Source organism: Papaver somniferum, chromosome 6 (assembly GCF_003573695.1).
Source record: "Papaver somniferum cultivar HN1 chromosome 6, ASM357369v1, whole genome shotgun sequence".
Classification (NCBI taxonomy): domain Eukaryota; kingdom Viridiplantae; phylum Streptophyta; class Magnoliopsida; order Ranunculales; family Papaveraceae; genus Papaver; species Papaver somniferum.
The window spans coordinates 91,657,368-91,729,456 of NC_039363.1; the positions used below are offsets into that span (position 1 = coordinate 91,657,368).

At 38.0% G+C, this 72,089-nt stretch overlaps 4 protein-coding genes across 5 annotated transcripts; all 4 read right to left on the reverse strand.

The window, feature by feature from the left end:
• Positions 1–39,327: 39,327 nt before the first annotated feature.
• On the reverse strand, positions 39,328–40,476 carry LOC113285872 (B3 domain-containing protein REM19-like). The gene is made up of 3 exons (XM_026534617.1): positions 40,339–40,476; positions 40,060–40,256; positions 39,328–39,739 (listed from the first exon to the last, which is right to left on the reverse strand). The coding sequence occupies exons 1-3, from the start codon at positions 40,397–40,399 to the stop codon at positions 39,488–39,490; spliced, it is 510 nt and encodes a 169-aa protein (XP_026390402.1). The 5' UTR covers positions 40,400–40,476; the 3' UTR covers positions 39,328–39,487.
• A 961-nt stretch (positions 40,477–41,437) lies between these two features.
• On the reverse strand, positions 41,438–45,027 carry LOC113291077 (B3 domain-containing transcription factor VRN1-like). Its single transcript, XM_026540652.1, has 8 exons — positions 45,006–45,027; positions 44,870–44,889; positions 44,155–44,250; positions 43,535–43,997; positions 43,249–43,445; positions 42,737–43,091; positions 42,453–42,649; positions 41,438–41,827 (listed from the first exon to the last, which is right to left on the reverse strand). Exons 1-8 carry the CDS (start codon positions 45,025–45,027, stop codon positions 41,438–41,440), a joined length of 1,740 nt encoding a protein of 579 aa, XP_026396437.1.
• LOC113288408 (UDP-N-acetylglucosamine transferase subunit ALG14 homolog) lies at positions 44,909–48,711 on the reverse strand. Of its 2 annotated transcripts, XM_026537433.1 has the most exons (8): positions 48,113–48,711; positions 47,844–48,007; positions 47,629–47,747; positions 46,268–46,475; positions 46,016–46,155; positions 45,717–45,866; positions 45,549–45,608; positions 44,909–45,327 (listed from the first exon to the last, which is right to left on the reverse strand). In XM_026537433.1, the coding sequence occupies exons 4-8, from the start codon at positions 46,443–46,445 to the stop codon at positions 45,151–45,153; spliced, it is 705 nt and encodes a 234-aa protein (XP_026393218.1). In that variant the 5' UTR covers positions 46,446–46,475; positions 47,629–47,747; positions 47,844–48,007; positions 48,113–48,711; the 3' UTR covers positions 44,909–45,150. The 2 variants fall into 2 exon arrangements, with proteins under 2 accessions (XP_026393218.1, XP_026393217.1); XM_026537432.1 differs by having other exon boundaries at positions 47,844–48,711.
• Positions 48,332–48,655, reverse strand: LOC113291079. Its single transcript, XM_026540653.1, has one exon. The coding sequence runs from the start codon at positions 48,653–48,655 to the stop codon at positions 48,332–48,334; it is 324 nt and encodes a 107-aa protein (XP_026396438.1).
• Positions 48,712–72,089: the final 23,378 nt, after the last annotated feature.

The following is a 72,089-nucleotide window of genomic DNA, read 5'->3' on the forward strand; positions in this document are numbered from 1 at the left end:
ATTATGAGAGAAAGAGATATAAGCTCTTCATACAATTCCTGATTGAGATTAATTAAGTAGTAACTCTCTGAATTGTATTTGAGTTTAGTCCATACATGTTGCATAAGAAGTGTATTTTGGTACCCCCACGTTTTCAGATTTGACTGTTAATCCACGATGGATCTACTGAAGAAAGTTATATCTTTTTGTCACAAGTTGTCTCAAAGATACAATTACCCTTACAATGTCCGGTGGTATTTTTGGTCTTACTACTACTCGTGATATATAGTTGTTTCTTAAAAATAGTTTCAGATCTCGGTTTCTTGTTAGGAAAACAATGTTAAGGAATAAATTGCATAATTCTAGCAAGGGAAATTCATCTATTTTTTTATTATCTTCATACTATCAAGACTGTTGATGATTCGTTAGATGTTATTGCAGAATGTGTTAGTGAATCAGATCCTATGATGCACATTATGAATGGTTTATGGAGAGATTATGTGAGTTTTGTAATTTCTGCACTAAATTGTGAAATATCATTCACATATCTTGAGATGAAGTCTCATTGATAAAGAACAAAATTCTTCTGTTATGCTTGATACTCAAAATCCTACTCGTTTTTATAGTCTTAATGTCTCTTATGGGATCCGGTTCTTCTCATAATGGCAATAAACCAAGATTCAAGAAAGGTAACAACGGTAATTCTAATTTTAAGAATAGTCAGCGTCAACTTGAATCTTCTTCTGGTTCTGGTGGGAATGACAGCGGTTCTTTTACAAGAAGGTCACCAACAGATTTTTCACAAGTTCAGTGTCAAATTTGTCGTAAAAGTATTATGCTAGCAGGTGTTTTTTAGGTATCATCCTCCTAACAACAATATAAATTCCAATAATACTTCTTATTCTACTGGTTCTAGTGCCAATGTATCTAATGTTCAACAAGTGATCACAAGCATGAACATTGATGATTCTTCTGTTAGAAATGGTGCTTCTACTTATTGGCTTTCAGATTCAGGAGTATCTTCTCACATGAATGGTAATTCTTATGTTTTGAATTCTTCTTCTACTTATAGTGGAAAGGATAAAGCGATTTTTGGAAATGATAAGTCCATGTCCATATCTCTTGCTGGTTCTCCATCTCTACAAAAACCAACAACTAGCTCTAGGCTCACGAATTTTTTGCATGTACCTGATATGAAATACAACCTCTTATTTGTATCCAAATTTACTAGGGATAACAATTGATAATTTAATTTTGATCCTTATGGGTATGAAATTAGGGGATTGAATGATGACATCTTATTCACGAAAGGAAGAAATGTTAACAACTTATATCCACTTTCTCACATTCCTTTCTTTTCCAATGCATCTCATTGTGCTTTTTCCTCTTCTCTGGTTGCTTCTTGTGATCTGCGACATAGTATGCTAGGGCATCCTTAATTTAAAATTCTTAAACATATGCATTCTCAAAAGCATATTGTTCTTAATTATGCTAAATCCACGTATGTGTGTCATCCATGTCATCTAGCAAAAAGTAAAAGATTACGATTCACCTTATTTGATTCTCATGCTTATACTGCTTTATCTCTTATCACCGTGATGTATGGGGCACCTGCACCTGTTTCTTCTCTAGCTGGTCATAAATATTGTATAGTCTTCATAGATGACTATAGTCGCTTTTATTGGATATACCCTATGTTGTTTAAGTCGGATGCTTTAAAATGTTATCAACATTTCAAGTCTCTTAATTACTGAAATTCATTTTCTAAGAAAATAATTTCCTTTCAAACTGGTAGTGCATATGAGCTTGCCAAAGGTCATTTCAAGCCTTTTTTAAAAAAAACTAATGGATTTTTCATTAGATTTTCTTCTCCTAAGACTTCTCAATAAAATATCCTAGATGAGACAAAGCTTATGCATATCACTGACATAGGTACATAATACCTTTCAATTTTTCATGTCCTAAAGAGTATTAGTTTGATGCCTTTTATGTGTCGCCTTTCTTATTAACAGAACCCACTCAGATTCTCGATTTTAAATCTCGATATTAAGTTTTATTTCATGAATTACCTGATTACTCTAACTTCAAGGTTTTTGGTTCACGATGTTACCTTTTCTTGGTCATTCTAGACCTGACAAACTTTTTCCAAAATCTGTCAAGTGCATCTTTATTGGTTATAACTCCATTCACAAAGGCTTTAAGTGTTACAATCCTCTCACCAAAAAAAGGCATATCTTAAGGCATGTCATTTTTTATGAAAATCACTTATATTTTTCAAATTAAAATTATATTTCTTCTATTGACTTGTGTGCTGAATTACCTTCTTGTAGTGATTTAGTTTTCCCTCAAACTGTAGTCACTAGGTCTCAGAGAGGAATCTCTAAACCAAAGCAATTTCTAGATCATGTGACAATTCATTTCATCCTTCATCTTTTACATGTTGCTCTCACTTCCCATTACCCATTCCTTCTAAGCCAAAGGGATTCAAAACTGTTCCCAAAATTGATTAGTGGGTTACTTCAATAAAACATGAATACAAGGCTTTAAGAGATAATGACACTTGGGAATATGTCAAACTTAAAACACAAATGAATATTTTAAGTTATAAGTAGGTCTATAGGATAAAATTGAAGGAACACGGTTCTATAAATAGGTATAAAGCTAGATTATTAGATAAATGCTATGATCAATATGATGGCCTTGATTTTAGTGAAACCTTTAATCCTGTGGTCAAAATCACAACAGTGAGAGTCGAACTTGGCAGCTAATAAAAATTGGTGTATCAAGAAGTTAGGTGTTTCAAATGTATTTCCACATGGAAAACTTGTTGAGGATGTTTATATGGCTCAACCACCTGGATTTATTGATGCCAACTATCCTACACATGTTTGTCACTTGAAAAAGAGTCTTTATGGGTTGAAAAGGCACCAAGGTCCCGGTTTGATAAGTTAAGCAAATTCTTGATTTCTTATGGTTTTGTTCAGTCTGTTTCTGATTATCTAATGTTTGTTTACATCACTGATTATGATATGATAGTGTTGTTTCTTTATGTGTATGATATCATTCTTAGTGGTAGTTTTGATGTCTTAATTGATTTTTTGGTTTAAGCTTTAAGTTATGCTTTTGCTATGAAATTTCTTTGTGATCTACACTATTTCTTAGGAGCTACTATGTCTGTTGATTCTTTAAATTTATCACAAAAGAAATATACTCTTGATCTTCTTGCTAAGGAAAATATTCTTGAGTACAAGCCATGTGACACACCGATAACCGAATCTCTCAGAGCTTCTATTTGTGATGTTACTTTACTTGAGAACCCAGAACTTTACAAAACGATAATAGGTGGTCTTCGGTATTTAACTCTCACAAGGCCTGATATACTGTGGTATTAATTATGTATTTCAATTCATGCATGCACGAACGGAAGTTCATTTTCTGATAGTTAAGCGGACTTTAATATATTTGGAGGGTACTAATGGAGTTGGCATTACTCTTAGATACAGTGTTATTCATTATATTAGGGTATTCACAGATTCAGGTTGGGGTGGTTGCCCTTATACATGCAGATTTACTTCTGGTTATGTGGTCTTAATGGGTTCTTCTTTGATCTCTTGGTCCTCCAAAAAGAAACTTACTGTTTCTAGGTCCTCGGCTGAAGTTGGATACAAATGCTCATCTATTGCTCCTTCTGAGTTATAGTGGTTATCTTATATTTTTGCTTATTTACACATTGTTGCTCATTTTCCAGTCAAGATATTCTATGATAATACAACTGCAATTTGTCTTGCATCTAACCATGTCTTTCATGATGACCAAGCATGTAGAGGTAGATTATCATGTTACAAGAGAGTTGGTGGAAATGGGGTTCTCAACAGTTTTACGTGTTTCTTCTGATGCTCGGCTGGTTTATATTTTTACTAAAGGTCTCTACTATCTAACCTTTTCTACTATTCTACATCAACTATTTAGATCTTCTATTGTTGCTGCTGGTTGATGGAAGCATTTCCTTTGTTTTTGCTTCCTTTTTTTGTTTTCTATTTGAGAGAGTGATTATGAATTTTCCTTATTTCTGTTACTTTAGCTTTCAAGCTGATAATCTCGTTTTCTGACATCCTTTATCAGCTTGAGGGTGTGTGTTAAGTATAACAGTTAAAGTTTTGTTGACTTGTGTGGACTCTCTGAGTGATCAAGGTCTTTTCCGTTGTCTAGTATTGAATCTCTTTATATACTGTTTTGTGAGACATGAAACATAATTCATTTTGTAATAAAGGAACAATCATTTCTCTCTGAACTTTCTCATTATTATGTTCGTGTTTTCACTTTTCAGGGTTATTTGTCTCAGTTAATTACAGTCTCCTTACACTGTTTTTTGGTACCTGTTAAAATTTTAAGTTCCCCCTACCCATTGCCTACATCAAGATTCCCAGAAGACATTCACAATGCAAATAATCACAGCACGCGATGCTAAAAGCGTGTTTGGATATCAGAAGCAGAAGTCAGAAGCAAAAATATTTTGTTTCAGAAAAAGTTAGCTTTTTTTTTGCTCTTAGATGTCTTCCCGAAATTTTATTTCCAAATTAACTTCTTTCTTTTTGACTTCTAGAGTAGGCGAAAAATTACTTCTGAATGTATATCCAAACATGTATCTCCACGAAGTGCGGACTCCTACAAACCTCCCTTCCCGTGTCTTCTCTCTCACAAGAGTCTAGCTAGTTCTGTGTTATTCTTTTTGTTTGCATATATGCTCTGTTTTCTTTTATTTATTTATCCACTATTTTGGTTTTGGCTACTACAAGAACAAGAAAAAAAAAAAAAAAACTGCTTTCGTCTCTCATATCTTAGAGTTTTTTTTTTTTCATTTTTCTTTTAAATCTCATAACATTTTATTCATGATAAAATAAAAATTATATAAACTTCAAAAACATTTTCTTTTAATCATGTACTCTCTGACATGATTACCTATAGTCAATAATCATATAATTACACATAAAACTTTGCACAAATTCCGTTGACATAATAATTGATCATAAGTTTCATGATCCCTAAAGTTTGGTAACAACATTAGCAGGGATGGTATCATTTCAATGATCCAATGGCCAAAATCGCTTACAAGTATTTTTTTTTTCTTATATCAAATGGCACCGGCCCGGCGAATGCTCGTACCAGCCTTTAGCTATTGTGATAAGTTTGTGACATGAAAATCATTGAAAGAATTAGACAACAAGGGTAGTAAATTTTGAAAAATTTAGGGCATGGAATAGAAATGATCGTCGCTTGAGACACGTATATACGCTTTCTTTAAAGCGTTATTTGCTCCCACTCGATTAGAGTTGTTGAAGGGATCGAATGTAAATCGCTTCCAGGATACAACAAATCTTTGTATGACTGACGATCAACAATACCGTTAAATCACCCTTAAACTCTACTAGGTATTACCACTCGTTCTACAACACAACAAGAGGAAAGAGAAGAGAATAACAATATTATGTCTGATATGCATGAGTTCTTCTATAAGTTCTCAAGAGACGTATTTCTTTCTAACCCATATGAGAAACACATCCTTGTGTCTGTTGTGAACAAACACACCTACAAACTTGAACAGTCAAGTTACTTCAACATGTAACTAACCAAAATCAGTTATATAACCACTTTAGTTTTTATCATCTACATCTCTATTTACTGAACATATTTAATCTATATTTGAATATTTGATCAAAATATTCAACAGTAAATGCATACAGTATTATTTTTATTTTTATCACAACACTTACATTTTTTCACTTTTGTTGTACTTTCCAATCATTAAAATATCACTCCCATTTTTACATACTACTAAACAAACTGAATGCAAACAAGCGTATCACCCGAGCAAAATCTAGACATGAACTTTAGAAGAATTTAGTAACATAACACACTAATACGACTAATCATCACTTAATTATTAGTCAGCTCTATATCCACCACCACCAGCTGCAACATCATCACGGGGAGCTACATATCCACCATCACCAGCTACTGCTGCTTGATCGCCAGCATGGGGAGCTCCATATCCACCACCAGCAGCTACTGCATCACCACCATATCCACCAACAACAGCTGTTCCTGTACCCTCTTCGTGTGCGTGTTTCTTTTTCTTGATAAAACAGAAAGCACCAAGGGCAAAGAGTGCTAGTAAGAAAACTCCACCTAGTGAAACACACACAATCACTACTGTATAATTGTGTGGGCCTGGTGGCCCAGGTGGGATAAATGGAGGAGGAGCTAATGGTGGTGGAGGGTAATAACAAGGTGGTGGTGATGGTGGTAATGGGCAATAACAAGGTGGCTGGGCTACGGGAGGAGGAGGAGGAGGTGGTGGTGGTGATGGTACTGGTGGTGAATCAATTGGGTGTAACTTCCTAGCTCTGGTCATATTTAGTGTAAGAAACCAAAAAAGAGTAATTGGATACCTAGAAAATATGAATGAAGAAAAGAAATATTTGAGAATGAAGAAATTGATTTGTGAAGAATAATGAACATGTTAAGTTAGTATTTGTAGAAGTAGAGAAATCGCTAAGAAGGAGACAGTTCAAAATTAAAAACATGAAACCATTACTTAATTGGAAGTTGCAAATATATAAATCAAGACAAGATAAGAGTAGAATGGAGGGGGTATAGTTTACTGGGATATGGACATAAAAGTATCAGTATATAGTACAAAAAAAATCATCCACAACTCGGAAAATCTATAGGAAACCTTCGGATATGATTGGCTAATTGGTCTCTCCAGATATATACCGATTTTCTCGTGGAGCTCCAATGATTGGCTAGAGTCATGGATTTGGAGGTATAAATTTGATGTATTTTAAGGGTTCGGTATTAACATTTTACGTAGAGATGGATTAAGACACTCAGTGGTTCATCTATTTGGAGTATATAAGATTGGTAATCATACCTGTCATGGAGAATATTAGTTCCAAAAATATATCGCAAGTGATCGTTTCTTAAATACCATGTCATCAAATTACTACTATGAAAGAGCTCCTTACAAATGCCTCACATGATTGATTATTAATGTAAATCAATTTGTATTTGATTAAGATGGTTAAGTTGGACTTTTGAGCTTATCCTTACGAACATCCAAGTAGACATAGCTTATTGGCAAGATGAATGATTAATATTTTCATCACATATACAAATTGTTGTATTTATAGTTTGATCTTCTAATATAACTCTAATTTATTCATTTGGATGTGTATACACATCGCTCTAGCAGGTGATAACACGTTAGATAAAATGTTTAAAGTTCGTCAACATTTTTTTTTTTGTTGTTGTTTTGACAGAAAAGAGCAAATTTTATAAAAAAGGAGTTCTAGTCACAAAAGCTGTGACAGGAAACTCAAAAGGATCAGTGAATCACTGCACTCCTATTACAAATAAGAGTAGAAAGCGAAATTCCTGAGAAAATATCAGAATTTAAAGCCCATGAATACAACAAACATTTAACTGTTGTTATCAGTTGAAAAGAATTTCTAGAGTGGTTGTTGTAGAGTCTATTGTTACGCTCCATCCAAATGGTCCACCAGATTGCAAATGGCAGCAAGCTCCAAATTCTCTTCCATCTAATTGAAGTCTTCTTTTCTCCCCATTCCCAAGGAGTAGACTTCACATCAGCAGTAAAACTCCAATTAGTGCCAAAACTTCCAAGAAAATAAGACCAAATTGTGGAAACAGTTGAAAAGTGAAGAAACAAATGCTCATTTGTCTCTGCACACTGATCACAAAACAAACAGTTAGAGTTTTGAACCAAACCAGCTCTGAATAAGGAATATAAAGTTGTTGCCCCTCTATAACATAAAGTCCATACTAGAAAATAAACTTTTAATGGTACTTTAGAGTTCCATAACTGTTCATCTGGAAATTTTAATAAACCATCATCTTCCAATGTAGTGTAGGCTGATAGACACATTTTTGTGTTTAGTTTGATCTCAATACTATATATTGTTGGCACTCGAGTTTGTACTAATTTCGCTGTTTTATGTGTTTGTAGGCACCTTTGGAAAATAAACATTTTTTGGAAAATTCGGCTCGAAAAGTTGGTAAAAGCCCCGGAGGACACGTGTTATTCGGACTCTCACCGTTGGATAAGGGGCACCTCAATTACTAAGGGGCACCCCAGGTCACCGCAAAAGGAATCTTCTATTCGCACCCCAGTACAGGATTAGGGGGAGGTCATCTTCTCCATTTGAATTTTGTTTTTGGCGGGAAAATGGAGAACACTTCTGCAGATTTTTGATCGAATTGTTGAACGTGTTCTAGGGAGATTCAATGGCTGATTTTTGGTAGATAGTTGTGATATGGCCTATTAAACACACTATGGGCGTTGGTTCGACCAGAATTGGCTAAAATCAGCTAAACAATTCACGGGTTGAAAACAGGGCAGTTCGTGTATATCACGGGTTTCACGTGATTTGGAGAAGATTCAACGTGTTTTGTGCGTGCATGGAAGACCCTCACAGCCTGTTGGAGCGTGAAGGAGTTAAATATGGTAATTTGGAGGCTTCAAAACGCGTGAGAAGATGAAACAGGAAAGAAAATATTCCCAGAAATATTTTCTTTACTGCCGAGTTAAAGAGAATTATATGGAGTGAATGAGCGAGATTCGATGGGTATGTTGCCTATAAATAGGTTGTTGGGGTTGAGTAGAAAGGGTGTCGAGAGTTTGGGGTCGAGAGGAGGTCCAGAGAAGCAGAAATCAAGAGTTGATGAAACTCTGTTGCTGCTGCTGCTGATGATGAAGAACACCAAGAACACGAAGAACGGACTCGCAAGGACAGTCGTTTATCAACAGTGTCTAAGACGCCCAGCCGTGGGTCGCAGTGCAGTCTAAACAACAACAACACTTGTCTTTTATCGTTCATTCTGTGACGCTTTTTGTGCGTCGCAGATTACAGTTTTACACCATTTTCTCCTTTTCTCTCCATTGTAAACACCATTTGAGCTATAAAAATATATTTTGAGCGTGTTTTCATCATGAGGAGCTAAAACCCAACACTGGGACGACGAAGGAGGCTGAATTTCATCCTTGGGGTAATTTATTTTATTCTTTTTTATGAATTTTGCATTAATCTAAAATTGAAATATGATTTGAATTAATTAGTTGTTATTTAATTTGATGATGTATGCTTAGCTTAGTTGTTTTGATACATCATGCTTAGGACATACAATCAATGTTTTAAGAATCTATCTTGGCAAAATCAGAGTCTATGTTAATTTTATTGAGTTTTAATTGTCAAAGAATATATGAATGAACTTTGTGTAGTGAATTCAGCCAAATCCTTAGTCCCAGTACCTCTCACCCATTGTTAATATTTTTTTATATATATTTTTATTAAATCTAAAAATTCCATTTCTTTCACAAGTCTGAAACGAATCTTTTTATCACTATCACTACAACAACTTTTGGAAAAACATCATAGGCATTTGCTACTGCAAAAGAATTTCCATATCTCCAAGTCCTGACATCATCATTAGTACTCAAAGGAGGTTCACCAGTGACCTAAAACAAATTAGTAACATCCAAAATTTCCTGATCCTTCAAATTTCTAGAGAATTGAAAGTCCCAAGCTCCAGCAGATGAGACAACATCCTCTATTATATATTGTTTGGTTTCAGAAATCTTAAAAAGACTTGGGAACAAAGTTTTAAGATTTGCAACATCTTCCCAGAAAAGAATAGAATTACCACTTCTCACAATAAGTATGGTTCCATTTTTCACAAAATATCTAGTTTTAAGAATTCCTAACCAAAGACTGTGACATACTGCTCTAGTAATTTGATTTGGAAATAAAGCATCAAACTCACCTCCAAACTTTTGATTGATAATCCTTCTCCAGAGACCTTGTTTTTCATACCCATACCTCCAAATCCATTTAGCATGTAAAGCCTTATTAACAATCTGCAACTTCTTGATGCCTACTCCTCCTCTATATTTGGGTAGATTAATTTTAGTCCATGACACCCAACTTCTTTTCTTCACATCAATAGTTGATCCCCATAAAAATCTTCTCATTATGTTTTCCGGTTCCCTAGCCACTGAGACATGCATTTGAAACATGGATAAGTAATAAATTGGTAAGCTAGCAATCACACTTTGAATCATTATGAGTCTCTGCCTTTTAGATAAATAAGTCTTCTTCCAAGATGCTAATTTTTGTTGAACTCTTTGAATAATCTCAAACCAAACCAACTTGATTTTAGACTTACTGTCAATTGGAATACCAAGATAATTCATGGGAAGAGTTAAGCTTGAACAACCAAATAAATCAGCATACACATCACCATTATGTAATTGTCCAAGTCCAACAATAGTACTCTTCTTATAGTTCACTTTTAACCCAGAAATTAACTCAAAATATGTTAAAATATGCTTCAGATTTTGAATCTGCACATCATCATCTTTGAAAAAAACTATCAGGTCATCAACAAACTGTAAATGACTGATTATAGTTCCATGTTGAGAGACCTTGAAACCAGTAATCAAATCATCAGATGCTGCTTTCTTGAACATGAGAGATAAGACTTCAGCTACCAAAATGAAAATAAAAGGGGATATTGGATCATCCTGTCTGATCCCTTTTTGACTTCTGAATAAATCAGTTGCTTCTCCCTTCAGCAAAACTGTAAATTTTAGAGTTTTAATGCACCATCTGATCCATCTCCTCCATTTTATACCAAATATAAATCTTTCTAAAGTAATATCAATACAGTTCCAATTCAAATTATCAAAAGCTTTCTCAAAATCCACTTTACAAATCAAACTAGTATCCTGCATTCTAAATTTTGAATCAATAAGTTCAGAAGCTATTAAGATCCCATCTTGAATGTTCCTGCCATGCACAAAATCTCCTTGGAATTCAGAAATTATAGAAGGAAAAACCATCTTCATTCTCTCAGCCAAGACTTTAGAAATGATCTTATACACACTGCCTATTAAGCTTATAGGTCTAAAATTGTGAAGAGTCACTGCTCCATTACATTTTGGAATTAATGTAATATTGGTACAGTTAATCCTCCAATCCAGCTTACTTGAAGACTCAAATTCCTTCACCACCTTCATCAAATCAATTTTGATAATATCCCAAGCACAATTATAGAATTCCATTGTAAAACCATCTGGTCTAGGATTTTTATTAGATCCAAAATGATCCACTACCTTCTTAACCTTTCGTAAAATATTCCTATCAAGCACAAGTTTCATTTTGTTCTTATACTCCTTAGCACTATCGTATGCATCTCTAGGAATCTCGTCCAACTCATTGAGCTGGAGCTTTCTTTGAGCTCCTGCCTTGTCAAATGAAAAGTTTAAGTTCTTAATAGCCCAATAGGCTCGATGCTCTAACTCAACAGAAAGGTGACATGCCTTGCCAAACACTAAAAGATAAGGTGACATTCCAATGGGTGTCTTAAACGCAGTACGGTAAGCCCATAAGGCATCAGTAAGCCTCGACGACCAGTCTTTCCTATTTGGATTAACTGTTTTCTCTAGAATACGCTTAATTTCCCTATTGGAAACCTCTACCTGACCACTAGTATGAGGTTGATATGGGGTTGCTACTTTATGGGTAATACCGTATTGTTTCATTAAAAGAGAAAACGGTATATTACAAAAGTGTGAACCTCCATCACTAATTATAGCTCGCGGCGTACCAAAACGTGTAAGTATATTCTCTTTCAAAAACTGGACTACGACCCTGTGGTCATTCGTTCTACACGGAACCGCCTCAACCCACTTAGACACATAGTCTACAGCGACAAGTATGTAAAGATAACCAAACGAACTAGGAAATGGACCCATAAAATCAATGCCCCACACATCAAAGACCTCAACCACTAAAATAGGGTTCAAAGGCATCATATTTCTACGGGAAATGGTTCCTAACTTCTGGCAACGCTCACAAGAAACACAATGACTATGTGAATCTTTAAACAAAGAAGGCCAGTAAAACCCACACTGCAAAATCTTAGCAGCAGTCTTCTTAGCACTAAAATGACCCCCACATGCATGTTCATGACAAAAGGAGATAATACTAGACTAGTCACTCTCAGATACACATCTCCTAATAATCTGGTCCGGACAATATTTAAACAGATAAGGATCGTCCCAAAAGAAATGCTTAACCTCGTCTAAAAACCTAGAACGATCTTGCTTACCCCAATGTTGAGGGGTTCGACCAGTAACAAGATAATTCACTATATTTGGATACCAAGGTGATTGGGAAACAGAGAACAATTGTTCATCAGGAAAGCTATCCCTTATAGGAAGGGAATCACTAGGGGAACTAACAACTAGCCTAGACAATTGATCTGCTACTACATTTTCTGCACCCTTTTTGTCTCTAATGTCTGGGGAAAATTCGTGTAACAATAGGATCCATCTAATCAATCTAGGTTTGGTATCCTTCTTAGATAAAAGGTATTTCAAAGCAGCATGATCTGTATAGATTATGATCTTAGAACCTAATAGGTAAGACCTAAACTTATCCAAGGCAAACACGATGGCTAAAAGTTCCTTCTCGGTAGTTGTGTAGTTCATTTGGGCATCATTCAAAGTTTTTCTAGCATAATAAATCACATGAAGTAATTTGTTTTCTCGTTGTCCTAAAACGACGCCTATAGCATAATCTGAAGAATCACACATAATCTCAAAGGGTAGGTTCCAGTTAGGTACCTGGACTACCGGGGCAGTAGTGAGTAAAGTTTTAAGCTTCTAAAAAGCCCCTAAACAAGCATCATCAAAGACAGACTTAACATCTTTTGCAAGCAAATTGCAAAGAGGTCTACAAATCAAGCTAAAATCCTTAATGAATCGACGATAAAAACCTGCATGCCCTAGGAATGACCTAATATCTTTTACGGTTTTTGGGACCTGTGAAGTCTTAATAAGGTCAACTTTGGCGTTGTCTACCTCTATACCCTTTGAAGAGACGATGTGACCTAATACAATTCCTGATTTAACCATGAAATGGCATTTTTCCCAGTTAAGCACTAAATTGTTTTCCTTACACCTAGTCAACACTAATGTCAAATGATGCAAGAACTCATCGAAAGATGAACCAAACACTGAAAAATCATCCATAAAGACCTCTAAGAACCGTTCTACCATATCAGAAAATATGCTCATCATACAACGCTGAAAAGTTGCAGGGCATTACATAGCCCGAAAGGCATGCGTCTATACGCAAAGGTACCAAAGGGACAGGTAAAGGTGGTTTTCTCTTGGTATTCTGGGGCAATAACGATCTGATTATAACCGGAGTAGCCATCTAAGAAGCAATAATGACTATGTCCAGCTAATCGCTCTAGCATTTGGTCGATAAAAGGAAGGGGAAAGTGATCCTTCCTTGTGACCTTGTTCAATTTCCTATAGTCAATACACACACGCCATTCCATGGTCACTCGGGTTGGGATTAATTCATTATTATCATTCCGGACTACAGTGATACCTGATTTCTTGGGGACAACCTGAACAGGGCTGACCCACTTACTGTCTGAAATTGGGTAAATAATACCCGCATCTAACAATTTAAGCACCTCTTTTCGAAATACCTCTTTCATGTTAGGGTTCACTCGACGTTGCATCTCCCTAGAAGGTTTGGAGTCTTCCTATCTGATGCATACACACAGTAGGACTTATACCCTTAATGTCTGCTATAGTCCACCCTAAAGCTTCCTTATTGTCTTGAAGTACATTTACTAGCCTACTTTCCTGATCACTATCCAAATTGGAAGCTACAATCACAGGTAAAGTCTCAGATGGGCCTAAAAACACATACTTTAGAGTATCGGGTAGTGGTTTAAGGTCCAACTTTGGGGGCTCTTCTAAAGAAGGAATTAGGGTAGTCTCAGAAACTGGTAACGGTTCGAACCTAGCTTTCCATCTATCAGTGTCTAACACAGGGGTAGAATCTAATAGAGCATTCACCTGTTCAATAGTGCTATCGTCGTCAAAATCTAAACCAAAATGGGATAGACAACTTTCTAATGGGTCTTCAGACAAGATGTTTGGTAATGACTCCTGAACTAAGGCTTCTATCATGTTCACCTCCTCAACACATGTGTCATCTAGCTCATGAGGTTGCTTACTGACATTAAAAATGTTCATCTCCATAGTCATATTACCAAAAGATAAACTCATCACACCATTTCGACAGTTAATGATCGCATTAGACGTAGCTAAAAATGGGCGACCTAAAATCACAGGTATCTGGTTCTCTGGGTCAGGGACAGGTTGGGTATCTAGGACCACGAAATCCACTGGATAAATAAACTTGTCGACCTCAATAAGAACATCCTCGATAACACCTCGAGGGATTTTAACAGACCTATCAGCTAACTGCAGTGTCATCTGAGTAGGTTTCATTTCACCAAGTCCTAGCTGTAAGTATACATGGAATGGCAGTAAGTTCACACTGGCTCCTAAGTCAAGTAAAGCTTTTTCTACCCGGAAGTTACCTATTGTGCAAGCAATGGTAGGAGAACCTGGGTCTTTGTACTTTGGAGTTGTGGTGTTCTGAATGATTGAACTTACGTGACTAGCTAAAAAGGCTTTCTTATGGACGCTAAGTTTTCGCTTTCGCGTACACATATCCTTAAGGAACTTGGCATAAGCAGGAATTTCCTAATTGCATCTAATAAGGGAAGGTTTATGGTAACTTGCTTAAAAACCTCCACTATGTCATTAAAGTTCGATTCCTTCTTTGTTGGTACTAATAGCTGAGGAAATGGGGCTCTAGGCCTAAAATCAGACCTTTCAGGAACCGAATTCACATCATCAGAAACTTTATCAGTCTCTTCAGCTACTGGTCCTGAGAGGTGAGATCCTAAGGGGTGAACTACAGTATGTTCACTATCGGGCATGGTTACCTTATTGTCTACAACTCTACCACTTCTAAGGGTTCTAACAGCATTCAATTGATTCGATGGTTTTGAACCTAATTCATGAACTCCTCTAGGGTTGGATTCTGTTTGACTAGGAAACTTACCTTTTTCTCTCAAAGAATCACTCATCAGACCAACATGGGTTTTTAACTCGGAAATAGCCTGAATATTTTCTTGTCCTATCCTGTTACTAGCTTGTAGACTCTGTTCTACGAATAACTGGAATTTTGCAGTTTGCTGAGTTAACAAGGCGAGAGATTCCTCTAAACTTAGGATTTTCTTATCTGACTGATTCTGAAACTGAGCTAGTCCTAAAGGATTCTTAGTATAATCGAAACCTGGGGGAGCATTAGAATTACTAAACTGACCTTGACTTTGGCCCTTAGACCACGAAAGGTTCGGATGGTTTCTCCAACCAGGATTATAGGTTTCTGAATATGGGTCAATCTTTTGATGGTTATCAAATCTAGTATTATTATAAAGAGTATTGGCCTGCTCTTCAATATTCTGGCCTTCCCAAAAAGGCTCCACTCTACCACTAGTCTGGCCCACTTCTAAACCTTCTAACCTTTTTGCTATAGCAGCAATTTTGGCATCTGATTCATAGCCTCCTTATACCCTATTAACGTTTCCTCTACTTAAAAGAATTGTTTTCTGGGGTGCCCTACTATTTTCCCATTGCTGGGTTTTTCGGAGATTTCATTAAAAAATTCCATCGCCGCATCAACAGTTTGGTTTTCAAATCCACCAGTGCATAGAGACTCAACCATGGTCGTTGTGGAATAATCTAAACCCTCATAAAGGATCTGAACTAGCCTAACCTTTTCTAAACCATGATGAGGACACTGGGATAATAAATCATTGAACCTTTCCAAATACCTATATAAAGATTCTCCCTCTTGTTGTGAAAATGTGCATATTTGCGTCATAATAGACGATGTTTTGTGCCTAGGGAAAAACTTATTGAAAAAGGCAGATGTAAGTTGTTCATATGTCTCAATCGACTCGAAGTCCAAACTATACAGCCACGACTTGACCTTATCTTTCAGGGAAAATGGGAATAACCTAAGTTTCAAAGCATCATCATCTAAGCCTCTAATTCTTAGGGTACTACAAATTTCCTCAAAATCCCTAACATGGTAATAAGGGTTTTCATTTTCTTTCCCTAAAAAGATTGGGAGCATCTGTAAGGTCCCAGGTTTCAGTTCATAGGATGCCTCCGTTTCAGCTAACTTAATACATGAAGGACGGGTAGTCCTAGTTGGATTCAACAAAGCTTTCAAAGTTGCCATTTCTGGCGCTATCAGAGCAACATGGATTCTCTCCTCAGTCAAAGAACGTTCAAAAACAGACTCTTCAAAAGCCGGACTTTCTAGATTAAGGTAATCGAGACGCTTCGAACTACTAGGTTTCTCTTTAACAAATCTACCTAGTGCATCTCTTTTACGTTCAGGCATACAATAGAATTTTCTAAATTGGAAGGGTAAGCAAACACAGATCAAGGCCCACTCAACCAAATAAAACCTATTGATAAGCATGATGGCTCCACTTAGATTTTTTCTAGACCAGCTTCTAATCCTTCGAACGGGAATTCGTTACAATTTAAGCAAACCCCTCTGGAATCAATCGAGTTAACGTAAGTTGAATAGAGGCGAGGGAAGCTCGGTGGAGCTTTGATACCCAAGGCCTCACCGGTATTACAAGGCGGCGCAGTCACGCATTCAACTTACAGAAACCATCACGAACTTCGAAGTATGCTTAAAAGAGTAACCAATATTTTTCTAATGACTTTCCTGTTAAGCTCGTTACCCTATCGGTCTCATTCTAGTCAAAATTTTAGGCTTAGGTTCGCGTAGGTTACGTGTTCCTAAAGCGGGAAAGAAGAGAACGGTGATGAAATCCGAACCCTTATCTTGTATGGCCTGGCCTTGCCCTTTACTAGAAAAATAAATGTCCGTATTCAGTCCTCAACATATATGCATACGAAGGAGTCTAGTAACTCGCTGACAGGGGATTCGCGAGTGTTTAGAATCTTACCTCCCGCTCCAGACGGGGGATGAATCGGTTGTAGTCAACTCGGGCCACTGACTCCGATGTCTAGTGTACGAACCCAAGGTGCAGAGACAATATCGTAATTGTCCTCTTTCTCTGCAAATAGTTTATATTTAAAGTACCCTTCCGTAGGGTAATAAAAAAAAATAAAGTCCAAAAGTCCAAAAGTCCAAAAAAAAAAATAAAGTAAAATTACAAAAATAATAAACCCTAATACATTTTTTTTAAAATAAATTAAACAAACCCTAAACTAAAATTGTCTAAAAAAATAAAAATAAAATAAAAATTGTTTTCTTTTCTGTTCTTTTTGCTTTAATCTTTAGCCCCAAGTTTTTATGAAATTACCAAACTCCTTGGCTCAATTTTCTTTATGATCCAGAACCTGTAGACACAAGATAAATACCCAAAAACATAAAAAAGACAAAAAAAAATAAAAAAAAAATCTAAAACCCTAAAAACAAGTTCGCGTCAGCGGCGCCAAAAATTGATAGGATTCCGGAAGAACGCTATATGTGATAACCGCAATCGCACGGTGTCTAAGTAGTAGACAGAGGCAAGTACGGGTCGTTCCCACGAGGAGCGGTGAAAATACTGTAATCAATATCTCTACTCAACCAACAATGATGTTTTTGAGATTTTTATAATTGAAAATGAAAATAAATAATAATAATAAATTAAAGAGAACTCGCAGTGAGAGAGCCGATAACCAGGGTTTATAGTTTCAACTACTATTTATATTCAATTACTGAAATGAAACATAACTCATGAAAATATGTTTAATGTCCGTTCTATCGACATCACCTATTATATGTATTACTGTCGCAAATACCACTGGTATATCCTAAGCATAGCACATCAAAAGACTAAATCCAAGCATGCACCATCAAATTGCATCAACGAGAAAGTTATACGAAACGTAATTTAGTTCACAAATATTATTCGGCTTTTCTAAGCATAACCCATCAAGAAATTAATCGAAGCATAGATTATCAAATAATAAGAAGAAACATAACATCATAGTACTTGTTCTCTTATTAGTGTCATCTCTTCTTTCTTTGTTTGCTTCATTCAAACACAACATTCGGAACCCTTACTCGAGCTAATACCCCTCTCCGTTAATTCCTTTTCAGATCCAAATCCGACTGCAACCATCTCAGCTCAATCGAACTTGCACTCGATGAGCCAACACACACAGCATTATACATTCACATCTGCACTACTCAGCTCATAACCAACACCATCTTCTTCTTCTTTTCTGAGATCGATCCATCTACAAAATCACACCAAATCATCACAAACAGCAAACACACAAGGATACCCATCGTTGCTGTTAAGAGAGCTTCTTCCCTTCTTTCGTGGGTCCAACTACAGCTCCATTCTGTCCGTCTGGCTTCAGCTACCTAATTCGATCACAGCATAAAATTCCCAAGCTCCAGATTCATCTTCCGCGCACAGTACCCATCCTCCATTCGATCAAACAACACATTTCAAGTAGCTTCTTAGTTTCCAGCCAATGAGGCATCACAACAGTCGTCTCAGTTCTCACAACCAATCCAAACCAATTTAACTTCAGCCATCGGCAACCACCAACTCCATTTACGTCTCAGCTTTCCATGCAAATTATTCCATCTCGTTTCAGCTGAAGACTTCGAATCACTTCCAGCAAAATCAACTTCGAATCAGACCCAAATTCAGAGCGCAACAAAACCCTTACAACTCGCAGCTGAAACGAAGGTTCACTCCATCCATATTTACGATTGCTCTCCGACCATCTCACCACCATGGAACAATGTAGAACTTCAATAACTTTGTCCAAAACACGGCAGCAATTATTATCCCCAGCAACCATCACATTTCCCTTCCGGCCACTTCATTAATCATATCAGTCACCATTGACTCAATTTAGTCAAATACAGTGACCCTGAAGCTGTTGCGATTTATTTTATTTTTTTCAAGACCAATAGTTCACAGTTAGAAGCAACGACTTAAATCCAACCTGAACAGCATCAACTACCAAAAGAAATCTCCATCGGTGCTGTGAATGAACCATCAATTGGCTTCACAGTCCCAAGACTCATTCAGCACCATTAACCCACATCGAGAACTCAAATTCCTCCAGCAAAGAGATACGGAAGAGAAAGGCAATCAAGAACATCATCCTTCTTTCCCTGTTCGTCTACCAAATATACTACTCCGTAACATTTCAATCTCGCACCCGGTTATACCGCAGCTGCTTGGAATTTCAACACCATTTTGCTTAAGAAATGAAAATGAGAATTTCTTTCATATTGAAACCCTTGGTGGAGGGTTCGACACGCCTTAGCCTCCAACAGCACCATGTGCCACTCGTTACTCCTAGTGGACTTGACGTGCTTGCATAAGAGCACTGTTTCACCGATGCTTTCTAACCTTGAGATGTAGCCACGCAGGTGCTGCTATATAAATAAATTGTGGGCTGCCAATAAATTTGCATCTCTCCGAAGCAAATGTCATTTTTGCTTTCCTTCAGCCATTTGTTGTTTCGGAAATCGAATTTGGTTCTACTTTCTATAAAAGCATTAAAATAATATCATTAGCCAAAATATCGACTCCTAACTAATATAAGTATGGGTATAAGATGTAGCACATACGTGCTTATCAACACCCCCATATTTATATTTTGCTGTCCTCGAGCAAAATAGAAAATGTATCCGCTCCACAGCAGGATAAATATCCGCTAAACAGCTGGATACTAGGAGATGTCTGCTAAACAGTTAGACGAAACCACTAAACAATGGTATAAAAATGTCTGCTAAATAGCGAGACAGATAATCAGAAAGACCCGCTCAACAGCTGGTCATGTCGTGCAAATTTTTATATTAGAGTTTTTATTAGAGACCTGCTCCACAGCTGGTCATATAATGCAAAATTATCTTTTTTTAGACCCGCTCAACAGCTGGCCAGAATATGATAAGAAAACAAAAATAGCCCCGTTAAACAACTGGTCATATCATTCAGTTTTTTTTTCTTACATTTTTTTTAAATAGCCCCGCTAAACAGCTGGTCACACACTTAAACATTACATTGTCCTCAATGTAATTGAGTCATCCAACGTAGAAATTAAGATGAGAAATTTAAGCAAACAAATAAAAGATAGAGGAAAGAAAACAAATCTGATGAGTTGACTCCCATGAAGCGAAAGGTATTTGTCTTCCTTTTTACCAGTAGCACGTTCTCAAACGAGGTGAGGTTAGTACCTCAAAGTAAGCTGGCAATCATATATGTACATCCTGAAAAGTTGAGGATCAACCCAACTAGTCTGGTCAGTCGAAAACATGAACCTGCAGCAAGAATGATTAATACCCAGAGAGCAGAAACTGAATTCAATCTTATTCGAACCTACCCAACCATATGTGGTAATGTAAAGTAAATCAGATTCGCAGATAATTAGTAATGATTGCTTAAAGAATTGAACAGTTGTTGTACTCCTTAAATCAGGTTCTAAGTCCGAAGAAATAACTTGCTGGGCAGATATTGGTTCAAATTTACTCGTTGAACAGGGGCTCAATTGAGAAATAATATCACGACTCGCATACCCAATATCATCTAGAATAGTTTCATTATGTGAAAAATAAGAACTAGATAGGTCTGACAATGGTTTATGGGTCAAGGTCGGAGCTTTCTCAACTGATGAAACTAGTCGAGACTCGGGATGAACTAGAGGTTCTAGTTTGGGCTTCCATTTATTAGTGTTTAGCAGTGGTGTGGAGTCTAATAAGGCATTGACTTCACAAATAACACTATCATCATCAAAATCATACCCAAAATGAGCTAAGCAAACCTCTAATGGATCTTCCAACTGGCCCTTGCAAAAGACTTGTGAGTGCATACTTTCTTTTCGCCCACAACACTTCACGCTAAGGTACCTAAAAAAAATCAAATAAAATGCGTAAAAAGAACCCAAAGAAATCTAAAAGAAACACAAAATAAAATTATGTACAAAAAGATATCAATCAGAGAGTATTTTGCAACCACTCCCCGGCGGCGGCGCTAAAAATTGATGTGATTTGTAGATAGTGGTAAAAGTGGTTCGATTCTCAGACTTGTGAAGCATATTAATTAGACTTAAATCCTAATATTAAAATAGAAAACTCACTAAAAATTATAGCAAACTCAATCAAAGATGATATCAATACTAAAAGAAACACTGAGGCTAAGATTCCACTATTTTCCAAGTTCAAAGTGATTAAACCAATACTTATATTTATGCAATTTTCTTGTTTAATTTGATTCTAAAATATTGCAACAAGTAGATTTTCAAAAGTAATAATTGTAAATACCAAGTATGAAGCATCAAAAGTCTTAAAACTGAGGATACTCCATCAAAATAGATCACAATCACTCAAATAAAAATCATATTCAATAATATTTCAAGGCAAATAATCATATAATTATTGCAAATAAAAAGATAAAATAGAATATACCACTTTTTGTTGGAAAAATAGCTTCCTCTATCGCCTCAGCAATGGGGTTTAGCTCCTCATATTAATCATGATCTCAAAATATGTGTTTGTTGCTCAAAAGATGATTAAAAGAGTGAAAAGTAATAACACAGATTGTTTGCAACAGTGTATTGGTGTTGCAAAACAGTTGTTACAATGGAACTGTTACAGAAAAACTATTGCTTTGTTGCTGATTTAAGACTGCTCTGAAATAAGACTGCCCTGAACAGCTTAATGTCTTCAGCTGTTAGACAGCGACGATTTTCTGCGACTGTCTATCGAGGGTCAATGTTCTTCAGCTGTTCTTCTTCTTCAACAGCAGCAGCAGCAAAAACAGAGTTTGGTAAAGCTATGATTTCTTCTTCTCTGGCTCTCCTTAGGTTCCCAAACTCTCGACACCCCTTCTATATGACCCAAGACATCTATTTATATCAAAAATACCGATTAAATCTCTCCAAAATCTTCCAAAATCTCTTTCCTTCTCTTCACGGCCAAGTTACAACAATTTCTTGTTTTAGGATTTCTACGCGTTTCTGAGCTTTCCTTTTTATTCTAAACTCTTCCTTAGATAGATAAAAATCTTTGGGAAGGTTTACAGCGTTTTAATCACTCTAAAATTCCCTAAAACAGGTCACACATGTGACTTTCCATATTTTCTTGTTGTGAGAAAAATCCGTCGTTTGAGCCCATTCTAATCGATTTAAACACCCATATCAGATTCCTAGACCCATAAGGAGTCTATCTTATGAAAATCAGAGGTTTAATCGACCTCAAACTCCTCCAAATCACGATCACCAAAACTGTTCTTTAACTGCACTATTTTCCCGCCAATTTTCTGGTTTTTGAATGTTGAAGATGGTTGCCCCTTATCCAGAGTAGGGGTGCGATTAGCAGATGCCTGGAAATGGGATGCCCCTTAGTAATTAGGTTACCCCTTATCCAAAGTGAGAGTCCGAACAGCAAATGTCCTCTGGGTGCTTTCCGACAACTTTTCGAGCCAATTTTTTCCAAAAATGTTTATTAGCCAAAAATACCTACAAATAAATAAAACACCACAAAAATGAGCCCTAACAATATATATAATAGAGACAAATCGGACACAAAAATGTGTCTATCACCGCTGATGCTTCAGATTTGACTGACTATCATTCCTACAGTGAAAATGAACAAATTTCAACTGCTTCAGGTGAAGGTATGAAAATCTCTCACATAGGTAACTCCTCTAAGCTGTTGTTACATAACAATGTATCTGTGCCAGGTATTCTATAGGTGCCTTCAACTTCTCACAAGCTTCTATCTGTTCATCAGTTTACTACTCGCAATCAATGTAGTATAACCTTTGAGAGTAATGATTTTTATGTGAAGGATCTCAACTATGGGAAGAGAATTTTCCAAGGATAGAGTAAGAATGATATTTATCCATCGCCTCTTGTGTCTCAAGTTACTTCTCCAGTTTCATCTTGTTTTGCTACTTCAACTGATTCTTCACACTCAAGATTCGCTAATGCTGTTGTTAAAGTTTCTCCCAATTTACTTCATATGCTCCTTGGACATCCCTCCTTTCAATCTCTTCAAAGAATAAGTCATTCTCTCAATATATATGTTGCTAAGAGTCTTATTTTCTGTAGTCATTTTAAGCTAGGTAGATCTCACAAATTACCTTTTGCAATGCCTACTTCTGTCTCTCACAAACCATTGCAACTTTTGCATATGGACTTGTGGGGACCAAGTCTTGTAACCTCAAACAATGGTTATAATTACTATTGCAACATTATTAATGACTTTAGCAAATATTTTTGGATTTTTCCCTTAATGAGAAAATCAGATTTTGCAGCATTGTTCAGTGATTTCAAATCCCAAGTTGAGAATTCTTTTGATCTTAAAATCAAAGTTACTAGATCAGATGGAGGAGGTGAGTTTATCAACATAGAACTTGGAGACTTATTAACATCTAGTGGAATTGAGCACCAATATACTTGCCCTTATACTCCAGAACAAAATGGAGTGGCTGAATCCAAGCATAAACATCTAGTTGGTCTTGGTAGAACATTGCTTATTCAGTCTAATCTTGATGATTTCTTTTGGTTAATCCTTACACACACCATAAGCTAGAAACAAGGAGGAGGTGAGTTTATCAACGTAGAACTTGGAGACTTATTAACATCTAGTGGAATTGAGCACAATATACTTTCCCTTATACTCCGGAACAAAATGGAGTGGCTGAATCCAAGTATAAACATCTAGTTGGTCTTGGTAGAACATTGCTTATTCAGTCTAATATTGATGATTCCTTTTGGGTAAATGCTTTTCAGACAACAAACTACTTAATTAACATATTTCCAACTGCTTATATTTTATTCTTATCACCTTATGAGAAGTTATATGGCACTGCTCCTAATTATAATCAGCTTAGAGCGTTTGAATGTGCTTTTTACCCATGGTTAAATCCTTACAAACACCATAAGATAGAACCAAGGAGCAAGTTGTGGATTTTTCTTTGGTATTCTACTTCACATAAAGGTTATAGGTGTTTAGAACCATATTCAAGGAAAGTCTATATCTCAAGACCTGTTGAGTTTGATGAGCAACATTTTCCTGCTCTTGCTTGTAAGCTTTCCAGAACATCAAATACACACACTACTTCTTATCAATTTTATTCTGATGTTGTTTGTGCTTCTCCTGCACTCACTGTTACTACTCTAGCTGCTACAAAGATTATTGCTTCTCCAGAGATAGTACCTTCATTAACTTCATCTGCAAATATTTCTTCAGCATCACCAACTCCAGCTTCTGTTGTTGTACCAACTCCATCTTCTATTATTGTACCTACAGCTACTGCAAACAACCATAATATGGTCACCAGGGGAAAAAATGGTATTGCTAAGCCTAAAACTTTCTTTGTTACCAAACATGCTCTCTCTTCTGCACTTCAAGTTCATTTTACTCCATCTGTACCTACTTATTATACTCAATCTTGTAAGCATCCTAAATGGTTTACAGCCATGAAAAATGAGAATCAAGATCTCAAAGATGCTAACACATGGAGATATGTGCTACCTTCTCTTGGACATAACATCATTGGTTGTAAATGGGTTTTCAAACTAAAGCATAATCCATATGGTACAATAGAAAGACACAAAGCAAGACTTGTTGCCAAAGGCTATCATCAACATGAAGGTATTGACTATGCAGAAACCTTCAGTCCAGTTGCTAAGCCTACCACCATTAGATTGATCTTATCACTTACTTTTCATAATGATTGGATGGTCAAGCAACTTGATGTAAGTAATTCTTTCCTTCATGGAGATATCCAAGAAGATGTTTACATGGATCGGCCTCCAGGGTTTGTGGATCCAACTAAACCTCATCATGTTTGTAAGCTCAACAAATCCATTTATGGTCTGAAACAGTCACGTAGAGAATGGTATGAAAAGTTGATGCACTCTCTCTTAGATCTGGGTTTTCAGCCTTCTCAAGTAGATACTTCTCTCTTTACTCACAAGGTTGGTTCTCAAATCACTGCCATTATCATTTATGTTGATGATATTCTTATCACTGGATCCTCTTCTACATTCTGCAATGAAGTCATTCACAACCTCAGTATGCTATTTACCATCAAAGATTTAGGGGTTGTTCACTATTTTTTGGGTATTGAGGTCAAAAGAAACTCTACATCCATGCATCTTTCTCAGGCCAAATATGTTCTTGATCTCTTAAAGAAGTTTAATATGCTATATGCTCAGCCTTGCAATACTCTTGCTGTGGCTGACACCAAAATGAGAAAGTTTTATGGAACTCCTCTTACTGAAGCTGAAGCAACTGATTATAGGTCATTGATAGGCGCCTTACAATATGTCACTTGGAATCGTCTATAAATATGCTATGCAGTTAATCAGGTCTTCCAACACATGATCCAACCTACTTCAGTTCACCTTGTTGCAGCTGAGAGAATCTTGAGGTATCTCAAACTTACAGCAGACTATGGCATTATCCTCCAAAAAGGTCTCACTGCTTTATCTTCTTTCTAAGACTCATATTGGGTTAGCAATCATGATGATCGCAAGTCCACTTCTAGTTATTGTGTATTTTTTGGCACTTGACTCATTTCTTGGTCTTTTAAAAAACAACCTACAGTTGGATGAAGCTCTACTGAGGATGAATATCGTTCTCTTTTGAACTGTTGCAGAAGTGTTATGGGTCTGTCATCTTTTGAACGATATATCAGTTTTTCTACCTTCTTCTCCTACTCTGGGTTGTGATAACAGGAGATCCATCTCACTTGCCTCCAACCATGTCTTACATAGCAAGATGAAGCATGTGGATATCGACTTCCACTTCATTTGAGAACTTATCCAGTCAAAGACAATGTGGATCATCCATGTTTCCATAAATGATCTAGTTGCTGATGTCTTCACCAAAGGTTTGTCAGCTCATCGGTTTACTTTTCTGCGTGACAAGACGAGTGTTCAACACAAGTGCTCACCTCAGCTTGCGGGGGATAGTACTGAAGAAAGTGTACATGAGTGTGTGTAAGAGAGTAGTGAGGTTGCCTGTAATATTTTCGTGTCTGTGTTTAGTTAACTGTCAGGTGAATCATAGTTAATGCCAGATTGTCTTTGCCAACCTGTCTGTACGGATCACATGTACGAACTTTTTCTTATTCTCTCTTTAAATAGTGATAGTCTGTATCACCATGAGTGACATGTAATTCATTGTTTCGTTCTGTTTAATTTAGTACCATTTCTCTATTCTATATAGCCTATAGAGTAGTTAGAGCTAGATAGGGATGTCTGGCTGGGTCTACCCAGGGGAGTGGGGACAGCTTTTACCTAACTTCGTTACATTGGTTGGGTGGTTGGATATATAACATCACGTCGCAATGTGACAATCAATAACCTTGGTACAATGACAATGTTCACATTCTTCTTTGTTCTTGTCAGATCACCTTTATCAACAATTATCTCCCACTTCAATGTTGGTTTGCTATTTATGCAGCACCACAAGGATCATCATTAGATGGCAAGTTCAGAACCTTTGGGTTTGTTAGTTATGCAGCACCACAAGGATCATCGTTATGATGTGTATCGCTTGAATCAAAGCTGATTAATATGACACAGATCGGGGGAATACATATCTGGAAAAACAAAAGAGAAAAATAAGATTAAGACAAGCAACACTAAATCAAATGTGGCGGCATAATGTAGTATGGTACCTAGAATTTTCCGATTATGCATCTTGCATTGAGTTAATCACAATCATTCATCTAGTTCCTTATTCTCTTATTCATCTCATGCATCATCAGTGCATACAATGTTAAGACTATACATTATTAGGATATTACGGAGCTCTATATTTTTGTAGTCATTTTCAAATTCTTTCTCTTTCTGGGTTCTTTATTTTCATGTTTATCTTAGGCTAGGAATCCATCTTATCTAGCTTTTTACAGAATGATCGATTTACTTCTGATAATATTTCGATCAAACTATCTTTGAATTTGTGAGTCGCAGCTTAGAAAAACTTTAATATTTTTAAGATTAACATATAAGTTGAAATGAACCGTTATAACATTACTGAGATAAAACAGCTAGAAACTTAAAGACAATTCAACAACTCTTAGATAACCTAACACACAAAAGCGTAAAACAATTTCTTCTTCTCTAGCTTCTTTGATACTAGACCCATTAATCCTCTTCTTCAGAATCGTCCACCTCAATTAAACCCCCATCTCTCGCCTGTTGATAGATAGCGGACTTTTCATTCACGTATGCATAATCCATGCATGGTGGATACTCTGATAGGAAATATGCAGATGTTACTGGAACTCCGGTAGCATAATTGAGTATATAAGTCTTTGATAGCCTGTTTCCCCAGTCTTTCTTTCTTTTATGTTCTCAAATTACATAGAGCCAACCTTTGTGCCTGAGTGGGATATAATAATGCTTCCCGTTGGAAAACAACACATCGATAATATTTCATTCGATGCAATTGTCCCTCTTGACAGCGTATTACCTTAGTAGATGATATTGGAGCACCTAAAGGAATCCTAAAATGATTGCACGCCATCTCTCTCTTCTTCTCTTCTCTGAAAATTTCTTATCTGTGAGTTGCTTTTCCGGTAACTGAGAGTGAATTTATAAACTCATTATTTTCTTGGTTATTCCTCCGCATTAACTCAATTGACAATTTCTTATGTTTTATTAAAACATATTCATTCCCCTTATCTTCTTGTGTTCTTCGTATTCTCTGTGAATTTTGATTAATGGAACGGTGCATTGATGGGATTCAGACTATCATAGACATTTCTTAAGCCTCTTACCTATTTAATACCTATGCGTCCCCCTTGTATGGTATCATCTTTTGATATTTCTTTTCCTAGGATCCCTACTTCTCATTAGACTCTACTAATCTTTTAAACTCCTTACAGCCTTGATTTAACCATTCCTATGCACTTGTGATTTAACCTAACGTGTGGTTTAGTCAAACTTCCTGCTTTACGCTTAATTTATGCTGCCATCGATTTTTTTCTGAGTGATACTTGTCTCTGATTTGGACATATATGCTACACAAAACTAAGATATAAATGCACTCTGAAACCTAGTTTCCTTTAGACTTTTGCTGTCGGTTTTTGATTGGTCGAGGTTTTATCCTTGACTTTCTCAATTCTTTATATTTTATTGCGATTACCTAGAATTCAAATTTGTGGGTATATTTCAGAAAATGCTTATATTCTTGAGCAAATCTAGCTTCCCTCTTATTCAGTATTCTTTATCATCTAACTCTCTTCTCATGCGAATTAACTTCTTCTCTCTTTTTTGTTTTAGTTAACCCTCTTTCTTATTCAATATGAGTGACTACAACTTATACAAGCATCTCATCGGGCTTTCTGTAGGTCAAAGATATGCCAATTACACAAATGTTGGTATTCTACCTACTCCATCTGCGTTAATGAGATATTTTGGCATTGAAGATAACAGCGTCCTAGCTAGAATTTTTTCAACTGAAACCTATAAAACTGAAGATATTAGAGGTTTCCTTCGTCACTTTTGGAGGCTTAATATAGGATTTCAAATCAGAGAGTTTGATCCAAATTTATTCATTATTACATTTCATACAACTAATGACCTTAAATGGATTGCTTTGAACGGGCCCTGGTACCCTTATGGTAATGTAATGTCAGCAAGATCGGCTTTCTCAGGTATGCAAATATCTACTGAAGTTGTTAAGGAAATCCCACTTTGGGATTGCATTTCTAATACAAAGCATGAGCATAGAGCTGGTGAGTGCATTTGCTTGATAGCCAGTAGGATCAGTATAGTCAGTAGAGTTGAAAAATGAAGTTTTGATTGCGAACCAAGAGCATTAGTCTAGGTAAACATCGAAAAACCATTAGTTAAGAAACTCCTTGTTAGAGTCGTTAATTACCCTGTCAGAGAACTCTATTTCTCCTACCTCAACCTCCCCTCCAAGTTTTGCTCTTACTGCAACCGTTTTGGACACAAGATCAATTAGTGTGACATCCTTCAGCATAGACCATTAGAAGATATTTATGACATCTACATGCCTTCCCCTGGGCATGTTGATGATATTTTCATCTTAGATAACACTCCGATCCAAATTTGGAATCCACGGGATAAAACTGATGCTCATGGAAATATGGGATTAGTCGAGAAGTTTTTGGCTACCCCAGGAACTAGAGAAACTTTATATGAGCTTTACAGAGAAGAACATCCAACAGTTGAGCAATCTCTCATGAACCAATCAGTATCTAATCGTGATTATGAAGTTCTAGGTCCAGTAAATTACAATGAAGAGATGCCATTAGCTTCTAATTCAATCTTAGGAAAGAGAACCTTCCCGTTTAATTTGCTAGAAAACTTCATACCGCTGCATGGCTCAAGTTCCGAACCTGACGAATTGGGTAACTCAGAGACTCCTAGAGTTGTTAGTTCTATGGAACCGGTTCAACTCAGCCCAGAACAAGATATTGGATTGCAACAGAGTTTAGCTATTCCGGAGATCTCTAGACCTGAACCATAACATATTCAAGTTAATCGTAGATTGTCATTCTCATCTCCTTCATTTGAAGATGCTAAGTAATATCTTTCTCCTCCTCTCTCAATTGAATCCATTGCATCGTCATCTATAGAATCTCATAAGAAGTCATCTGAGTCAAGCATAATTGAATTGCACCCATCTATTGTATCTCCATTAACTCATCCCAAATCATCTTTTACTTTATCAGTCCCAGATTTCTTTTCCTCTTCCTCATCTGAGGAGCTTCGTATTTTGGTTTCAAATTCTGACAATTTCATACATTCAATCAATATGGATCCAATCTCAAAGAACAAAATCAGGCAACAGATGACTACTTACCAATTCCCTTCTTCCTAGAATCCCCATCAGTGCCTAAAGTCGAAAATCAGGTAACCCTAAATACCTGTGAATTTCAGTTTCTTTATATATTGCTGCCTACTTGATTAATTGCTGCTCCTTTAAATTATATAATTGCATTTATTCCTGATTCGTGCACAAAATTTCTAGTTTCAACCATAGCATAAGTTGAATAGTGTTCTAGCCTTTGAGACACCTAGTGAAAAATTACTGAAGATCTTTGAAAATTAGTTCAACTCTTAGTTTGCAAAATGAAAATTATTGCATGGAATGTTCAAGGGTGTGGTAACCCTTTTACACAAAATCACCTGAACCAGTTAATTAATAATGACAAACTTGAAATTCTTTGTTTGTCTGAAACTAAATCTAAGAGACACCTAGTCAAAAATATGCTTAAAGAGTTCCCCAACATACATATAGTAGATCTTGTAGGTTTAGCTGGAGGACTAGCAATAGGTTGGGTTGATGGATTTTCTTTTGAGATAGTGCAATGGAACCTAAATATGATTAACATTCTGGTACAAACTAATTATGAATCAAAACCTTGGCTTCTAACTTGCTTTTATGGAAGTCCATATCCCTCCAACAGAAATGTTGCTTGAGATTTCCTCTCTGACATACCCAACCAAGTAGCTATTAACTCTTTGCCATGGGTTTTTCTTGGAGACCTTAATATGATCTTTAGTCAGGAAGATAAATTAGGGGGCTTACCTTTCAAGAATTTTGATAATGAATACTATCAAAATATTCTAGACAAAGCTGGTCTCACTGACTTAGGTTTCAATGGTTATGAATACACCTGGAACAACCATAGAGAAAAGAATGCTAATATACAAGAAAGACTTGACAGAGCTGTAGCCAACATATAATGGAATAATAAATTCCAAAATGTTGAATTGTCACATCTTGTTGCTGCAGGTTCTGATCATTGCCCTATATCTTTGAACCTAGATACTTCTTATACTAAGACATCATATACTTTTAAGTTCTATGATACTTGGCAAAAGGAGAACTCTTGTGTCCAAACTATCAAAGAGCCTTGGAATCATATCATAAAAGAGAATTCTACAAATTCTCTGATATTGAATCTCAAGACTGTTCAAACCAACCTAGATTACTGGAGAAAACACATTTTTGGCCTTCCTTCTAAACAAATCAAACAATTTTTGTCCCCAATAGACAAATTAAACAATTCCAATTTTTTCTACCAAAAGGAAGACAAGATTAAAGATAAGATTTCTCAACTAGAAAAACACTATGCAACCCAAGAAGCCATAGCAAAACAACAATCTAGAGACAACCTTGTTCAATTGGGAGAGAAAAACACTAAATTCTTTCACACAAAAACTCTGAAAAGAAGAAAGTGGAACAATATTGAATTCCTTAAGAGAAAAGATAATGATCCTTTAAAAGAGAAGAAATTCAAGAAACTTTGAAGGACTACTTCTCACATCTTTTCTCTGCCCCTCCTCCTCCTCCTCCATCCCATAACCCTTTACTCTTTTAGAACATAGTCCCTTGCATCTCCCCTGAAGAGAATGTATCACTCAATTCTATTCCTTCTGTAGAAGAAATCTGGCAAGTAATAAAAAAATTAAAACCAATCAAATCTCATGGTCCAGATGGATTTCCAATCAGTTTCTTTAAACTAAATTGGGAAACTGTGGGTGAACAAGTTGTCTCTTTTATTCAAGGTTTTTTTGAAACAGGTGTGCGTCATCCTGAATTCAACAAAACATTTTTATTCTTAATTCCTAAAAGTAGGCACCCTAAAGATCCAAGTGGCTTTAGACCAATTGGACTTTGTAACACTATATATAAAATTATAGCTAAGATATTATCAAATAGGATGAAGCCCCTTCTCAATACTTTAATCTACCCATTTCCAAGCTGCCTTCCTTTCTAAAAGGCAAATCTCTGGCAATATCATCATTGCTCAGGAGATAATTCATTCCTTTAAGAAAAAGAGGGTTAAACATGCTGGAATGGACATAAATATTGATATGTCCAAGGCTTTCGACATGATTGATTGGAATTTCTTGATTTCCTCAATGAAAGCTTTTGGTTTTGATAATAGCTTTTGCAATCTCATTCATCAATGTATTTCTACCTCTTCTATTTCGGTATTACTCAATGGAAGTCCGGGAGATATTTCAAACCTTCTAGGAGACTCAGGCAAGGAGATCCCCTATCTCCTTACTTATTCATCATTTGTATGGAGATCTTCTCCAGAATGCGTATAGCAGGGAGGAGGAGAAGTTAGTAAATGGTATCAAAATAACTCCTAAGAATAGTCATATTTCTCATCTTTTTTTTTGGAGATGATTGCCTGTTATTCATTAGAGCAGGCTTAAGGGAATGTCACAACATTCTTGCTCTAATTGAATCCTTTGGCAAAGCATCTGGTCAGCTCATTAATTTTGAAAAATCAGGGATATTCTTCAGTATAAAAGTTCAACCTAAACATCAAATAATGATAAGTAAACTTTTAAAAATAAAAAAAATTAACTCTCTATACTCCTATCTAGGAACTCCACTCTTCATTACCAAGGAAAAAATAGAACTTTTGGATGGATTAGTTACTAAGATGGAGAACAAAATAAAAATATGGATGGGAAAAATTCTTGCTCAAACAAGTAAACTTGTCCTAAATAAAGAAACCTTAGCAAGTATGGCCAGCTATCAAATGAGCTGTTTTATACTACCTAAGAAAATTACAAATAAAATAGATGTCTTACAGAGAGATTTTTGGTGGGGTAAAGAAACAGAATATAAGGGGTACTACCCTAGATCCTATTCTTGTCTATGTAAACCCAAACACAAGGGAGGGTTAGGTTTAAGAAATGCCCATAAATTTAACCTGGCTATGATAACTAAACTAGCTTGGAGACTCTTAACAGAACCAAAAGAATTGTGGGCATCTCAATTAAAACCTAGATACTTTAGGAATGTTTCACCTTTCAATGAAAAAAACCAACAACTAGTTCATGGATTTGGAGATGCATAAGTAAAAAACCAACAACTAGTTCATGGATTTGGAGATGCATAAGTAAAAGTATCCAATTAGTGGAACAAAATAGTATTTGGGAAATAGGAGATGGTAATAACACTAATATTTGGGATGATAAACAAATCCCTAACTTGGATAACAACCTCAGTAAATGGAAAACAGCCATAAACACCCATTTAACACTTGTGAAAGATCTTATAGATCCAATTACAGAGAAGTGGAATTCTACTTTAATTTTGGAAATGTTCCCTAATCACATTGCTGAAAAGATCATCAATACCAGAATAGCGAGAGGCAAACCTGAAACTCTAAGATGGCTTCTTACTAAGTATGGTATTTTTACTCGTCAAGTCCATGTACAATAAACTTAATGAGAAAACTGTGAACCAATACAACTTAGGACAACCTGACTCCTTATGGAAAAAGCTATGGAATCTAGATATATCAGACAGAATAAAAATATTTACCTGGAAATGCTTACAAAGTGCACTCTCCACAAACTTTAAATTATCCAGATTTATGGAGGATGTCCATCCAAACTGCTCTTTTGGCTGCAATGAAGTGGAATCTGTAGAACATCTTCTGATTTTTTGCCCCTTTGCTAAATCTGTGTGGGCTGTAGAACCAAACCCTGTAGAACCTTGTTTTAATTGCACTACAACATTCTTAGATATTTGCAAGCACTGGTTGGGAAAACTAAACCCACTCTATAGAACTAATATTAACAAAAGCTTGGTTTATTTGGAAGGAGAGATGCAATAGATTTTTTGAAAAAACTCAACAATCCAGTGCTCAATTAAGTTTAGAAATACAAAGATTCTTAGACTTTTGGTTTAAAGGTAACCATCCTGTCACTCAGGTGAACAATGGCAACTTAACTTCTCCTACTTGGTGCCCTCCCATGAAAACACAATTGAAAATCAATATAGATGCAGCCTGGAATTCTATGACTGTGCCTGCAGGTTTTTCTTTAATTCTCAGGAATGATGCAGGTGAGTTTGAGCAAGAACGATCAGGACCATTCATAGCTTCTACCGCTAAAGAAGCAGAAGCAATAGGTATGCTGCAGGGAGCAAAATGGGCAGTCGAAATAGGACTGGCCAAATTTTTGGTAGAAGGAGACTGCAAAAACCTCTTTGACTATCTGAATGGGAAATAATCAGGAATTGAATGGCAGAACCAAGCCATAATTGAAGAAGTCAAGAGTGAATTTAATCTTTTTCAAAAAAATTAGGTTTTTCTTATGCCCCTAGAACTGCAAACAATGTAGCAGATACCTTGGCCAAGGAAGCCAAATCTTTTAGTCATATTTTGAATTGGAGGAGTACACATCCCTCTTGTATTAAGGATGCTCTTGAAGTAGATAAATCTAATGTTAGGATGGAAACCTCCGCTCCTACATTTGATGGCTCTACTTACCATGATGTAAGGGCTACTAACTCCCTAAGTTAGTTCTTTTGAATGCCTCAACTTACAAAAGAAAAAAAAAAGAAAGACATTATGTCAATTTCTTCATTTTCATTTTCATTTTCATCATGAAAATCAAACAAAAATGCATTTGATTTTCCGAAGAAAAAAGCAGAACTCTCTGTTTAGTGTTTCAAGATATTGGTCGAATTCAATTGGTGTTAATTTATACAAATCAAAGGTTGGTTGTTTGGTGCAGAAGTAGGAGTTAATTAAGCAGTTTCCCCTGCCCTTCCCCATACCATGTCATCCAAGAGAAAACTAGACGTTGGTCGAATCTTTGCTTTCTTCTTTTAACACAAAAACCAAAACGCATTTGTTGGTTTATAGGCCTGTAAGATTTCAAAAACAAAAATGGAAGGAAAATATAAAGGGACATCACTGACTTGAATACAATTGAATCGACTAAAACAGAAAGATTGGGTTAGTCTGTCAAGATACTTTTTCAGTGTTTTGGATTTGGATTGGTCATTCATACTTGAAATTGGTAGGAAACACACGAGCGCATATATTGTTGTGCCTAGAGGTCCATATTATTCCTCAAGGCTTCACAGGATCTGGCATTAGAAACAAAACCAAACATTCAACGGAAGCTAATGCACATAGAACACATAAGACACAGAGATTTAACGTGGTTCGGCAATGTACCTACGTCAACGGGCATAAATTCACTTCATTCATATATCAGAGAATACATGATGCACATGACACTCAACACACTTCTACTTCTTCACATTCTCAACTCACCTTCAACTCTCTCTGCCCTAAATCTATAAGAAGATCTACATCTTGCTAATGAAGAGATAACTTCTCTTCTTTCTGAGGAGATAGATGTCTACAACCTAAGGGTTTAGACAAGACTGATTAGATGATGTAGATACCTATAACCTAAAGGTTATGACTTTATTTATAGGCTTACAATACTTTGATTAGGAAACCAAGCTTTACCCTAATTTAGGAAACATAAACTTAGCTAAGACAGGAAACCCTTGTTTAGATAGAAGTCTAAACATAATTCTAAAAATCAGTCAAAACTGATTTAAGAAATCACACCGATGTTTCCTAAAATCGAGCCAATATCCAACAATTCTCCACCTTGGCAAGATTTTTATGACAACTTCAACTTCACCATTCTATGATTTCTCCACCTTGGCATGAAATCTCGACATTCACTTTCCACGCCTTCATACTCTATTTCCTTCAATCATCTGAAGGTGCCAACCATCCGTAGATGCTTCAAATCCACTAAAGGACTTCAATACTTCACTCACCCGTAGGTGACAACCATCTGAAGATGTTTCACTTCCATAAAAGGACTTCATTTCTCCAATCATCTAATGATGATTTCATACTTCAATCATCCTAAGATGTTGCACCGATACAACTTCCAAAATCCTTGTGTAAGATTTGAATGTGTCAACTGACACCAACACACCGTACGGTGTTTCAAATTCCTTTTAAGGATGCAATGTGCTTCAATATGTGCTTCACAAATTCAATCCCATAGTAGGGATGCAACCGTGTCTTAGAAAAAACACCAACATACTAATGCACCTAAAGATGCTGCAAACGTAAGTCATTGATTTAGTTCAAGATGGCCAATCCTAAACATCACAAATTCTTTCGTAACTTTGTTGATTTCTCATCAATTCCAGTTATCTATGAATTCCTGACGCGTCTTCGACTTCATAGATTTTCACATGTACATATTCTTCAAACTTGCAAGATTCAATTCTTTGCACATTTCCTTCAACTCGTAGGATATAGTCTTTGACTTTAACTCACCACTTCACTTGTCAAATTTGAGCTCTTCCTCCATTCTACTTCTTCAAATTCCAACACTTCGTCTTTCAATGTGGAGTTCAATATTTCATCACATGCAAATGTATGGTGTACCCCCATACTTACGAAGTTTTTCTTCAAAAGATGAAATAATTCATACCTTACAAAGATGCATACTCTGTAAGTTTCCAATACATATGTGTGAACACATTCCAGTATATTTTGTGGCGATTATTCACGATATCTTCATATCTTCGAAACTGGAACTTTCTACTCCAACTCCAAGCTTGATTTTTTATCCACCTTCACACAATGTTCGCAAAATCCCAAACTGCATAATTCTGTATTAGATTGCGCTCTATCTAACACTTCTACTTCCATATTCAACGGTATATATTTCTATTCTTCAATCCTTTCATCACTGCAACTACATTGGATAAACTTCTTCAACACGTACTCCACCGTTTAAACAACTTTAAATCCCACGGAGTTAAATGGATCTTATCGATTTGAGAATCTTCTTCAAACTTTGGTACACACCGAACAACTTCAAACTTCTCGTGTTGCACCTAGGTACTTCAAACGAATGTTTAACATCCTCAACTTCAAACCACAACTCCTAAAAGTCAGAAACCATTCCCTAGAGGATGCACATGATGCACAAATATTCAAACACTCAAGAACTTCCACATATTCTTCATCGTCATTAGATATTTATGTTCCAACATTCACGTCTGAATTTGGAACTTTTTTCCTGTTTTCCAATGCTTTTTCTTATGACAAAAAGAAATTCAATTCAATTCACATACCGCATTCTTCAAATAGCTTGTGATTTCTTCACTTAACTATATACTTCGCATATAGTATTGTACCTTAGAATTGTGAAGTGCCACAATGATACCTTGTTCCTTGCATCCAAGCTTTCGCCTCAAAAAACGTAACATATCCACATGACCAATATGTTCTTTTTTTCACCATGGTCTTGCATTTCTTCAACTTGATGACTTCAAACGGTATACACCTTAATTCTCCACCAAATATCATCCAAAAATAAAGGTAACAAACCACCTACCTCATCTTTAAAAAAAAACAATAAATCAAAGAGGTGCCTTCAGAATCCGAGTGTTTGATTCAAAACGTACCATATTTATGGTGTTCAACGGTACGAAAAAATCTGCTCCTATATTGTTGTGTAAACAACAAAATCTTGCAGAAATTCAATGCTCATAAGCTTACTCTTCAAGTAAGTTACACACTCAACACATTCAAATAAATCCTTCTTCAATCATATGCCCAAGGTGCATATTTCAAAGATTGTGTCAACTTCATCTTTAATTTCTTCTCTTTAAAACAGAATAAGAAACTACAGCTCCACCACACACAATATCTCCATATATGCAATCCAATTTACCGAGTCTCTTCAATTGATCATCAACAATTCAATATGCTCATAGCCAGCTGCTTCAAACAATTCTTCGTGAAATCAAACTCTTCACCCAGAATTTATCAACCTTCCACTAGTGCCCTAGCAACACTAAGACACTCAAACGATCGATAATTCTCACACGAAACCTACTAATATATTTCTGCAATCCTCGCTACACCATGCAATTGAGGCAAACTTGAGTTTAACTTCTTCTTCAATTTCTTCGACTACGTCGAGGACAACATGATCGAACTAATGACAACCAGTAACATTCATAATTATTCACCCTGGTACTTCGAACAATTCTAAGGATGTTTGACGAATTCAATTTTTGCATCTTTACCTCTTCCAATGTACGAAGCATTCAACTTGTACTTCAAACACAATACTCTTGTTTCCTTGCAATTTGGCTTGCAAAGTAAGCACATTCAAACGGAAAACCAACAAGGTATTCCCAAATAGTCCATAAAAGTATCAAACAAACAAGGTAAAGACCAAAAACAACCAAACACCTTTATCAAACTAGTTAATAAGGTTATGAAATCACTTACTCGGAGCTATGCAAAAAACATAGGGTTTATTCCTGAAGAAGTATACCAACGTCAAATCCTCCTTTCAAGTAGAGCTTCAACTTCAAAAGTGTATCAATCAACAATCAATGAATGTGAAACACTTCAAATACATACGTTTATGAGTAATTGATACTTCAAACAGTGCTTTGTCAAACCAGAAAGTCTATCTCTTCAATTTGATGCAAATCAAACGACCTTGTTTCCAAGATTCTTCACATAAGGCTACACAATGATTTTCTGAATTCCAAAGTAACTCTAATTTCAAACCGACATAACTTGATTTTACAACAAGCCTATTAATGCATATTCTAGGCTTTTACTTCAATCTATAAGTATGTTTTCTTCCACAAATCCACTGCTAATTCAATACACCACGTTTTTTTGACGGAACTGTTACAACCTTGCACCATAGTTCTAAAACTGTCACCAACCTTCACCACAAGTTTTCAGAACTATCACGATTCTTCACCAGAAATTTCAGTCAAAAAAACGTCACCTTGTCTTTGTGTTCTTCTTCAAATTTGACATCTTCTTTGATATCTTCACATATCATTTCTGACCCAATTCAACGGAAGCTAATGCACATAGAACACATAACACACAGAGATTTAACGTGGTTCAGCAATGTACCTACGTCCACGGGCAGAAATTTAGTTCATATATCAGAGAATACATGATGCACATGACACTCAACACCCCTTCTACTTCTTCACATTCTCAACTCACCTTCAACTCTCTCTCTGCCTCAACTCACCTTCAACTCTCTCTGCCCTAAAGCTATGAGAGGATCTACATCTTGCTAATGAAAAGATAACTTCTCTTCTTTGTGAGGAGATAGATGTCTACAACCTAAGGGTTTAGACAAGATTGATTAGATGATGTAGATACCTATAACCTAAAGGTTATGCCTTTATTTATAGGCTTACAATACTTCGATTAGGAAACCAAGCTTTACTCTAATTTAGGAAACATAAACTTAGCTAAGATAGGAAACCCTTGTTTAGATAGAAGTCTAAACATAATTCTAAAAATCATTCAAAACTGATCTAAGAAATCACACTGATGTTTCCTAAAATCGAGCCAATATCCAACATACTATATGTTAGAAGAAAATAGGACCAGGAAGTGTTAAATTTCCTGAAAACACTTGCCTAACAGAGAATGGAATGATTTTGCTTCGCATCACTGGCATGGAGCGACTCATTGCCATTTCTACATATTAGATCAAGTTCATCACCCACCAATACCACTGTACTGCCAAAATGGAAGCCTACTTTACAACAACCAGTTACAAAACTGCAAGAACAGTTATAAGCAACAAAAAAAATCTGCAGTCCTACTCAAGACTGCTGTAATTACTAAGTAACTATATATATATGCAAGCGTGTGTGTTTCTCCAGTACCATGTTCATACTCGGAAGATGTGAACATTCATCTCGAAATTTATCCTGTCAACAAGTTCAAAGACGCATGCATCGCCTTCTTTCACATGATTATCTGTCACGAATTCATTCCAGCCTAGAGATAACTTCTTAGTATTCCGTGATCGAGAAACGCACCGGACTTTCCAGGTTCTCCCATCTGATAGTGATACCCTAAGAGTGGCCACCATCTGCACTCTATTTTTCAAATATGAGGTCCCAAAAGCCTTAGGAACCACCTGCATGGAAAAGAACTCAGGATGCGCCATTAAAATCTCAAAGATATTTAGCAGCTAACATAAATTACTAGCTGTATCAAAAAAAAAACATAAATTACTAGTTGCGACTAATGTTAGTAACCTTGGTTGATAGTTTTAAGCAGAAAGTGGTAAATATAACCTTTCCGCCGACTATAAACGTTTTGAAATTGTAATATAACCAGTTTTGAAACTACTAATACGGAATTGAAGCAAGAGGATTTCAGAGACACAGGCAGCCGAAAATTGTAATATAACCAGTCCATAACATAATAGATATGCTTTCTGAACACAAAGCTTACCACGTAGCCTCCTTTTACATAAGAGGGTCGCATAAGGATTTTGTAGAACGGGTTATCAGATGTAAAATCTTCAGCTGCCTCAAGTGCACTTTCTAGTAATTGGCTTGCCTGGAATGCCGTAGTATAAGATCTTTTATGAGCAAGCTTACTTGAAAATGCTTTTCGTTTCCGGGATGCTTGGGGAAATTCATGTGTAGCTACAGTTTACAAACAAATTAAAACATAACAAGATCCATGTAACAAGGCAAGAAAATCAGAATTTAATTATGAGAGTCATACCAGGTTCGGCTTTCTGATTAACACGGCCTTCACTCGATGCAAACTCAACAAAGGTAGACATGGGAGGTTCATATTTGGTTTGAGTACCACTACTCGAATGTATTGAAATTATTTCTTGTGAAACTCGGAAAATGTGAACCTTCATCTCCACATTTGTCTTATCAACTAGTTCAAAAACACATATATCCCCTTCCTTCAAATGATTATCTGAAACGAATTTAGCCCATCCCTGATATAGCCCTCTATTACTATGTGTTAGAGAAAGATATTCAACTTCCCAGGTTCTGCCATCTGAACCTCTAAGAATGACCCCTATCTGTGTTCCATACTTCAAATATGAGGTTGCAAAAACCGCAGGTACCCTCTGCATGCAAAAGAAAATCAAGATGCGTCATCAAAAATTTACAGATATTTCTCAGCTAACATGAATTAATAGTGGACGACTTTATTTGCGTATGGTTGTAATCTTGGTTGATAAGTTTACACAGATGGTGTCAGTTAAACAACCGCTAGTACAGTTTTTAAGCAAGATATAATGCAACTAAAGTACTATCGATACTGATGTAGTACGGTCAACACTGTTATCGTGCACACGCGCGCGTGTTTCTTTACTACTATGTTCAGACTTTATACAATATCCTGAAGGCTTGGAAAACGGGAACATTCATCTCAAAATTCATTCTATCAACTAGCTCAAAGATGCAAACACTGCCTTCCTTCAAATGATTATCGGAAACAAAATTAAGGTCATCCCTTAATAACTACTAGGACTAAACTTTCCAAAATCATGTTTTACATGCTAGGGAACAGTAAAATAGATATGCTTTCGGAACAGAAAGCTTACCACATAGCCTGCTTTGAGATAAGAGGATTGCATAAGGACCCTGTAGAACGGATTATCAGATGTAAACTCATTAGCTGCTTCAACTGCACTGTCTTGTAAACGGCTTTCCTGGAATGCCGCAGTATAAGATCTCTTAGGAGTAAGCTTACTGGAAGCTTCTTGTTTTCGAGATGCTCCCCGAAATTCATGTGTATCTACAGTTTACATACAAATTATAACATGAGGCAACAAGATCTATGTAACAAGGCACCGAAATCAGAATTCAGTTATGAGAGTCTTACCAGGTTCAGCTTTCTGATTAACACGGCCTTCACTCGATGCAAACTCAACAAGGGTAGACATGGGAGGTTCATATTTGGTTTGAGTACCACTACTCGAATGTATTGAAATTATTTCTTGTGAGACTCGGAAAATGTGAACCTTCATCTCTATATTTATCCTATCAACCAGTTCAAAGACACATAAATCGCCTTCCTTCAAATGATTATCTGAAACGAATTTTGGCCAACCCTGAGATAGCCTTCTATCATGTTGTGCTCGAGCAAGATACAAAACTTCCCAGGTCCTCCCATCTGAAACCCCAAGAGTGACTGCCATCTGCGTTGTAATTTTCAAATATCGTTTTGCAAAAACCATAGGTACTCTCTGCGTGAAAGAGAAAATCAAGATGTGTCGGAAACTTCTTTACATATACTTTCAGCTAACATAAGTTAATAGTTGGGAGGAATTTCTCAACAAGCCATCCGCCTATGGTTGCAATCTTAGTTGATAGGTTTACACAGAAATTGGCAAGATAACCTATCGGCAGACAGTAGTGAGATATAACCTGTTAAGATACAACTGGTACAGTTTTTAAGCAAACTACCAATACTGTTGCAGTGTTGTCATTACAGCGTTACTAAGTGCAAGCGTCTGTGCATTTATCTCTGAAAGGCTTGGAAAATGTAAACATTGTCCCATAATTCATCCTATCAACTAGCTCAAAGATACAAGCACTGTCTTCCTTCAAAATATTATCTGAAACAAATGTCGGTCAGCCCTTGATAACATTCCAAAATCATGTTTTACAAGCATGCTAGTAAACTTGGTTGTAGTTCAACTTAGAAAGGGGATAAAACGACCTAGTCGTAGGTAATAAACAATTCATAGAGTAAATTTCTCATAGCGACCATTTTCATGTACCCTGCTTCAAAGCTACCAATATCCTGACCAAAGAGCCAATCACTGAAGGCATAATGTAATAGATATGCTTTAGGAACATAAAGCTTACCACGTAGCCTCCTCTTACATAAGAGGGTCGCATAAGGACCTTGTAGAAGGGATTATCAGATGTAAACTTTTCAGCTGCTTCAAGTGCACTTTCTTGTAATCGGATTGCTTGGAGTGTCGTAGTATAAGATCTCTTATGAGTGAGCTTACTGGAAAATGCTTTTCTTTTCCGGGATGCTTGAGGAAACTCATGTGTAGCTACAGTTTACAATCAAATTAAAACATAAGGCGAAAAAATCCATGTAATAAGGCCAGAAAATCAGAATTCAATTATGAGAGTCTTACCAGGTTCAGCTTCAAGATTAAGACGGCCTTCACTTGATGCAAACTCCACAAGAGTAGACATGGAAGGTTCGCATATGGTTCTACTACCCGAATGTATTGTAATTATTTCTTGTGAGACTCGAAAAATGTGAACATTAATCTTGACCTTAACCCTGTCAACTAGTTCAAATACACATACATCCCCGTCCCTCAAATGATTATCTGAGACGAATTTACCCAGCCCTGATAGGCTTCTCCTACCTTTCACTCGAGAAAAGTATCGGGCTTCCCAGGTTCTCCCATATGAAACCATAAGAGTGACCGCGAACCGTGTTCTGTTTTTCAAATATGAGGTCCCAAAAGCGTTAGGTACCCCCTGCATGGAAAAGAAATTCAAGATGCACCGTTATAAAATAATTATACTTACTTCGCAGTTAAAATAAATCAATAGTTGGGACTAATCTATCAATAATCCTTGCGCCAATGGTGTGATGAATAATAAAATAGATATGCTCTCGGAACAGAATGCTTACCAGGGTCCCTCTTTTTAAATAAGAGGATCGCATAATGGCCTTAAAGAACGGATTATCAGATGTAAACTTTGCAGATGCTTTAAGTGCACTTTCTTGTAATTGGCTTGCCTGGAATGCTGCAGTACAGGATCTTTTAGGCCTAGACTTACTGGAAAACGCTCTTTGTAGTTGGGATGGTTGGGGCAACTCACACATAGCTACATACATTTGTAATCAAATCAAACCATGAGGAAACAAATCTAGGCAACAAGGCAAGAAAATGAGAATTCAACTATGAGAGTCTTACCAGATTCAACCATCTGATTGTGATTGTCTTCATTCGATGCAAACACACCAAGGGTAGACAAGGAAGGTTCGCCGTTGCTTTGAGTACTACTATCCGAATGCACTGAAATTATATCAACTGCAGCTGGATGAGCTGAAATCAATTCAATATCGTCCGAATGAGTTGAAATCACTTCCACTTCACGATCAGTATTTTCAAAATGAGATGGGTACTTTATCTCAGTAGCATTCATGCCAAATATATGAACTTGAAACTTCGAATTCCCATCATATCTGAAAACCATAAGATGCCCAACACAAATAGAGTAAAACTCCATAAATTCTGGCCAACCATTCTCAAACATAACTAAACCTTTAGCTTTCCTGATTCCTATATGCCAGATACCATTGGGAATCTGGAGGATTGCATGGTCAGACTCAGACAGCTCTTTTCCAAACTTCCTGGTAAACTCTTTTGGAAGTTCCTGTTATGCACAAACTAAATTTACTTTCAAGGCAAAAAAAAAAAAAAGAAAAAAAAAAGAACAAGAGAGACATTTCTTCTGGTACCCCCTAGCATGTATACATGGTTGGCTACAAAGGTTCATCTAGAGAAAAAGAAAATCAATCTTTAACTCTTACCAGCCGTTTGTCTCTGATGATGGAGGAGTGGAATATCTTGAAGAAATGCATTGTTGAGAGATGATACTTGCTTCTCTTAAAATCTTGCTTTTGGCTCTGCAATGTATAGAAAAGAAGACAGGAAATAAACAGAACAAGAAGAAGCACCATCTTTTTATGTGGCATTTCATTTTTATATTGATTTCCCTCTTGTTTTGGAGTGCAGTTGTTTCATAAAATGACACATGTTGCTGCATGCTGCAAGTGTAATCATTCATAAAATCTGAGCAGGAACAAATATTTCATTCCTTACTCTCACTGGTCTAATCATCTCCTATTCCCAAAGTACAGGTCGCTAAAACTAAAGGAACCTATGAGTTTATTTTTAGGGGCCTAAGTTTGTTTGCTAACGCTGACAAAACAAACTCGACTGATATTCCGAAGAAAATCTGTGGACTTGAGGGGAAAACTAAGGGGGAAAAACACATTTCCTAGTCATAATTTTTTGAAACGAATTTCATATGGTAAGATGCCTGAAACGAAACCCAACTTTTGCTAAACAAAAAACCATGACTGCTAATGAGAGGTACGAATTTACTTAGGGGTGTACCATTCCCAAGGTTAAGGATGTTTTGTCTTATATGGAGTTTGGTATTCCCCACATAAATTAGTACCCTATTAGCAATCCTGACAAAATCAAAAAGGAATTTGAAATTCACATTGTAGAGTGAACCACTTGCACTTTAACAAAGCTTGCTAGCACAGAAAAACAAAATAGAAGCAAGACAACCAAACAAAACCATAATATTTAAAACAAAATTTGTCCATTGTGTCAACAGAGAGATGAAGTTATTTACACTCTCCTTCCATACCTGTTGAAATCTCAACAGCCATGGCTTAATCAGTACCTGTTAAAATCTCAACAGCCATGGCTTAATCAGGAAAAGGTACATATACCCAACATATTTCATGTGAAAACTGACACACAGCAGTTCCTGTAATGGCATCACTCCACTACTACATAAGACAACCAACATAGAGAGTTCGGGGATATTTCTTTTGTAGGTGAGGCCACTGCACAAAAATGAGATCAGCAATATGCAGCTTGTAAAGAAGAAGACCGCTTAAAGATAACCTCTTGACCCTAGCGATACTCTCAACATAAAATATGGATGACCATCTAATCCCAAGAACCTGCAGCCAAAAGCCAAACAAGGTCAGGTGGCGGGGAACTCTCGTTTACTTAAAGTGAGATTGTGTATTTGCTCTTAAGAAATATGAGACAAAAACTTGAAAAATGATGATAGAAAAACCACGAAAGTACTTTTATCATTTTCCTGCTATCATTTAAATAATATTCATCTTTACAGATCAGACTATAAAGCTTTATGAAAAATAAAGTTGATCAGGCTGACCTTAAATAGGAATGCAATTACGCAGAGAGGAAAACAAGTCCCGGGGCCGTTGCAGAGGATCTGTAAGTATAGCCTCAGTAAGTTGCATAAATCTGAAAACTGTAACGTAACTTCTGTTGCTGTTGAACTAATTAAAAACATTTAATGGTTGAAAAATTGAGATCATACCACTTGAGGCCTAATTTTTATCATCAGCAATAGAGCATGGCCCAGAGCAATTAGTGTTGTCCCGATTGATGTTAAATATGATTGACCTACTTCTCGGCTTCGGTAAATTTGCATGAACTGAGCTGTTTCCTTTAGCTTGTCAAGACCTGCCTGAAAGTCCAAAACGCTTCAAGAAAACAAATATATACAAACAAGCTTTGAAACAAGATAGAAACTCAAGTATTATGTGCATTATGAACACCTTTCAACTAATAAAATATACGGAAGCAGAAAACAGAAAAAGAAGAAAAATCATTAACCTGATCAACCACAGAGGCTTCCAGTACTTGAGCTTTCTGAAGACTCATATTATCAGTTGAAGCTGCTACATAGACTCGCGGTGTAAACCTGTCCCTTTGAAGCACACGGATGAGATTAATCATCTCAGCTGTGTGACCACCTACATTATGATCACACCCCAAAGTGAACATATAAGAGATAAGAAAAACAGAAGAAAGCAACTTTCCAGCAAATACAAAACAAAAACAATGATGGTAGATTCATGAATTTACCTGAACCTAAAACGATTAGGGTGCTGACAGCTTTGGGAGGTGAGTAATGAAGAGGTTTCTTGCTTTGATGTATGACGAGCAAAATACGAATGATAAAGATGATGAAAATTGTGATGAGGATGGTAATAAGATTAGGCATTGTCGTTATGGAGAAGCAACATCCATTTCCCTTTTCCATGATGAGAACTGACTTCGTGACCAATAATATCTGGAATCCAAGGTATTAGATTAATAATGAGTATAACTCAAGTTTAAGGTATTAGATTAATAATGACCAATAATTTCACATAGACAACCTTACATTAAGAAATACAACAGCAAAATAGATGTCAAAATGCAGATTACGTTGCCACACGAGCTCAAAATAAAGGAAGCATCTCCAGAGATCAAATTAGTAATTCAATTAGAATCCCCTTCAAACTTAATGAGTTTGTTAAGGTCTACTATGAGCAAAGAGTCAAGCCACTTTTTGTGATTGTCATGTATCTGCTGCACAATTTCGATGCTCATTCCTTCACCCAGGAAAAGACACAAAATAATATGGAGGAAAGTTTTTAGCAGAAATAGACGGTCAGGCAGCAAGATCACAGGAACGTAAAAAAACAAGAAACGCCAAATGAATAAATCTATAAAGATTGACCACAAATAAGGCTATTTTTACGAACTATCTTTCTGGTGAAGGAAAGAAACAATTATCTATAATTTTAAGCCCATGGTGAAGGGATCAGCTGTACCTCCTCCACGTAAAAACTTATTAACTACAAACATCAAGGTAATTACATTACACTATCTAAATTAGTTTAACTTCCCAAGTGTTCATTTGACTCTATCCTTGCCATTTATTAAGTAAGAACCCCTACAGCTCAATACTCTACATTTTGCAGCCAAAATCTTAGCTCCAGCTAAGGAGCTAACAAACACTCTGCGAAGTTTCAGATCTAAAAGACTCTTTCAATCTGGAGAAACAAAAAATACACACACAAATAAAAAGCTTTTGAGAATATATGTTGTCAGAGATGTTCATCAGTCAACACAGGTAAAACTATTAAAGAAGAAAAGTACTAGCAACAATGAGTTCCCACTCACCACCACTAGCACTAGAGTTGTGCACAATAATAATTCGTAGAGTGATACGAGACAACGCACCAAGAGGAGAACAAAATGTATTTGGCTAAATGTTTCTCCATATAATTAATGACAAATGCATTCGTAGAATAATGACATGAACAAATCCATCAAATTATTGGCAGAATTAGGAATTCGTTTTGACACTTTTACATATAATTGCATCTAAACTTGGTCACGAGGTCATGAAGTACACATTGGATGGTAAAGAGTATGAGAAGAAACAAAAAGATTACCTGGATCAATTTGATCAATAATGGTTATGGCCCTTTAAACAAGAATTGCATATGCAAAAGCAGCTGGATCACATGTCCATTGATGTGTTTACAGACATCTCTCTCAGAAAAGATCAATCCTGTCACATATTATCAGCTGAGCAAATTGAATTCACCAAATAGAGAAACAATACCCTAATTTTCAAAATTGATTTACAAAAACAAATAAAATGTACCTTCATGAGCATTTGGTGAATCCAATTTGATGGCTTCTGATTGAATCTTGAACGATACATCCAACTCAAATTGTCACAAGCTCAGAGAAAGAGAAATGGAGGATTTTGGGGATTACTAGAGTTGCAGTGTGATGTATACTCCATTCAGGGTCATTTTTGTCATTCTGACATTGAAGAGATGGCAGTTACTTATTTACACTCTTCTTACACTGTTTTTGGTAGCTCAGTAAAATTTCAAAAGCATGGCTTAATCAAGAAAACGTACATACTTTCATATGAAAACAGCTGACACTGAACTTTGGCACAACAATGTTTTATGTTTACACCGATTTACAGCATAATTTTGTTAGACAGTGAAGCAGAATAGCATCTTGACGCCGGTACCAGCCTTACGGCGATACTGTTCTTCTATGGCTTCTTATTATGTATCAAGACTTCGAAAGCAAAGTACACATAACCGAATTTTTGAGCAATTTGCAGAACTAAAACTAGCCCATAAGTGAAGCTTTGAACTTGAGAACCAATGCAATAACTACGAGAAGGAAGATGATCCCACACGATGAACCACCAACTCTGTGAATCCAGTAAGGATCAAAGTTAGTAAAATTCTGGTCTACTTGGCGAGAACAATAGATAGACACCATTAACACCACGAGCAACAGAGGTAACCATGGCGCAAAGCTAAACTCATAAACATCTTCTTCTTCCTCTTCCTCTGATGCCTTTTGATCAATATATAATGGTGAAAGCACCGCAAGAAGACCCAAACCTATAGCTACTAGCTTTTCACTAGATGAAGGTTGTTTAGCCATATGTTTCGCTCTTTCTTATTTGTATGCAGCATGAACTTCTGTTGTGGTAATGGAGATTTAAGGTGTGGTTATAGGTTTAAGGGCTTGTACAAGAAGATTGGGATATATTTTGGTGGGAGAAAAAGAGAGATTATGATGCTCCATCTATTATCTTTCTAACTAGAAACATGTATGGCATATTATGGTTGGTAGAAAATATGGTAGATATGGAATCTGATTCTATCCATTTTCATTTCAGACGCGTATTGACTTTTGTTGAATGATATAGTGAGGCTCAAAAGGTTCAATGCATACTGAACAAATGAAATGGAAAATAATTGTTCTTCCATTTTACTCCCTCCGTCCCACTAACAGATGACCTATTCATTTTAAAAAATTTATCCCATTAATAGGTGACTTATATTGCTAAACACGAGTATATTTCTAAAATTGTCTTAAAAATTGTGCAAACTTAAATTAAATCACCTATGTGTGGGATTGAGGGATTAGGTTTTTTCTTTCATTTTTCTTTTTTTTTTCTTTTGCGTAAGTTCATTCACCAGACATAATGAATTATTTGGCAAAAGCGTGTAATTTGTCTATTATTTGTTATTCTAATTGATTGCACATACACTTAAAAGAATTCAATCCAAGAGAAGAAGAATATATTAAACCTGGCTCATTTGAGGCTTATCATTTTCTTCACTCACATAAATGATAAGAAATAAAATGTATGTAAAATAGTAAAAATATTAAGTTATCCTCACTTATAAAACTTACAAACTTACAAAACTATTGAACACCCTCTTAGATTGTTTTCTATCAACTCATTCCTCTTAATTAGGATTTTGATTAGTTCATACTGTGGACACACGAACTACGCGGGGTCCGAATGCCCGCAATCAATTGTTAAAGTCTAAAGAGATTACGATGATGATACCCGGATGTGGGTTCATTGGCTCAAAACCCACGGGTTTATCATGGCCTCCTCCAACTTCCCCAGGCGTAGCGATTATGCATGGGGTACAAATATAAAAGGAAAACAACATATATAAGCAAATGTATGCGGAACTAAATAAATGCAAAGTGCTGAAATGTAAATAAGACCAAGGTTTACGTGGTTCAGCACTAAGGCCTACGTCCACGGGTTTTGTTGTTCTGCTATATTATTCACGGTTACACGAATAGTTTGAATGAATGACTTGGGGTTTACATATTTCTCTCCACTATGGGATTCCTTACCTTTGCTATTCTCTCTCCCTCTCTCTCTCTCCTCTGATGTTTTTCGATCCCCCTCCCCCTTTGTGGAGATTGGGTATTTATAAGGTAGGAATGTGGGACCCATCTCTGAAGACCGTTGGAACCTTATCTTCTAGTGTCTTGTGTCCATCACGCAGAGGTCTGCGTTTCCCCCTAGATCCCGCGGAGGCATCTTCGCTCGTTCCATAGGTCGGTCGACACGTGCACTGCTCAGAGTGTTTAATGCGGGTGGTTGAGGGGTCTGCTCGTGTCAGACAAGTGTCTTCTGCCCCTGTCAGTCCGTGTCAGCTGACTTTCTCCCCACCGTTGATCTTAGCTCCTCTTCTGGGGATGAGATAAAGCAACTCCTAGGGGTTTATTTGGTGCTTCGCGACGCTCGGAGTCGAGTGTCTTCCGGAGCGAGAGCCTCGTCTTCTCGGGAAGAGATTCCTCCAATAATTCCGTCTGGCTCACGGAGAATATTTAATCAGTCAATGGTGCGTCCTCGTGAAGAGACTCGGAGTACGCAGGCTCCTCCCCGCGCTGTTGCTTTTGACGTTCCTCCTTTACGTTCGTTAGTGCCCGAGCATCATCCACGGTCTTCTCCAACTTTGAAAGGGAAGAATACAAAGGGCGTAGCTCCTGCGGCTGGATCTTCAAAGAATCCCCCCGTGAAGAGAAAAGCGTCTGAAGCGTTTGTTAGTTCATCCGGTCCCGCCGAGGAGGAAGAGGCTGCTCCCTTGATACGCAGTGTTTCCGTGAGCAGGAGAAAAGTAACCTTCAAGCATATCGATCTTGAAATATTCAAGGAGAAACATGAGCTCCAAGCCTTCGGGGTTCGTTTTTATGCCCCCGAGGATGATATTACGTATGAGCTGATCTCTAAGTATGAATTCGATGAATTTCACTTGTTAACGACAGTTGGGGCCTTCGAGGCTGGTCTGATGCTGCCGTTGTACAAATCGGGTGATTCCTTCTATTACGACGTGCTTTCTAGTCGTGAGGGTTCTTCCACAAATACTCATAGCCGTTCCGTATCCCAATTATCGGGGAATTATCTCCGCGCTCTGAAGGAATGCTATCTGCGGAGTAAGGGGGAAACGTCGATGACTTGCTACGTCCCCAATCCCTTGGAGAAGGAATGGTACACTCCTGAGAATTTTAATAACTCCTTCGGTGATTACGTCAATAGCAGGAATCGCAAGCCGTGGAGTGTCAGCCTTCGGAATCTTCCTGCTCCTCGAGGCGAGATTCGTCTGTTAAATGAGGTCAGCGATGCCAAGCTGAAGTATGTTCCTGGCACGGAGGCGTCCAATCGTCGGAAACTCTTCCCCGCGCGAGAAAGGATCAAGCGTGATCATGATTACGAGTGGCACGCCACCGTCATTGAGATAGTAGGTCCGTGGGCTTATGGTTGGATTCCCGGTTCCCGTGGATGGCGGCCAACCGAGAATAGTAAGACGCGCGAATCTCCTCCCGCTCGCTATGGAGATTTCTGCCCCTGGCGTCTGAACTTTGCGGGCATGAATTTTCCTTATGCCCTGGATGTCGTAGAGGGAGACGAGGAGGATGGTTCTGGTGCTATACTCCCCTCGAAGAATGTCTCAGCTGCTCAGGTACGCAGATTCTAGTTGTGTTTCGTTTTTATAACTTCCATCGGACGGGAAGAATAATTCCTTTGTGGTGTCCGTTTCAGGTATTGAAGAAGACAAAGATTAGGCCGAAGCAGTCTTCTACTATGGTGGTGGGTGAGGTTGAGGTCCAAGAAGAAGTTACTAGTCCTGTGAACGAAGAGTTTGCCGAGGACGAGATTACAGATGGGGAGGAACGTACTGGTACATCCCCTATCAATGCCGAAGAAGAGGTCTTTGCTGGTCCCACCGGTGATGGAGGAAGGAACAAGGGTGTAGTGGCGGATGATGTTGTCATCGAGGATGTTTCCGTCCCTGCGGGTGATGTTATGGATACCCTCCCTTCTCAAGAATTTTCTTTCGATCGGATGTATTCCACGGGAGAGTTCTTTAACGAAGCCCTCGATTTTCCCGAGGACTTCTCTTTACTTTCCCCTAATGACAATTGGGATGTTCTTGGTGGTGATGGTAATGGTGATGCTGCTGTAGAAGGTGTTGGTGCGGAGGAGCCTGCTGTGCATGTAGGCGCGGGAGAACATGCCAACGTTCGTGCTGAGGGGGTCGATTCGGTCAAAGGAAAATCTGTTGTGGACGCGCTCGCCGATAGTCTTCCCCAGTCGCCAATGTCTGAGGGTGAGGATGCCATTATGAGTTGGTTCAAGGAGAAGAATCTTCTGTTTGTCTCTCATCCTGCTCCTGTGGTTGTTGGGGAAAAGGAATCAACCGCGTATACCCGTCGTATGATGGAGATGTCTTCGAAGGCGCAGGTGTCTGAAGCCTGGGGAACAAGGTTGACCGTTCCCGAAGCTACCCTCGTGCCGGAGCCTCCTACTTCTGTTGCCGATATGATGGCTGTTGCCGACGGGTATCAATATGGCTTCCCGCAACAGCGCGTGCTGGAGGTAAATTTTCGTACATTCTTGTTCGTGAGAATAGGACGCTTTGGTTGAATAATGTTTTGTCATTTTGGTGTAGATGATGAGGAGCGAGCATTGCAACCACGTGCTATATCAGTTCTTTAAAGCAAAATCTCTGAAGCTCGAGGCTAAGCTTCGTCATCGGGAAAAGGAATTATCTGCGGCGGAGGTGGAAATAGAAGAGCTGAAGAAAAGCCTTAAGGAAAAAGAAAGACTGGGTGAAGCAGAGACTGATCTTCGTTCAGAACTTATTGCGGTGCGTGCTGAGTTAGAGCAAACTCGTAGCCAAGTTTCCACTTTCACAGGTTTGGTTCTTTTCCTTCGCCGTTTATCGTCATTATTTTCTCTTAGTTGTTCTGTCTGAGTCTCCCCACCCTATGTCCAGTGGGTGGCATCCCCGAGCTGGTATGGCTTCGAAACGAAAGAGCTCGGCAAAAATCTCGTATTAGAGATTTGGTTGAGAAGATTAAGAGTGAGGCTAGGAAATGGGATGCTCGGGCTGAAGTATGGCGCGCGCGGCATGTTCAGATGGTCGATATGCAAAATCTGTACAACCATGATCGTGCTTTATTTGATGGCACACTGCTGTGGACCAGTGATAATCTGCGGGAATCCCGCGAGCGTACTTCCTTGTTGGAATCTAGGATTCAGCTATTGGAAGAAGAGTTACAGACGACGCGGTCCATTCCTCTTTCGGGGGTCCAAGATAATATGCTTGGTCTTGCCAGGGAACGAGATGATGCTCGTGCTGAAGTCTATGCTCTCAGCAATGCTCTTTCCGCGTCTCGTGCCGATGTAGCCCGTCTTGCTGAGTCTGAGAGGAATCTTGAAGTGTGCATGTATAGACTCAGCAAAGGGGTCTCAGAGATAAATAAAGAGGTCGACCACCTTCGTCATATGGACTCGATGAAGCAGGTAGAGTTAGATGCCTGTCAATTTACTCTCACCAACCTTCAACTAGACTATAAGAAATTATCCGCGGAATATGATCATCTTGATGAAGCGCGAGATGCGGTTGTTAATGAATATGAAGAGGCTTCGGCTTGTGTCGAAGGTATAATCCCAATTCATCGAGTGTGATCTTGTTTGTTTTCTACTCTAACTCCGTGGTGTTGTCTTTTTCAGGGCTCGAGGAACGGCTTCGCGTCACAAATGAAGAACTTGAAAAGGCTCAATCTTCCTTAGCACAGCAAAAGGAACAAACCAATCACTTCAAGAATTTAGCAGCCACCCGCGAGGAGGCCGTTGGTGCTGCTTCCAGAGAAGTGAACCGGCTATCCTCGTTATTATCCCAAGCCCAACAGCGGACAACAGTTATTAAACATAAGGCTCGTTGTCAATTGGCTGAGGAGACGAACAGGATGCTGGAGAGGATTGAGCTTGGCCTAAGGAATGAACATGGTCTCGTGAAGAACTACCCTCGTCGTCCCGTTCCTGCTGCATTGCCCAGCTCCTCGGGCCCCTCTTCTGGTGGGAGCGTCCCATCAAGTCTGCGGAAGAATCCGGATGACGGGACCGTCATTTAGGTAGAGCTGGCAGCGTTCTGTAGGGTCCGCGGCATAATTGTGCTTTTTGTAACGATGTAAAAGGAATGTTTTTTGATTGTGTATCCTTGGCTTTGGCCGTTCACTTCTTGTAATCACCCTTTATGAAATGAATTCTCTTCTTGATAGACCTACAATGTTTTTGTATTTTAAGTTTGTGAAAAATCAAAACAAAAGTTAAGTGTTTTTGAGTGCGATACGAAAGGAAGGTACCTCCGTGATCGTCTTGAGACCTGTCACCCCGCTGGCAAATCCTGGGCCAGAGGATTCCCAGACGGTGGGGGCCTGGGCAACGTTCTAGGATATGGGGCGTAAAATATGTACGCACCCATTCCGTCGACCCGTTGCCTTAAGATTGGTTGGGTATCTCTTTCTGCTGGGTGCCTTCCCCCTGGTCCTACACTTATGGACACTGATGGGGGAGCCCTGAGAGATTGTAGATTAACTACTTTCCCCAATATTGTAGGTAGATTCCTCAGACTTGATAATTTGAAAGCTTGTTTAATTGATAAGTTGAGGTTTGCAATTCCTCTTCCAGAGATAGAAACATGTTGGGCGGGGGGGCTCCTTTCTTCTTCTGGTATATTCCCAGCAGATTCAAATCTGCGTTGCTTCTATGGGAAATATGGTTTGAGCCATTTAGCATTCCAAGGATGCCGGAGAACCTCACCTTTTAGATTACGGAGGTAGTAAGAACCATTACCCGCAATGTCGTGGATCATAAACGGTCCTCCCCATGTAGGTGCTAACTTTCCCCATTTCTTTTCTTGCTGATATCGTGGGATTGTTCTCAACACATACTGTCCCTCTACAAAATTTCGTAGCTTTACCTTTTTGTTGTACTCCCTTGCTAGTCTTCGTTGATAATTTTCCATCTTTTGCAATGCTACTTCCCTCCTTCCCTCCAAATCGTCCAACCTTTCTAACATCATATCTGTTGTTAGGTTTTTCTCCCAGGCTTCAGTCTTCGTGGTTGGCATGAGGATTTCTGTAGGTATGACTGCTTCAGCTCCATAAGTAAGAAGAAACGGGGATTCTCCGGTAGCGGACCTTCGTGTTGTCTTGTATGCCCACAAGACGTTGTGCAGTTGTTCGCACCATCTTCCCTTATGCTCGTCTAATTGTTTTTTGAGTATAAGGGCGAGGGTCTTGTTGGTAGCTTCCGCTTGTCCGTTGCTTTGAGGGTATAAGGGAGTGGACTTGTTCTTTCTTATTTTAAAGGTGTTGAAGAGCATGTCTATATTTTTTCCCTGTAATTGCTTGCCGTTATCAGACACAATTTCAGCAGGTATACCAAATCTGCAAATGATGTTCTGGAATATGAAAGTGAACACATCCGCGTCTCTGATCCTGGCCAAGGCCTTAGCCTCCACCCATTTACTGAAGTAGTCCGTGGCTACTATCAAAAATCGTCTCTTCCTGGATCCTTCGATGAAAGGCCCGACGATGTCTACTCCCCATTTTGCAAATGGCCACGGGCTATCGACAGAGTTTAGCAATGTTGCCGGCGCGTGGATTTTTTTCGCGAAGCGCTGGCATTCTTCGCATCGTCGGGACATCCTCGCAGCATCTTGTATCATGGTCGGCCAGTAATATCCTTGCGTTTTTGCCTTGTCAGCTAGTGATCTCATACCGCTATGATTCCCTGCGTCACCATAATGGATATCCTTTAGAATTCGATGCCCTTCTTTTCGGGATAAGCAGCGTAGTAATGGTCCGAGGAAATATTTTCTATATAGGACCCCGTCCCGAAGATCGTATCTTCCCACTTTGGAGAGCGTCTTTCTAGCTTGCTTCCGATCCGCAGGTAGGCTTCCTTTGTCGAGGAAAGCATGTATTGTCACCCTCCAGTCATCTTCATTGCTGAAATCTTCGTCTTGATTTGCTTTTGACAAGATGTCTTCTTCATCAAAGTCGTTATGGATGTCTTCTCCTACTTGGTCTTCAATATCTTCTTCCATCGTATCTTGATTGGTAGCGAAGGAGAATTGAGATGCAATCGAAGGCTCGTATACCCTTGCTATTTTAATACCTTCGGCATTTTTATCCCTCAACATGGATGATATGTATGCTAGGGCATCCGCATGCCTGAGGTCCCTTCTGCATAAGTGCCGGAACTTAATGTTCGGGATTTGTGAAGCCAATGTTTGGACCAATGCCATGTAAGCTGAAAGGGTGTCGTCGTACACATTATATTCGAGCTCGATTTGCCGTATGACCAGCTGCGAATCACTTGTCAGCCTTACATCGGTTATCCCCATCTCTATTATTATACGTAGGGCATGTATGACAGCTTCGTATTCAACAATGTTATTGGTATGCTCTTTGAATTCCAATCTAAGTGCCTGTATGATTCTTTCTCCAGTTGGGGTGATGATGACAATACCTATTCCTGCCCCTTCCTTATTTTTAGATCCGTCGACGAAGACTTCCCATTGTCTATGACTCGCAGGTTCGAGGATATCCATTGGATCCTTGATTGCTTCTTCGGCTTCTGGTATTCCCTTGATCTCTTCGTCGTTGTCTAGAGGGAGGTCTGCTAAGAAATCTGCCAGAACTTGGGACTTCTGAGAATGCTGAATTTCATGAATGATGTTGAATTGGTCCAGATGGGTGTTCCATTTGGCTATTCGGCCCACTTTTCCTGTGCTTTTGAGGACTGCTTCCAATGGTGCTCTGCATGGTACCCTGACGAAGTGAGTTAGGAAGTAGGTTCTTAGTTTTTGGGTAGCCCATACCAGTGCGAGGATGAGTTGTTCAATCTTAGTATAATTTCTTTCCGCGGGATTGAGTGTCTTGCTGACGTAATAGATGGGCTGTTCTATCTTTGTATTGGTTTTGACTAATACCGCGCTGACTGCGTCCTCCGTTGCTGCTATGTACAGTGCCAAAACTTCATCAGGGTCAGGTTTCTGCAGGATAGGGATCGAAGCTAGATGTTCTTTGATCTTTTGGAATGTTTCCTCGCAATCGGCGGTCCATTCGAACCTGCTTCCTTTCTTAAGAATATTGAAGAAATGTTTGCACTTGTCCGAAGATCGTGCAATAAATCTGCCCAACGCTGCTATGGACCCATTGAGCTTCTGCACTTCCTTTAGATTCTTTGGTGACGGCATCTCTACTATGGCTTGAATCTTAGCTGGGTCTACCTCGATGCCCCTTTTCGTCACCAGATAACCGAGGAACTTCCCTGAGGTGACACCGAAAGTACATTTCTCCGGATTTACTTTCATGTGATGTTGTCTCATTGCATTGAAAATATTCCTCAGGTCCTGGTGGTGATTTTCACGCAGCTTGCTTTTGACGAGCATGTCGTCCACGTAGACTTCTAGGGTTCCTCCAATCCATGGTTTGAAGATAGCATCGACCATCCTTTGGTATGTTGCCCCCGCGTTTCGGAGCCCGAAAGGCATTCTGGTATAGCAATAAAGGCCATGTGGTGTATAGAATGCTGTGTGTTGCTGATCTTCTTCTTCCAGGGCTACTTGGTTGTAGCCAGAGTATCCGTCCATAAACGACAGCTCCTCGTACCCTTCAACTGCTTCAACCAGTTGATCTATGCTCGGCAGGGGATAGCTGTCCTTTGGACACGCCTTGTTGAGGTTAGTAAAGTCGATGCATATTCTAACCCCTCCATTTTTCTTAGGAACAATGACCATGTTGGATATCCAGGTAGGATACTTGACTTCCTTGATAAATCCTGCGTCTAGTAGCTTCCGAAGTTCTGTTTCTACCGCCTCATGATATTCTGGAGCCACTTTTCGTATTTTCTGCCTGAACGGGAGTGTGCCCTGTTTGATGCGTAGTTCATGTTGGATTACTTTTGGGTCGATCCCTGGCATATCTCCTAACTTCCAGGCGAACACATCCGCATATTCCTTGAGTAATTTGGTTAAGGAGTATTCTCTCCCTTCGCCCATGATGGTCCCGATTTTGACCCTCTTTGGGTCTTCTTCCGTTCCTATGTTGATTTCCTTAGTGGGTTCCACGGGTATGAACATAGGCCTCGGGTTTCCGAGGACTGGGGCGCTCTTTAATTGCTATTTGGCGTGTTTCTGCTCCTTGTTGATTGTTGAGGTGCTTGTTTCCGAGCCTCGGACATTACCCTGTATCATCAAGCCTTTTCCTGTGGTTTCCTTAAGGAATAGTTCTACGGCTTTCTCTTGCGTGGTTTCTTGATTTCTTACTCTTCGGATTTTTCGCTGTTCTTCTTGCTCGTTGTTGATATGATCCTGAGTGGCCTGGCATTCTCGTGTAGCGATTCGATCTCCCTTGATCTCCATAATTCCCTCAGGTGTTGGAAATCTTAGGTACTGGTGGTATGTTGCCGCCACTCCTTTGAGCTTGTGTACCCACTGTCGTCCAATAATGGCGTTGTAGGGGGAAGGGGTATCTACCACACTGAATCGGGTATCCAGTTTCATGGGCCCTGCGTTAACCTGTAACACAATGTCTCCCAAGGGCTTCGTGGCCGCTCCATTGAATCCGTAGATGGTGTGATAAGAGGTCATCAACTGTTCATCATGGAGCTTCATCCGTTTGAATGCGTCATAGAATAGGACATTCACAGAGCTTCCCCCGTCTATGAGGATTTTTTTGAGGTTACACCCCGCTATTGGTAATGTCAGGACCAAGGGATCGTTATGGTCTTCCATATCTTCTTCGATATCCTCGGCATCGAAGATGACGGGTAATTCCATCCATTTTTCATGTTCGTCCACTGTTATCCCATCAACCTTATATAACTCGCAGCGATCTTCGAATTGCTTCCGTAACCTTTTTCCAATCTGTGCTGTGAGCGAGGGTCCTATGGCTGCGGAACACGAGATGGTGTTGATTGTTCGGTTTTCTTCCGGAAGTTGGACTGGCTTGGTTCGTTTGGATCTGTCCTCGGTAACCTCCTTCCGTATGTAATGTTTGAGCTCTCCCGCATCAATTAATTTCTGAATCATTATTTTAAGGTTCTTGCATTTTTCGGTCTGATGTCCGTTGAAACAGTGATACTCACAGTAATCTTTAGACTTTTCGGACCTTGGGGGCTGCTTTCCCTTAGACCATGGCCATTCTAAGTTTTCCCTCCCTTTGATCTCCCGCAGGATACGAGCATAGCTAGCGTTGAGTTTCGTGTAAACTTGGTCTTCGAATTTTCGGTCGCCTGTTCTTCGTTCATCCCTCCGTTCCTTTCTATCTTCGTGAGGTCTCTCATCTGAGGAACCCCTTTTGGCCCCATTGGTTTGTTCTGCTGAATTGGTGCGGTGAGACCTCTACGGATATGCCCTCGGGTTTTCCCGTTGAATTTCTTCAAGTCGAGCGTGCTTCTCGATAATTATTCGGAGATCGCCTTCTGTCTTGGGCACGCTCCCGTGAATTTCAACAAATAGGGGACTCATTCGGTCCAAGCCCCACTTATAGCAATTGATGCTCACCACTGGGTCCACGCTTCCTATGGCTTGGCAGATCCTATGCCATCTGTTTGTGTATTCTCTCGTGGTTTCCTTGTAGCCGATTGCTAGTGAGAAAATCTTATCCATCCCGGTGTTCACAGTCTTGTTGTACATGTATGTTCTTAAGAATTTCTCTGCCAGTTGGTCGTATGAGTGTATGGAGTTTGGTGGCAGATTATCAAACCATGATAACGCCGATCCCTTCAAACTTGACGGGAAGTATCTACAGAGTACGGCGTCGTTCTGTCCCCATCTTGCTAGGACGCGGTTGTAGTACCGAACATGTGCAGCAGGGTCGCTGGACCCATCATAGCATTCGAACGTCGGGACAGGGCATTTCAGGGGAATAGGGGTGTTGGCCAAGCGATGCGTCAGGGGCGTGGAGTTAGCTTCTCTCATAACCTCTTCTAACCTTCCCCCTCCTTGTTTATTTTTCAATTGCCTGATCTCTGCCATCATCTCATCTCGCAGTTCCTCCATTGCGCGTTGGTGTTCTAAGTTCTTCAGATCATTTCCGTTTGATTCTCCATCGTCATAGTCCGGGTCGGATACGCTATGTCTCCTTGTTGCGTCTTCATCAGTCGCTAGGACGACTCTGCAGTCTTGGTTTGGCTCTGGTGCTTTGGAGCTTGCTTCATCAAGTTGTTGGTTGGTCTTTGTGCTTAGAGCAATCCGCTCCTTTAAATCTTGATTTTCTCTGGCCAAAAGTGCTACAGCTTCTGCGTAAACCTGTTGGTTCCTTCTCAGTTCCTCGAGCTCAGCCATTAGCTGGTGTGATTGGTTGGACCCCTGATTGGGAGTCCCCGCACGTGCCGCTACAGCCGTGGCGCCACCCTCCTCCATGGTCTGTACCAAAGGTGGCAGGGGTTCAACTTCTGTTGCTGGTGTTTCCAAATTGGAGTGAGCGCCCCTTTGCGGTGCCCGAGCCGTCGGTATGGTTTGGTTCTGGTTATTTGTTAGCGGCATTCCAAAGGTTAGCAGATGCGCGGGTTGGAATGTTCTGGATTCATCCACCCTTTCCCTTGGTTGGTTAAGTTGACTCATGGCGAAGGTATTGCTAGCCTCCGCGGCCTTCGGGACTACCGCGGCTTCCCCGTATTTTGTCGTTGCTGCTCTGAGAGCCGCCATTGCAACTGAATTAGCGTTCATGGGTGAAGTGATTTCAGTTGTATCCTGCCTTCGATTGGTCATTTTAGTTTTATCTCCTTTCTGCTTGCTTCGGGTGATGATCGGGGTTGTCCGGGGTGTTTCTTTTGACAAAGCTTTGGATTTTCCTGCTTCCTGCGTCTTCTCCATCACGTGCCTTTTTGTTGACGAAATCTAGCGTAAACTCGCCTTCTTTACTCACAACACGTTCTCTCTGTATAAATTTATTCAAACAGAAACGGGAATATCCGCGTGAGGCGGGTTAGTTGTCGAAATACAATTTTTCAAAAGCGGGTTTATTAAAGGCGATCTTTAGTATATAAAAAAAAACTATGAAAACTGTAAATCCGACGGATTAGGACAATAACCCATGCTTGGAACACTAACTCTTATCGAAGGCAAAAGGTGGGTTTTTGAATATAATACTGTTGACGAATGATCTATACAGTCAGAGCTGATAAAATCGGAGCAATCGTATGCCAAATTAAAATGAAATCACAGGACAAGATAAATCTTTTACCGGGACGAAGTCCCTGTTTCTAGCGCCAAATTGTGGACACACGAACTACGCGGGGTCCGAATGCCCGCAATCAATTGTTAAAGTCTAAAGAGATTACGATGATGATACCCGGATGTGGGTTCATTGGCTCAAAACCCACGGGTTTATCATGGCCTCCTCCAACTTCCCCAGGCGTAGCGATTATGCATGGGGTACAAATATAAAAGGAAAACAACATATATAAGCAAATGTATGCGGAACTAAATAAATGCAAAGTGCTGAAATGTAAATAAGACCAAGGTTTACGTGGTTCAGCACTAAGGCCTACGTCCACGGGTTTTGTTGTTCTGCTATATTATTCACGGTTACACGAATAGTTTGAATGACTTGGGGTTTACATATTTCTCTCCACTATGGGATTCCTTACCTTTGCTATTCTCTCTCCCTCTCTCTCTCTATCCTCTGATGTTTTTCGATCCCACTCCCCCTTTGTGGAGATTGGGTATTTATAAGGTAGGAATGTGGGACCCATCTCTGAAGACCGTTGGAACCTTATCTTCTAGTGTCTTGTGTCCATCACGCAGAGGTCTGCGTTTCCCCCTAGATCCCGCGGAGGCATCTTCGCTCGTTCCATAGGTCGGTCGACACGTGCACTGCTCAGAGTGTTTAATGCGGGTGGTTGAGGGGTCTGCTCGTGTCAGACAAGTGTCTTCTGCCCCTGTCAGTCCGTGTCAGCTGACTTTCTCCCCACCGTTGATCTTAGCTCCTCTTCTGGGGATGAGATAAAGCAACTCCTAGGGGTTTATTTGGTGCTTCGCGACGCATCGTGTTTTGATGTCTTGGCTTGCATGCTTTCCACGTACCTTTCTGTATCCACGTGTCCGATAGTGAGATATATGTGTACACACATACGGTAGAAATTGAAATCAGAAATTTGGTTTTTCTAAATTTATTCAGAATCGGCTGACATGTGCATATATATCGGCCGATTGTTCTTAATGTTCTTCATAGTTTTTTTTGAAACAGGAAACGTTAAGACTTATTAAACAAGAAAAAAAAATAAAGGTAGAGTATAAGATCAACTTAAGTCTGACATTCAAGCCAAAATATAAAATTACAGACCCAATTATTTAAGACGCGGTGAAGCCAACAATACAGAAACAGGGAAGGGATAACTGTTGTCCATAACTGCTTCCCTGTTGCGACACCGGCTCCTCATAATTATTTACCTTATTTAGAATTACCATAATTAGTTGATGTTTCCTAGTTTAAGTTAGCTTCTTTTAATTCAGTTTTTATTACGTGTTTATCAAGCAAGTTAAACTATAAATAATTGCTCATGATTTTGTTTTAAGCATATAATTAATAGAACTCAGTTTTCCTAGCTCTTCTTCTTCTTATTCTTTTTTTCAAACTCTCGTCTCAATAGGTGGTTAACCTCCAATTCAAAGGGTTTCTCTAGGGTTCTTAGCTTTCTTTTAAGGCATACCTAGTGTTTGGTCAACAACCTAACAACTGGTTCAGAGCCAGGTTTAGATCTTAGCCAAATTTTCGACCAATTTTTTTTCCATATTCACGATGTCTTACACAAAAAATCTTAAGCTTGTACAAGATGGTCTTACGGGTATTACAGAGAAACTTGACAAACTTGTTGAAACTATTACCAAAGATCATCATCATGATGAAGAACAAGTTTAGAAATTTCGTGCAGAAGACAAGTTGGTTCGCGAGGAAGATGGAAATAATCGTAAGCTTGATTTAGCTGTACATGAAAAAACTCTAACATCAAGTTTAACACAAGCTTTGAGCACAGAACTTAAAAATTCGATACGCGCTGTATTTCAAGAATTTCTTCCTCATCTTCAAACTAACGATGGTACTCCTAACAGAATACACATCGAACAACTAATAATAATGGTTCTGGAGTTCTTGAAACTCCAATTCGTACACCACCAGTTATCTAAAATTTTCTTCTTTTGATGGTGATGATCCTGATGTTTGGTTATTTCAAGATGAAAAGTATTTCTCTTGGCACGTTATTGCCAATAATATGAAGATTCAACTTGCAGCTGCTCACGTTAAGGGAGATGCTAATGCATGGCTTCGTTGGAAGCGCACTACAATTCTAAATCCAACATGGCCACAATTTTGTTCTCTAGTTCGCGAAAAATTTTCTCCTAAGAAGTTTGTTGATGCTAGGATGGCTATTAGCACCATTAAACAAAAAGGTACGGTTAAGGATCACATCCATGATTTTGAACGTCTATTGGATTTTGTAGACTTTCCTGAAACTCACTTGATTAATTTGTCCTCTTTCCAATACTCAATACTCAGTCCTGGGAATATCATCCACACCATAGCACTAGAAGATTTTTGAGCTTCTGGTTTAAAATCACGTTCCCAGTAACAGAGTTTTAAGTATTTAGATTCAACCTCCCACAAACCTTCATAGACATACTTCATATCTTCCTTATTTTCTAGCTTAATAATAAAAAAACCTTTACCAATAGGAATGAATTGATAACTACCTATAAGTTTCCATTGCATCCTCAAGCTCGATTCTGCAGTAATCATCTTCAGTTTAACAAAATCCATTCGCCTAATTAAACTATATTTTCATTCGTTTAGACTATCCTCAATCACATCATCAGGAATATATACCGATGAACTATGATTATGTTGACTAAAATCTGATTCAGATCTAAAATTTTTAACAATCTCAGAATCCGATCGAGAGCCTGATGTTTCCGACATTTTAATGTCAAAATCAGATAAACAAAAACCCAGTCATTGCTAGATTCACTAATCTAAAAAAATCAATACAAGATTAATGCTCACAACACCTGAATTAATGAAGCTGAGACATTGAAATCGGAAAAACACGAAGAAAATTTTTCACCCGATTTGATCGCCGAGTTGCAGAGCTCAACTTAACCAAGGTTTTTTTTACACATAAAACTCATGTTTGCTTGCATCAAATCTTGAGAGCTTCAAAGATTTACTCTTTTTGTTTTCCTTGAGCTCGAGGATAAAATAAAAAGACTCATCTCTTTTATTCCATCTTGTTTCATCCTTTTTAATCTTACCGAAAAGAATTTTTCCAAAGTGGATTGAAGCTAGTGTTCGACCTCGTTAGACATAAGGATCCAAAGTTTAGAGCCTCATTTGACTTTTTTTACGATCTTGATTCCACACAGCTTTCCCAGGGTAATTTTAGAAAGATCAAACATTTTCCAATCAGATTGAAAAGATTTTTGAGAGTTAAGGTCAGAAATCATATTTACCGAGTTGACTCGTCGGTCGAAGAATTGCAGAGTCTCTCTCTCCTCCACATCGTATTGGTGTTCATTAACCCAAAATCAGCCAATATAAACATTCGTATAAATTCTGGTTAAAGGAAATGACTTTTTTTTAGGTTTTTTACGCTACAATCGGCCAATATAAATCTCGATATACGCCAGTTCTTTTTTTTTAGAGTCGGCTTACATAAACCTCTACATATCTCGATTCTTAATATTCTTGCTATGATTTTGAAAAAAATAAAATTATACTCAATCTGAGGATGCTATGATTTCATAGACACTCTCAACTCGAGTATAGGATCATGCTCAATTCATGTTTGGGTTAAAAAAATAAATAGCTATATCTTAGATTAATTAAGAATATATTAGAACACCTGATTAATTAGGAAACACTAGCTTGAAACCCGTGCTACGCATCGGGATTTCTATAATTTCTTGCATCGTTGGTTCATGTATACTGAGGTGGGGCTTCGCCCTGCACCTGGCCTAATAATAGTTCTAATAAGCTTATAAAATTACTATCCGACAGATTGACAGTTAACAGGTAAAATTTTATAATAATTAAATATATAATATTATTATTATGATTTGAAGATCTAACATGGTTTTGAAAACTAATTTCATGCAATATAATAAAATAATAATCAATTTTACAAATAAATTAAAATATTTTAGGCTATAAATACATAATTAATATTTTTTTAGTATTTAACCCGTACTTCGAACCGGGTACGGCGGAATCGATCCTCAGTTGGGAGAAGCTTCGCACCTGTCTAAGAAGAGATCTCAATTAACAACTGCAGCGTACCATGAAAACACCAATTAACATATTTTTTTGAATCAATCATTAAGTAGATTAACAATCAGAACCAAATCATTCACCAATTACATATTGTTTAAAGTGTTGGAGATTAAGAAATCCTCTTAAATAAAATACTTTTGAAAAATTATACCGACCTTTGAAATCAATAAGTAGTTCATTACATTACATGTATCAATACTATTGGTAGTTAACTGAAACATCACACTATTTATACAGTTGTATCAACATCTGATATTGGAGACACTAAAAAAAACACGATATTAATATAAAATAGATTGAAAACTCTAAATGGTGAACAACATATGAATTGCTTCCCGTCAAATAAAATGTTATCAAGGAAATGAATTGATATCTTTCTTCGAAAATCATATATTTGTGTTAAAAATTAAGGGACCAACTCAACTGCTTTTCCAGGCTCCAACTTCTTATAGTTAAATGAAAATCACACTCATTAGCCATTATATAGGCATCGATATATGAAGTTAGAGACACCAAAATATCATGATATTAATATAAAATAGATTGTCAACACTAAATAGGGAAAAGCATATGAAGTGTTTCTCGTCAAAGAAAATGTAATTAAGGAAACTTACATATATATCTTTCTTCAGAAATCATATACTTGCGTTAAAAATAAAGCGGCTAACTCAGTTGTTTTTCTAGGCTCCAACTTATTGTGGTTCTTGTAGTTGAATAAAAAATCACACATATTATGTACTTGTGTTGATATCTGACATTAAAGATACTAAAAATAACACTCATTAGTCAAAATAAAACAGATTGCCAACTCTAAATAGTCCAAAACATACAAAGTGCTTCCCGTCAAAGAAATATCATTAGTCACTATATAGGCATCGATATGTTATATTAGAGACATTAAAAAAATCATGATATTAATATAAAATAGATTGTCAGCTCTAAATAACGCAAAATATATGAAGTGCTTCCCGTCAAAAAAAATGTAATTAAGGAACCACACATATTTATTTTCTTCAAAAATCGTATACTTGCGTAAAAAATCAAGCGAGTAATTTAATTATTTTTCCAGGCTCCAACTTCTTGTAGTTGAATAAAAAATCACACATATTATACTGTTATGCTGATATCCGATATTAAAGACACTAAAAATAACAGGATCTTAATATAAAATAGATTGCTAACCCTAAATATCGCAAAGCATGTAGAGTGCTTCCCGTCAAAGAAGTAATCAAGAAAATGCACTGATATATCTTTCTTAAGAATCATAAGCTTGTGTTAGGAACCAAGCAGCCAACTCAAGTTCTATTCCAGGCTCCAGGTACGTATATTTAAATGAAAAATCATAGTCATTATATGGTTGTATCAATACCTGATATTAGAGACATTAAAAGAACACACTATATATAACATAAAAATATCTTGCAAATTCTAAATAGTGAAAAACAGATGAAATGCCTCCAGTCAAAGAAGTTGTAATCAAGGAAATGCACTAATATCCCACTATGACCCCGTTTGAATACTCGTGATTGTTGCTTTAACCATAAGGATATCGCCTATTGATAATTGGAGTATTTTTATTGGCAAAGGGAATCTAAATTATATTGGTTATGAATTATCATCATTTTTTTCTTTTCCTATTTATGACTCCTATTGTTAATCTAAAATAGATTTTCAACCCTAAATATTGCAAAGCATATATATGAATTGCTTCCCGTCGAAGATGATGTAATCCAGGAAATTCACCGATCTATATTTTTAAGAATCATATACTAGCGTTGGGAATCAAGCGGACAACTCAATTTCTCTTCCAGGATCCAAGTCCTTATAGTTAAATGAAAAATCACACTCATTGTATAGTTGTATGGATATCTGATATTAGTGATACTAACAATCGATATTAATATAAAATATATTTTCAACCTTAAATAGTGAAAAGAATATAAAGTGTTTCCCGTCAAAGATGATGTAATCAAGAAAATGCATCGATATATCTTTCTTCAGAAATCATATACTTGTGTTAGGAATCATACAGTCAACCCAACCCAGACACCAACTCCTTATAATTAAATGAAAAATCACACTCAAATATTAGTATATGATATTTGAGACATTAAAAGAACATACGATATATAGGGGTGGGACTTGGGTCGGGCGAACCCACCCAACCCGTGCCCAACTCGAACGTTGGGCGGGCATGAGCAATGTATTTCAACATTTTGGGCAAGCTCGGGCACAAATTTTATTAACCCGAGTTAAATTTGGGCAAGCATGGGCACAAATATCTCTAACCCGAACAACCCACCCAACCCGAAAAACTATAATATAATTATATAAATTAATTTTATAATTGGTATAATTATCTTTAGGCCTAATAATGAGAATATAATTTAGTTTTTTATTTCAAATATGAAATATCATGTCTCCTTTATTAGTTATTAGTATGCATTTTTCTTTATCATATGAAACATCATGTCTCCCTTATTAGTTTGAATGAATAAAAATGCCAAAGAGTTTGTTTATCTGAAAGTTTTATAACGTTTTCTTAAGAAACTAACGTAGAATACATATACCGAGTCAAATGCTCATATATGCAAAAAGTAAAAACGAAAATATTGTTTGTGGATAGTTAACTGTCCACAATTTTTGTGTTGCGAAGTATAAAAATTGGCCAACCCGAGGAACCCGTGGAACCTAACTTGGGAGGACTTGGGAAACACTTCCACGGTTCCATGGATTTGATGGGAAATTTGGGCAAAGGATTTCTAGATTGGATCTGCCTCGGCCAAGCCTTCTAACCCGACCAACCAACCCAAGTCCCACTCGTAACGATATAACATAAAATAGTTTCCTAATTCTAGATAGCACAAAACAGATGATATATTTCCCGTCAAAGAAGTTGTAATCAATCAATGAACTAATATCCCACAAAGACTCCGTTTGAATACTCGTGATTGGTACTTTAACCGCAAGGATTGTCCAATGTTTAATGATTGGAGTACCTTTATTGGAAAAGAGAATCTAAATAGTATTGGTTGATTAAATAATTTGGTTGCTGGATTTTTAGTGATGCATATAGCTAACTTTATTTTGTATGCGGCTTGAAACAAAGCATAAAACTCTCTTGGAATTGAACGATTAAAGAGATTTTTTTTTACATCAAACGTATTTCAAGTTAACGAAGTGCTGTTACATCATGGTCTACTAAACAAAGCAATTTCATGCGTATATCCTGTTCGAGAAAGAAAAAGAATAATAAGAATAGGTTTCACAAAAAACTATAATTCAATAACCCCATCAAAAATATCTGAACAATTTATAAAGGAAATCCAAGAGAGAGTAGAATGCTCTTACGACAATAAATTAACAATGTTGCTTGGGATTTATACCCATCCCTATTCCTATTTCCCTATTTCATATTAATATTTATCCTTTTGGCTCTACATAAAATTGAAAATGATGGACGGGGTCAGTATCATCCTGGTTTATAATTATATATTCACTACTACATCATCGAAAAGACTTGTACATAAAAATATATCTAAGATGACAAAGAGAATTATTCATTTTACAAATGTCCATACCGGTGTCCTTAATATAGACCTTTGAGACTCGGCTGCAAAGAAAACAATGAGAATTGAGAAATAAAATGGAATTAAATTGCTTTATGTGGCAACAAAATATAACAAAGTAATGGAAAGATTTTTCTTCCCTAAATTAATTAGAAAAATACAGGGTAAAAAATGATTTTTTTTAACATACTAAATATTTAAGCTAAACCGTTTGGGATTCTTTTACCATAAGTAGACTAATAAAGATTTTTTTCCCTAAGTTTTTTTTAGATATTTTGAGTTTTATAAACACTAATTTAAAATTCTCTTTCCGTTGACAATCATCACCACATGTACATTCTCATGACCCTCCAACAACCCATCCTTGATAGCAGGAACTAAATCTCCCCATATGGTTACTTTGATTGTAGTTCCCCTAAAAACAAACAAAATTCCATCAGGATAATCCACTCAACAAAAATTATTGAATCTAAAACCCATAAGATACCACGCAGTTTTCCTTTCATTATCAATTATAATCTCCCTCATAAGCACATCACTTGATTTGTCGAATTCTTCAACTGAGTTCGTCACAACATTCGAACCAGAATTTTGCCTTCTAATCACAGTTGCAAGAATTATATAAGAAGAGGTTAATGCTAGTTACAATTCTTTTTGCAAAAAAAAAAAGTATATCTTATATTTTCGACTGTTCACCTGTATAATATGTAGCATCATTTGTTTTTGGTACCAACATTCTCGAGAGCAAGAAATCTGAATATCTCCTGGGAAATGTTGGAGGCCAAATTTCAGATGTTCCACCTTGGTAAACCTGTTCATCCACATTACATGTTCAAATGACACAATTTGAGTGTGAAAAGTGAAGTCAAATTCAAGAAAGAAAACACGGGTTTAAAAAATGAATATACCCTACCATTGAATGAATTTCGAAGTACCTGATCTAAATAAAATAACATTCTACGACAATCTTGAAGCAAATGATCAATGGTATTATCCTTGCTCTCTGCATGATCTGCTTAACATGCGCAATAATTAGAGAAGGAACCCTGTATTTCGAATCATGAAAAACCGCAAGAAAAAAAAAGAAGAAGAAGCCAACGAAATCCTAAACATAGAAGAAAAGAAATGCAGAAGTGTTGATGGTAGTTTTTAGCTTAGGGTTAAAATCGTAAAACCTTGCATTAGATGTGACGTCACTTTGTAAGGAAACGGTGATGCGAGTACTAACTTCTCCACTGACACATTTATTGAGCCGCTCAATATACCTTTTCTGGCGCCTCGCCAATACTAGACTCGCTGAGTACTTTCTTGTGTTATGTTCCTCAGCAGAACCCTTAAGTCGGTATGGCATGAAGGATTTATGTTCACTGGCAGCTGAGTAGCATGAAACCTCCAAGTACCAAAATTAAGGCCATTGCACGAAAGGCTCATACAGAAAGCATACTGCATTCTGTAGGTAAAGATTTTTGTGACAACATATGAAAATCCATCTAATCATTGTGATAACTTGAAAAGAACTCATAAACCCAACTAAATTGCAAATTAGGGTTTTGCGCCTCGCGCCATATACTAGACCCCGTTGGTCGAAACCACGCATAGCCAATCTAGGCAACCAAATTCGCCACAACGCGCTGGAAGTGTGAGGCGCCCTAGATTGACCGGTCCCACTTCCCATCGACCAATCAGGTCTCCCTAAATGCGTCACACGCATTCCAAACAAGGACGGCCCATGTTGCTTGTCGTCCTCCTTTCTATCGACCAATCAGGTCGCTTTAAATTCGCCACAGCGCGCTGAAAGTATGGCCGCGCCCTAGATTGCCGGCCCCACTTCCCATCGACCAATAAGGTCTCCCTAAATGCGACACGCGCATTCCAAATAAGGCCGGCCCCATGTTGCTTGTCGGCCCCCTTTCCATCGACCAATCAGGTTGCTCCAAACCTGTCACGGTCTCAATAGAGGTCGCTAATACTAAGCTAGCTTCCAAAAACGTACTAGCTTCCCAAAACGCGCTGCACGCACTAATTAGGGTTTCAACACACCCAAACCCTAATCCAGGAAAAACGCAACCAAATCCGTCCACGATGCCAACTTTGGCCACGCCACAACTGGCATACCGCTATACCACGGCTACTGGCATGCCACCATGCCACAGCTGCTGGCACGTCGCTATGTCACGGCTACTGGCACGCCACTATTCCACAAATGCTAGCACGTTGCTATGCCACGGCTACTGGCACGTCACCATGCCACAGCTGCTAGCACTTCACTATGCCACGGCTACTGGCATTCCACCACGCCACAGATGCTAGCACGTCGCTATGCCACGACTACTGGGATGCCACCATGCCGTAGCTACTAGCACGTCGCTATTCCACGGCTACTGGCATGCCACCATGCCACAGCTGCTAGCACGTCACTATGCCACAGCTCCTAGCACGTCGTTATGCCACCATGCCACACGTAGCAACCTGCTATACGATTTCCACGAAAACACTCGAGACATCAAAACATGTCACAAACTGGGGGATACTCATCAGGGTATTGGTCTGGCGGTTTACAGCGTGCGGCGTGCAATACGCCCGTTACAAGAAAGTGTCATAAGAGTGAGGCGGTTAGTAAATACAAGAAGTAATGGTGAAACGTTTTCTTGATTATGGAAACACCAATTCCAGGCGTTACCCGTTACCACTTTCTTCCATTACTCAACCGTTTCCACTTCTTACGAGGCCAGGTTCATTTCATTACGACTTTTATAAATAGGTTTCACCTATTTCCACCAAAAAACAAGTTTTGGTCAGGAGAACAATACACATCCAGAAATCACCTGGTAGATTTCCATTTAGCTCGCCAGTTCAACTCTTGGATACAAGTCAGAAAACACCCACACTTCTATAATCAACTATTCTGGCCTCAACACTTTCTTCGCTTCCCTCCCTAAGACCAACCCTTCTCCTTCATTTGTGACCGAAGAAAACCTGGAATGACCATTTATTGGTTTAGGCCAGGGTTGTAAAGATTGATATCTCGAATCAAAAGTACTCCCTTGCAGTACATTGTTTTGGGTTTTGATTCATTTCTCACCCGCACTCACATGAAATTATCGAAATCAGCCAAAACGGTTTTCACACACAAACAATTGGCGACCACAGTGGGAGATTAATCTCTCGGTTACAATATCAATTTCCAATTCCAAGTTTCATTCTTCAACCTAGACATCAATATGGTAGAAGCAAACGATCGCGCGGGGTTCAATGGCTCAGTTGTCAGTTATCACACGATGAGGAATGGCTGGGGACTTATCACGGACACAACGACGTCGCTCATGAAGCTCAGACATACGCCCAGAAGATCCATTTTTTTG

What these genes read in the sequence shown, in the direction of transcription:
- LOC113288408 (XM_026537433.1), bottom strand. Translation starts at nt 46,445, where the DNA reads ATGGAAAAGGGAAATGGATGTTGCTTCTCCATAACGACAATGCCTAAT. An exon ending in TAAAAATTAGGCCTCAAGTG is followed by an intron (nt 45,609 to 45,716) that starts GTATGATCTCAA and finishes CTATACTTACAG; the next exon opens with ATCCTCTGCAACGGCCCCGG. An exon ending in TAATTGCATTCCTATTTAAG is followed by an intron (nt 45,328 to 45,548) that starts GTCAGCCTGATC and finishes TTTTGGCTGCAG; the next exon opens with GTTCTTGGGATTAGATGGTC.
- LOC113291079 (XM_026540653.1), bottom strand. Translation starts at nt 48,655, where the DNA reads ATGGCTAAACAACCTTCATCTAGTGAAAAGCTAGTAGCTATAGGTTTG.
- LOC113285872 (XM_026534617.1), bottom strand. Translation starts at nt 40,399, where the DNA reads ATGTCTACCTTTGTTGAGTTTGCATCGAGTGAAGGCCGTGTTAATCAG. An exon ending in TAATCAGAAAGCCGAACCTG is followed by an intron (nt 40,257 to 40,338) that starts GTATGACTCTCA and finishes TGTAAACTGTAG; the next exon opens with CTACACATGAATTTCCCCAA. An exon ending in ATGTAAAAGGAGGCTACGTG is followed by an intron (nt 39,740 to 40,059) that starts GTAAGCTTTGTG and finishes TTTTCCATGCAG; the next exon opens with GTGGTTCCTAAGGCTTTTGG.
- LOC113291077 (XM_026540652.1), bottom strand. Translation starts at nt 45,027, where the DNA reads ATGGCTGTTGAGATTTCAACAG. An exon ending in TCATCAGAGACAAACGGCTG is followed by an intron (nt 43,998 to 44,154) that starts GTAAGAGTTAAA and finishes TGTGCATAACAG; the next exon opens with GAACTTCCAAAAGAGTTTAC. An exon ending in CAATCAGATGGTTGAATCTG is followed by an intron (nt 43,446 to 43,534) that starts GTAAGACTCTCA and finishes AAATGTATGTAG; the next exon opens with CTATGTGTGAGTTGCCCCAA.